At 40.0% G+C, this 72,089-nt stretch overlaps 1 protein-coding gene across 1 annotated transcript; it reads left to right on the forward strand.

Annotated features, from left to right (window-relative positions):
* The first annotated feature begins 9,622 nt into the window (after positions 1-9,622).
* Positions 9,623-51,569, forward strand: wnt6b (wingless-type MMTV integration site family, member 6b). Its single transcript, XM_033986943.2, has 4 exons — positions 9,623-10,224; positions 30,176-30,396; positions 43,808-44,109; positions 49,040-51,569. The coding sequence occupies exons 1-4, from the start codon at positions 10,142-10,144 to the stop codon at positions 49,499-49,501; spliced, it is 1,068 nt and encodes a 355-aa protein (XP_033842834.1). The 5' UTR covers positions 9,623-10,141; the 3' UTR covers positions 49,502-51,569.
* The last annotated feature ends 20,520 nt before the right edge of the window (positions 51,570-72,089 follow it).

Below are 72,089 nucleotides of genomic sequence, written 5' to 3' on the forward strand. Positions count from 1 at the left end.
CCATTTTATTCGGTATTAGCAGGAGCTCACGAACTCACATGTTACTCCATGGACTGCTCGGCCACACCCCCCATAAATAAACAACCTTAACTTAACTGACCCCACTGTGGCAAGTGGTTCTATCTCCTCATGAGTTGTGAGTTTTTGCATGTTTGTACCACTGCAAATAATACCATAGCTGATAACTTGGATCTCTTAATCGTTTATCTGCTTTTAATCACAATTTAATAATTTAAAGCCATAAGACTTACCCATACTGTACATAACATTTCCTTCTTCTGTCTGTGTAATCCCTCAGTCCCCCAGGTCTGATCCATAGCAAAAGATGTGTGTGTGTATATATATATATATATATATATATATATATATATATATATATATATATATATATATATATATATATATATATATATATATATATATATATACTGCACTTTTCTGGACTGAGATGTCTGATGCTTTTCCTGGGATCTGTTGTAGCCACTCCAGTTTGGGGGTCAGTGTCCCAACTGCTCCGATGACCACAGGCACCACTGATACCTTCACCTTCCAGGCCTTCTCCAGCTCTTCTTTGAGCCCCTGGTATTTTTCTAGTTTCTCATGTTCCTTTTTCCTGATGTTCCCATCACTTGGTACTGCGATGTCCACCACAATGGCTTTGCTCTGTTGTTTATCCACCACCACAATGTCGCTATCAAAGGTTCACAAAGGTTCGCTATCACCATTCTGGCAGCCTGTATCTGGAAGTCTCACAAGATCCTGCCTCGGTCATTCTCCACTACCTTTGGAGGTGTTTCCAACCTTGATCTTGGGGTTTCCAGTCCATACTCTGCACAGATGCTTCTGTACACTATGCCCGCCACTTTGTTTTGCCGCTCCATGTATGCTTTCCCTGCCAGCATCTTGCACCCTGCAGTTATGTGCTGGATTGTTTCAGGGGCCTCTTTACACAGCCGACACCTTGGGTCTTGTCTGGTGTGGTAGATCTGGGCCTCTATTGCTCTGGTGCTCAAGGCCTGCTCCTGTGCAGTCAGGATGAGTGCACAGGACTCCTTAGGACTCCTCTGAGGTATTTGGCTGTGGCTGCTTTCCTTGTTTCCTCTTCAAGGTTGCCATTTGCTTGTGGGATACCGAGGTACTTGTAACTATCCTCAATGTCTACTATTGTCCCTTCTGGGAGGGAGACCCATTCTGTGTGGACTACCTTCCCTCTCTTTGTCACCATCCAGCTTTGTCACTCATTCTTAGCATACAGGTTGATGTCATCCATGTAGAGGAGGTGACTGATGGTAGCCCCATTCCTGAGACGGTATCCATAGCCAGTGTTGCTGATGATTTGGCTGAGGGGATTCAGACCTATGCAGAACAGCAGTGGGGACAGTGCGTCTCCTTTGTATATGCCACATTTGATCACTTGTGCAAGTGGCTTGCCATTGGCCTCAAGGGTGGTTTTCCATAACCTCATCGAGTTTGCATTGAAGGCTCTTAGAGTCCTGTTGATGTTGTACAGCTCCAGGCATTCAGTGATCCATGTGTGTGAGTCATAGGCTTTCTTGTAATCAATCCAGGCAGTGCACAGGTTGGTCTTACGGGTTCTGCAGTCTTGGGCGACTGGTCAGTCTACCAGGAGCTGGTGTTTGGCTCCCCTGGTATCTTTGCTGATGCCCTTCTGTGCTGTGCTCATGTATTGATCCATGTGCCCACTTATCTTGGTCGCGATGATGCCTGATATGAGCTTCCATGTTGTGGAGAGACAGGTTATTGGCCTATAGTTGGATGGGACAGTACCGTTTGAAGTTCTGGATCAGTATTGTATGCCTTTCAGTTAGCCATTCAGGGTGAGTCCCATCCATGCAGCAGCTGGTTCATTTGGGCTGCCAGGCACTCATGGAGAGCAGTGAGCTTCTTTAGCCAGTAGGTGTGGATCATGCCAGGACCTGGTGCGGTCCTGTTTTTCATGCCTGAGAATCTTTCCTGGTTGTCTGCCACTGTGATGGTGACTGGATTCTGTACGGAGAGGTTGCTGTGGTCTTCTCTCTGAGCCACTGTGCATTGCTGTTATGTGATGCCTCCTTCTCCCATATACCTTTCCAGTACCATTCGGTTTCCAGCCTTGGTGGGTCTGCTCTAGTGCTATTACCCTGCCATTGGGCGTACACTTTCGCCAGTTGTGTTGCGAACAGACTGTTTATTCGTTTGGCTTCATTGTCTCGCATGTACCTCTTTAGGTGGCTGGCTGCCTATATATATATATATATATATATATATATATATATATATATATATATATATATATATATATATATATATATATATATGTGTGTGTGTGTGTGTGGGGGGGGGGGGGGGTGTATGTGTGTATGTTTTAAACTTTAAACAAAGGAGTGACTCAAAGCTCAATTTTGGGCCCACTACTACTACTTTATTTATTAATAGGATAGAATAGAATGAATTATTGTCACTATACACATGCACAACACCATACACATGCACAGCGAGATTAAAAACAACTCACCCTCCAATACAGACATGGGACACTTACAACACAGTATAACTAAAATAAATAAGTAAGTGCTAGTGCCAGACATTAAAACATCCCAGACTACAACTCTCAGTCAAACAAAATTTACAATTACCCGGTAGTAAATACCGCAGAGTCACATACTGCACTTGATCAAGTATTGCACTGTATTAGCTATTGCACTGTGATAAATATTGCACTGTGTTAAATATTGCACTGTATTAAATATTGCACTCAGTCAAGCATATTGCACTGTATTAAATATTGCACTGTATTAAATGTAATGTGATTGATTGCAATTTAAGATTTTGATGAATTCCACACAGATTCCACATTAAACCAAATTAATGTGCAGATTTCACATAGAATATCTTGTCGACATGAAAGAAATCTGAGATTGTGAAACTTTGTCGATATCAATATTACGGTACTGACACAGCTGTTTTCCAGGCGTTAATACAGTCTCAGTCAAACTTAGACTGTTTGACAGGGTTTTTTTCTTAAAAAAACAACCCCAAAACATTTAAATGCAATGTGCAAGTTACAAATCATACCCTAAATGCTACATTGAATCACCACCTATAAATATTTGTGCACTCTATGGAAAAGTAGATTGGCCATCACTATCTGTCAGAAGAGATACTTGATCACTTGCTTTTTTAACTTTGATACGTAAACTTCTAATACAAAATTGTCTATGTCTAAAAACATGCAAAACTGGATACACTATAATAATCTGGTGATAAACATTTATTTATCCATCCATCCATTTTCTTCCGCTTATCCGGGGCCGGGTCGCGCGGGCAGCAGTCTAAGCAGGGACTCCCAAACTTCCCTCACCCCAGACACGTCCTCCAGCTCCTCCGGTGGGACCCCAAGGCGTTCCCAGGCCAGCTGAGAGACATAGTCCCTCCAGCGTGTCCTGGGTCTTCCCCGGGGCCTCCTCCCCGTGGGACATGCCCAGAACACCTCCCTAGGGAGGCGTCCGGGAGGCATCCTGAGCAGATGCCCAAGCCACCTCAGCTGGCTCCTCTCAACGTGTAGGAGCAGCGGCTCTACTCTGAGCTCCTCCCGTGTGACTGAGCTCCTCACCCTATCCCTAAGGGTGCGCCCAGCCACTCTGCGGAGGAAACCCATTTTGGCCGCTTGTATCCGCAACCTTGTCCTTTCGGTCATTACCCAGAGCTCATGACCATAGGTGAGGGTGTGGTTCTTCACCACAAAGGACCGATACAGTGACCGCATCACTGCAGACGCTGCACCGATCCGCCTGTCAATCTCATGCTCCATCCTTCCCTCACTCGTGAACAAGACTCCGAGATACTTGAACTCCTCCACTTGGGGCAGAGACTCACTTCTTGAAGTGAGTCTCGAAGAAGTGAGTCTCGAAGAAGTGAGTCTCGAAGAAGTGAGTCTCGAAGAAGTGAGAAGAAGCCATCAGGACAACATCATCTGCAAATAGCAGAGATGAAATCCTGTGGTTCCCGAACCAGACCCCCTCCGGCCCCTGGCTGTGCCTAGAAATTCTGTCCATAAATATAATGAACAGAACCGGTGACAAAGGGCAGCCCTGGCGGAGTCCAACATGCAACGGGAACAGGTCTGACTTACTGCCGGCAATGCGAACACAGCTCCTGCTCCGGTCATACGGGGACCAGACAGCCCTTAGCAAAGGGCCCCGGACCCCATACTCCAGGAGCACCCCCCAAAGGACACCACGAAGGACACGGTCGAATGCCTTCTCCAGATCCACAAAACACATGTGGTCTTGTTGGGCAGTCCACATGAACCCTCGAGGACCCGATGGAGAGTATAGAGCTGGTCCAGTGTTCCACGACCAGGACGAAAACCACACTGCTCCTCCTGAATCCTAGGTTCGACTATCGGTCGGATTCTCCTCTCCAGTACCCTGGAATAGACCTTACCGGGAAGGCTGAGGAGTGTGATTCCCCTGTAATTGGAACACACCCCCCGGTCCCCCTTTTTATACAGAGGGACCACCACCCCAGTCTGCCATTCCAGTGGTACTGTCCCCGACCGCCACGTGATGTTGCAGAGACGTGTCAGCCAAGACAGCCCCACAACATCCAGAGACTTGAGGTACTCAGGACGGATCTCATCCACCCCCGGAGCCTTGCCACCGAGGAGCTTGCTAACCACCTCGGTGACTTCAGCCAGGGTGATGGACGAGTCCGCCTCCGGGTCCCTAGTTTCTGCTTCCTCCTCTGAAGACGTGACAGTGGGATTGAGGAGATCCTCAAAGTATTCCTTCCACCGCCCGACAACATCCCCAGTTGAGGTCAGCAGCTCTCCACCCGCACTGTAAACAGTGTTGGTGAAGCACTGCTTCCCCCTCCTGAGGTGTTGGACAGTTTGCCAGAATTTCTTTGAGGCCGTCCAATAGTCCTCCTCCATGGCCTCCCCGAACTCCTCCCAACCCCGAGTTTTTGCCTCTGCAACCGCACGAGCCGCAGCACGCTTGGCCCACCGGTACTCATCGGCTGCCTCAGGAGTCCCACGAGCCAACAAGTCTCAATAGGACTCCTTCTTCAGCTTGACGGCATCCCTTACTTCCGGTGTCCACCACCGGGTTCGGGGATTGCCGCCGGGACAAGCACTGCAGACCTTACGACCACAGCTACGAGCGGCCGCATTGACAATAGAGGTGGAGAACATGGCCCACTCGGAGTCCATGTCTCCAATCTTCCCCCCGGGATCAGGGAGAAGTTCTCCCGGAGGTGTGAGTTGAAGACCCCTCTGACAGAAGGCTCTGCCAGGCATTACCAACAGACCCTTACAATACGCTTGGGTCTGCCAGGTCTGTCCGGCTTCCTCCTCCGCCAGCGGATCCAACTCACCACCAGGTGGTGATCGGTTGACAGCTCAGCCCCTCTCTTCCCCCCGAGTGTCCAAGACACGTGGTCGGAGGTCAGATGACACGACAACAAAGTCGATCATCGACCTCCGACCTAGAGTGTCCTGGTGCCACTTGTACTGATGGACACCCTTGTGCTCGAACATGGTGTTTGTTATGGACAAACTGTGACTAGCACAGAAGTCCAATAACAAAACACCACTCGGGTTCAGATCAGGGAGGCCATTCTTCCCAATCACGCCCCTCCAAGTGTCACTGTCATTACCCACATGGGCGTTGAAGTCACCCAGGAGAACAACGGAGTCCCCAGTCGGTGCACTGTCTAGTACCCCTCCCAGGGACTCCAAGAAGGCCGGGTACTCTGCAATGCTTTTTGGCCCGTTGGCTGACACAACAGTGAGAGACCTGTCCCCGACCCGAAGGCGCAGGGACGTGACCCTCTCATTCACCGGAGTGAACCCCAACACGAAGCGGCTGAGCTGTGGGGCAATGAGCAAGCCCACACCAGCTCGTCGCCTCTCCCCGCGGGCAACGCCAGAGAAATGGAGAGTCCAGCCCCCCACAAGAAGTTGGGTTCCAGAGCCCAAACTGTGCGTGGAGGTTGAGCGTTACCGACTACCGCTTTATTTATCATTATGATTTATTTATCACACCTGCGTGTTTTTAATGTTTTAAACAGGGTGCTCATGAAAAAGAGAGCCTGAGTACCCTCATTGGGTTCTCCCTGTATGAATAAAGATACATGAAAAAAGGCATATTGTGGAACATTTGTGACAAAGCAAAAACATGGAGAGAAGCAATTTGCGGGTATAGCTCACCTTAACCTATTGTGTAGAAAATGCCCAATTTTACCAATTAATATGCCAAATAACTGTATCAACGCTTCAGAAGTCAACTTTGAGACTACCCTTTCCCCAGACACTCTCCACGTCACCTACAGCTTCTAATGCACAATTCTTGAAGCATGTTTGAATGATCCCATTGTCCTTTTCAGCACATGCCTTTGGTCTTATGTCACTACTCTCTAAACTTGAGATGGGCAACTGTAGGTCTGCAGACTAACCCCATTCACAAAACTCCACAACCTTTTAACAATTTAATGTAATAATTTTAATACATTGATAATCAAGTTAAGATTTGTTGCAATGAATCAGGGAGCAAATATGTTTGAAGGTTTGACTCTTCTACATAGGAAAACTGACTGTCTTTCAGGAAACTACCGTGCGCTCTAAGAATCAGAGCTATTTGAATCAGAGCTATTTGAATTTGAAATCAAAACAAAAGGGCCAGCAAGTTTTATATGGGTGAATCTCAGGTTATAATTCTTACACATTGAAGCCACAAAGATATTTCACTCATGGAAGGAAAGTCTTTAGTCAATTTTACTGGGTACCATCCAATTATTTTAACCCGCAAATGTAAAAGTAGTACTGAATGTAAACACAAGGTAGACAGTTTTTATGAAAATTTGTCAGGGACCCTTCTGCACATTTTGAGCTATAAGTTCATGGTCATCATTATTAAAAAAGACAGAGGGAGAACATCTTTATCTCCATGGATATGTTCTTGCTTTGCTTGTAATGTTCCACACATCCCATTAAAATGCCACATATTTACTTTATTACATTTTTTAATTGCTAAAAATGTCTTAACATTGCTTCTCCACAGATATCCAATTTTGCCTGATGGTGTCACTTGCTAGTCTGCAATGATGGACCCTCTACCAAAAAAAGTAAAACATAGCGCCTTTAACTTAGCTGTATAGTATTGATGATTTAGTGACCCACAACCTCTTGTATATTGACAATAGTACAGTCCCTTTGGTAGTGCAGTTGTGATTGATTGCATCAGTGCAGTGGAACGAAGGCTGGTGTTAGGCTCTTTTATGGGGGACTGCAGGACTGTGGTGTTACATTTCAATGGATCTGCCTTTGGCCAGATAGATGATAATACTACACAGGCTGTCTCTCTTCACACGCACTGCGACACTCAATAGCAGACAATCTGAGGTGATGACTTTACAGGGCTCTGGTTTAAAGGGAAGCATCCAGATGTGACAGATGTGGCAGCGATCCTTCAGGAACATGACAAGATAAGAGCCCTGATGGCTTTCACTGCTAAGAGTGGCTTTCTCCAGCAGCAGCAGTGGTTAAGCAGAATGTGGTCATGTGAAATACCACAACTAGAATGATAGAATTATACTTAATTAGTTTAAATTGCACTTTGTAACTCTTGTGGTGCAAGACCTGACACCTTCTTGTCTTCATCAAGATAATTTTGCTTTGTTTGGAATGTTCCATGGCATTTAACCTGATTTGAAATGATTTAAATACCAATGTTTTTTATGGGTAAAATACAGTGGAAAAACAAGCATTATTTTCTACAGATTGGGCCTTTTAAACAATCAATCAAACTTTATTCATAAAGTGCTGCTTAGAGCCCTGAGGCCATCAGAGGGCCCCTAAGAGCCCATACATTTATATTGAAAATATAAATGTATGAAACCTAAATGTCACTCAGGTGTTTATACTAGTCTACATATCCCTCTAAAACGATCAGATGTGTTTTATTTCCAGTAGCTAGTTGTGTGCTACCTACATTTTTTGAGTCAGGCAGTGGTGTGAACAGCTACAGTTTACACCGGTATGAAGGACCCCTCCCCTCCAGGTGTGCTCTGGGTACGCTGAGGCAGCAGAGGGATATTTGAATGATGTTTTACAGATTGAAAGACTAAAAGTTAGTGAAGTTGAGTGTATCTAAAGTACGGGACAATGCATGAAGAACCCAGAGGAAGGTCGTTTTGGGGAAAGAGAGACTTTTCAGAAAGGACTTGAAATATGTCACCATTTTACACCAGTGGACCTGCAGGTATATAATTGTGCAGACAGGATATATATCAGAGTGGTCGAGGACAGCAGGTGAGTCCATTTATTACATTGGCTGTTTTTGGTTGTGTCTGATCCTTTTGTCTATAAACATTAGATGATGTGAGTGTAGTTAAAGCACGTTAACAACGTTGATTGTGGCAGAAAACTCTGTTAAATCTGCTGAGCAAAAGAAAGACCTGTGAATGACTCCTGAATGTGTTGTGAATGCTTCGTATAGGGATGCACCGATACCACTGCAAAAATTAGTATAAGTACTTCATTTTACTAACTGATACTGAGTAAAGATACCTATACCAGGATTTTCATACTAAAGCCACTTTTTGATCTTAGAATACTTATCTTTAATAATAATTTAAAAATTTCTTTGGCAGATTCTTTTGTTATACTTGAGGTTACTGCTGTTGTGAGCCTGTTGTGATGATGTCTTAATGTTGTCAAATATGAATATGTGGCACTGAAGTGGAAGGGCCCATGAGGGCAAATCCAGCTAAGGGCCCCCTAAAGGCTAGGGACGGCCCTGGCTTTTCATACAGAAAATGTAACACAAAGTACTTTTCAGTCATTAAAAACAACACCAGAAAACCAAACAATCCACACCCCCCCCCCCCCCCCCCCCACACACACACACACATACTCAAATACAGTACAGTACAGTAACTTGTCCTTGTGGTGTCCTTGAAAAGTTACATGGTGCACCTTTAATCACAAGTACAATGTAAAAAATCAACATGCTACAAATGGCTCTCTGTCTAGCAGCAGGTTGTAAATTTAATTCCTGGCCTATGGAATCTATGGAAGCAACTGTAATCTGGTTTGCCCTCAAGGAACCTAAAACACATCCTAATACTAAAATACTCAACTAGGTACTCCATCTGTCTGCCATGTACTAAGCGTAATCCCAAAGTGGCATTGAAGGAAGAGACATATTGAATCATGTGTTTTATTGCATTTTATTTTATTTTAATACTTAATGCTATTTATTACACCTGTGTCAAGTCTCACCCTTTTATTATAGGACTTGGGACAATCACCAAGTCCATGGTGACGTTAAATAAAAGAGTAGCTTTTGGTTGATCATTCAGCTTGGAATTTCTTTTTTATGGAGTGCTTTCATTTTCACTTGAATGTGTTCTAGATTAATTTGTTATTTTACAACCCAGATTTCCTTACGGCACTCACAGGCCTACCAGAATATTCTTACATAGCAAGTAGGGTGTTTTGACTCGCGTATACTTCAACTTTGCCATGTGAGTCCTAGGCAGACAGTTGGCAAGGACATGAGAAGGGCTGCGCACCAACCACACCTGTGATGACTTCATGCTCCTCTTCGGGCTTCACCGTAAACACCGCACCGCTGCTGCTGTCTGCTTTGTTTACCAGTTCACTGCCTGTCTGCCGTAATCGCTCCTTCTTCTCCGCGTCTCTGAATGACAGCGAGGATTTCACTTTGCCTCGAGCGACGTCACACGTTTTTTCCACCTTCCCCAAAAGACAAATATACACACGGCATGTTTGAGAGAGCAGCGTGCGCCGTGAGTCTTTACCTGTGGAATAGTCCGGCGCGGGACGGTAAAAGTTTTGAGTTGTCTGTTATTTGAAGTTATTGGCGACAATTGATCGGCACAACCAAGAGGTCAACCACCACAACTATGACAGTGGACCATTCCTGGACCTCTTGACCGTGGTGAGATGCGAGTTTCAGGGGGGATTATTATTGGATGATGAGCGCCAACCACCACTAACCAGTTAAGATTTATGCATTTGAGACGTTTAGTGCCACTTTTTTCGTCTGGGAGATAGAGGACATCGTGGTAAATATTGTGCGTCGCGGGAGTGGATGTTTGCAGCGGTGCAAAGATGACACGCGTGCGTCTTTCGCGGATTCAGCTCGCCCTCTTCTTCATCTTGCTATGCCCCGTCAATATCATTGGGCTGTGGTGGTAAGTACTGACAGTCAGCCACGTGTTGCTCTCATAGGCATCGGATAGTGTTTTAGTATGGGCAGAGGTGTGCTTAAAACCTGTACGTAATGTGTAGTTTTCAGGCATGTATTCTTGGTGTTTTCCAATTTCATAAACGTATTGGCTGCATGCAAAGGGCAAAATCAATCAGCCAGTACTTGATACAGAATAATTATAGTCTATACACATAAAGGGCACAAGCAAATACCATCTTTAAAGATATACGTTGTTTTCCTGGTAATTTCACATGAGTAATCGTATCTATTTTGCTTATAGAGATGTTTAAATTTGTCTCCTACTTGACTTGACAGGATCACACAAGATTGTTCATCTGCATCAAACATTGTGTCCAATATCTAGTCTATCAAATAATAGTTAATCCCCCACAGGCTCCACCCTCATAAACATGCATCACTGCTTTTTATTATGGCATTAGATCTTTTTGATTAGTATGCTTTCATGCTAATATGCTGAATTGTCATCTGGATTAGTGATGTTACATAAGTTACTGCAATTATTATATAGCCCTTATTTATCTAGTGTCGTTGTCGCTCTAGTAGTATAGTATAGTATAGTGTATATATATATATATATATATATATATATATATATATATATATATAATTTTTTTTTTCCTATTTATTTATTTATGTATTTATTTATTTTTTCGTACATTACACATCAGTACTGAAACTGTTGATTTGTCCTCTAAATCAAACATGATTTATTTAAATGACTTTTTATCCCTGATACACCGTTATTTGATTCAGATAAAAATCCGATTTAGAGGTATATTATATTAGTAGGAAAGCACATTAAAGGTATATTAGTAGGATAGCACATTGAAGGTGCACAATGTAACTTTTCTGTGGAGGGCCTGCCACCAACTTGTCCTCATGGAGATGTAATAACAGGTATGATCCACAGTATATGGCATCAAATATATCTAAATGTAGACAGACACCACTAGGCCAAGTTGAAGGTCAAATCTGTAAAGAGGCAAGCCCATTCTCTATAAGAACGTGTGTTTTACAATTATTTTGAACAATAAATACACATGTAATTTAAATAATGCAATATAAGACAGGTTTAATGCCACTGTGAGACTTCATAGAGACAAGCAGGTGGCTGACCCCTTACTAGATTGTAGTGTATTTATCTTATGTTCAGTTGGATCTCAAAATACTATTTTATTTTACTGTGATACTGATATTTATCTTAAGTTATATATATATATATATATATATATATATATATATATATATATATATATATATATATATATATATATATATATATATATATATATATATATATATATATATTCTGTTTCACTTTATTGAAACAGACAATAAAGTTGCCAATGCTACAAATTGCCCTAAAAAGTCCAAAGGCACACTCACTGTCCAACTAAGCTCAGACAAAATGCTAATATTATGTTGCAAAAGTGGAGTGAGGTGTCTGGCGTTTGTTGCCTGCAGTTATTGAGGAAAGAGGAGCTCCTGGTTTGTGCGTGTGTACATGTATGTGTGTCTATCTATGTGCATATATCTATGTGAAGTTGCAGAGGGGGAGTTAGGAATGTCAGGTGGCCCTCTAGCACAGAGCCTTGCCAGCAAGCCAAATTCACGCAATTTTTGTGAGTTCACAAAATCTGAAGAATTCGTCTTGAACAGCTCCGGCTGAATCATTTGTATGTGATAGGTCAGAAACTAACCAAACACAGGGCAGCATTGTCATTTGTGTGAAAGTCAATGCCAAATCAACCAAAACAAACATGGCGATGGCGACAGATGTACTTCGGCCTATTTTAGCAGAAATGCAGACAATTTAGTTTTTGATAAACATGCAGAGGGAAGCGCTTTGTCCGAAGCTTCGACCAATCAATGTCAGGTCTTTGTTTGAACACTCTGATCATTGGTTCCAATCACGTTCAGCAAGAGCGATCTCAGATTGATGTGTAGAACTCAGTTCATAGTCCTTATTGGCCCAGCTTTTCAACCTCTGTGACAGTTGGACAGACAGACAGTCTGAGATGTTACTGATAACTAAATACTTTTGGGCCATGCGGACTCCCGTACATACCCCATCATCCGGGTTGAAAGGTGAACTGTGTCACTTTTCTGGTAGATGGTCTACCCTCTGTCAGTCTAGTTTTTATTGTGCTATGAATGTTCCACAGTATGTGGTCTATCTCCATGGAGACAAGCAGGTGATGCCACCAGGGCAAGTTACAGGTCAAATCTATAGAAAGGCAACTCCATTCAGAGTAATAATTTCTATTTTACAGTGTTTTAAGCAATAAAAGACACCTGTAATTGATTAATGCAAAATAGATAAGCTGCACTGTGGAACAAATAGCAGTACAGCAGCAGGACAGCAGTATTCTCTTCTTTGAGACAAGCAGGTGGGAGATCCTCCACCAGAAAAAGTTACACAGTGCACCTTTAAATATCATGTGGATTATTCTCTTCTCACACGAATGCGGCGGCGGTTTGAATCAGAGCTTTGTGGTATTTTTTTTCTCTTGTTCTCAGGCGAATCCTCCCACTGTCCATTCACAGCACAGTCAAGGTCATTGTGAGCTATTGGTGTCACTGAGACACAGACTGAAGGCACGAGTTTCACAAAAGAACTGAATATGAACTATAGACTGCGTAACCAGTTAGTCGCACTTAACACAGTATTTATCATCATTATATTTATAACATTTCAAATAGCACAGTTGGGCCTGTCATGACATCGCAATAAACCATAACACTGAAACCCATTTACACCTGACACAATAACTCTAAAGCGAGATCCATAAAAAAAAAAAAAACATGAACTGCAGTAAATATATAGTCATCTGCAGCTCAAATGTTATGGCACCATACAACAAATTAATAACAAAAAGAAAATCTACATGTGATAAATACTGATCCCCGAAAACTGGCAATATGATAATCATCATAACAGGAGTATTCATTCATCTATATATTGTTTAGTGTTTCTCTAATTGTGACCCTCAAGCGGTTTAGTGTTTGCTATATTTTCAGTCAGTTTTTTCATGTTTTGTCCAATTCATTATTTGGAATTACCTAATTGGCAAATGGTCACATTTTTACTTTTACACCTTCAAGGTATTCATAGCACTTTACATCAAGGAACCATCCACCCATTCACACACACATTCTACACCAGTGTACGCAGACACTGGGGGGTCTTGCCAAAGGAAACAGCAACAGCATTCATCTGTGGAATCTGAAATTGCACCGCCAACATGTGGGTCATTGAATTGGACCACTCTACCAATGTTTATGTTGAGAGCAGGATTCGAACTGCCACCTCCAGCCTTTTGTAGACCTGAAATAGTGTAGAATTAGATCTGGCGATACTCATAAGGCCAGTTCAGCTGTGTTGTTGTGTCTTTGGGCAAGGCCATAGGTGGCCATAGGTGTAAATTTGCAGCGGTCAGTTTGGCCCAGAGCACTTGTGGCTACATGCAGAAGTTGTGTTGGGAGTGAATGAAGATCAAAATTAACCATTAACCTCCTTACATGATTTACTAACCAGAAACTGTTACTTGTTCCTAAAAATAACCTTAATCATAACCGTAACGATGAGTGAATTTTGGCAGCACGTGCATGACTTTAGCGCAGCTTTGAAAAAGAAAAAAAAAATCACCTCTTATGAAGAAATCCACAAATAAATAAATAAATAAATGATATTCAACATGCAATTTGTTTCTTCCCCAGTCCCATGCAATGATATATGTTTGCTCTTCTCCTCATAGTCATGTAGGTGTGTTGTTATGTCTTTTCCTGAGAACTGCTCTGATTTATTAGCCACACAGGGTCAAAACAAGACAAAAATGTGGCCCAGAGTCACTGTTGGCTGGAGGGGAGTTGTCTGAGCTCGAATCGGGCTCTTACCCAGCTGTGGAAGGGAAAGGGTCAAAGGTTAATGTGGTTTTATGTTGATTAATAACAGCACCTTTAGACTGAATCTAATCTATGGATAAACCACTTCTTGTATTGCATAGCAAGACAATGCAAATCTACATTTATTCATTGTGTAAAAGAAAGAATGCATCAATGATACAATACAAAATGATTCCGGGTAGTAAACCCTACAAGTTTGCTATGAGAACTTGCATATATAGGAATGTCGTGTTGATTATTAAAGGGTCGATATTAGGCTGTTTTCTGGTCTTATAATGTCTTTGCTATGAGAACTTGCATATATAGGAATGTCGTGTTGATTATTAAAGGGTCGATATTAGGCTGTTTTCTGGTCTTATAATGTCTTTGCTATGAGAACTTGCATATATAGGAATGTCGTGTTGATTATTAAAGGGCCGATATTAGGCTGTTTTCTGATCTTATAATGTCTTTTTTTACTCATCCAAAACACCTGGAGTTGCGTTTTATTTCATTCACGCATGTTAAATTCACAAACTCATACTCACGCATATTTAGGCTGAGATCTTTTCTGAAACGGAAAACACTTACCTTATGATATTATGTGATAATACAGGAAGTACTCCACTGTGTTTTTAAACTCCATACAACTTTTGCTAGAATCATTTGGATGATGTCAGGCTGAAATTGTTCATCTCTAATGAACTAAAGGTAAAAGGTAGCTGACAACTTCAAATGAATCATGGCATTACAAGGTGAACAGAGCATTTTGAGCTTTGGAGATGCAAACAGACTAATAATAAATAATAATTTGTGTGAATGAAACAAAACACAACTTCGGGTATGTTTTTTATGTGGTAACAGCATTATAACATGGCTAACAGCTCACAAGAGCTGGTTTTGCATAATAAATATTGTATTGTACATATTGTATCAAAATATATCTTAATAAAAATAGAAAAAAGGAGGACTATGTGACTTTTTTGGTGGAGGATACATGTGCTTATCCCAGTGCTCTTGGTTTGTGTGAAATACTCCACAGTATATGGCATTAGACTGGTCTATCTTGAACTTATTCAGTTCTATTGCTCCAAAAAATCCATGCAAAAAAATGTGTTATTGCTGTTAGATGACTTGTCTCTACACAGATCTGACTTGTAACTTGCCTGACATCACCTGCTGGTACACATATTCTCCACCAGTACAGTTACATAGTGCACTTTTGAGAAAATATATCAATATATTAAAAATATATCAATAATAGATTATTTAATATCCCTAAATTTTATTTGGCCTAGGAAGTAGCACAAAAAGTAAACCAATTTATATCATTGTGTGGCTCAATTTCAAACTAAATAACTTAACTTTTAAGGGATTTAGCAGTTTAAGAACTCTGGCAAATGTTTTTGAAATTTTCCAGCCTTGAACTTGAATAGGCACACTTCTCCTCTTTATCCCCACTGACAGCCATTGTCATCTTCACTCACTCACTTGTCTTCTGGCTGCCTGTCTACCTCCTCCCTCCCTCTCTCGCTTTCTCCCTTTCCCTTTTCTCTCATAAACTGGTTTGCAATGGACTGTCCTGGGACGATGCCACACCTGCATTTTGTCCTCCCCTGATCTTTTTGGGACAATGATGCTCTGTTTTCCCATCGCTAGGTCCTCTGCCGCTCTCTATCTCCTCGTGTCTTTAGCCGTACTTGAGAACCGCTATCGTATGTAGATAGGCCCAGGCTGAAGGAGAAAGGAGAGAGAGGAGCGGTGACAGACGCAGGGCGAGCGAGATGAAATGTGGGCGATAGGCGTTCTTTCAGAGCCCGGCTGATTAGAACTAAGAGCTAATCATGGGTCCAGACAGACAGCAGTGAGGAATGCCTTTGCTCTGTCCAACACTACTCCCGACTGCAGCGCTTAGAAAGGCCAGCTCTTAGAAAGGCCAGCTCTGAACGGAAGGGGGGGAGAAAGAGAGGGAGAAAGATGGTCTTGGTCTGGACAAAAGCTGACTTGGAGTGTGCCACAGTCCCACAGGTGCAAACAAGCCACCAGTACAACAGTGTGCTCAAAATGTACAATAGAAATAAAAAATATTCCTACATGACTTAACTATAAACTATATTGTCATAATATATAGCATCATCACTTATACTATACCAACAATACAATACAGATTAACTTTACCTAGTTAAAATGTATGGTATTTTCTGATCTATGTAAAATGTGTATAATGTTGTTTCCTCATCATAAACTGGAGTTATGTTTTGTCTCATTCACACAATTTTAACACACAATGTTCTTCTCTCAAACTGAAAACACTTTGTTCCATCTTGTGATGTATTTTAAACATTTTAACAGTTACTAAAAAGTAGCTATTACCTAGTTAGATGTAACAGAGCATTTTGAGGTTTGGAGATGTAGACTAATATCCAATTCAATTCATTTTATTTTTGTAACGCCCAAAATCACAACAACAGTTGTCTTGAAGGGCGTTCATGTGAGTACCCGGAGGAAACCCATCCAGACACGGGGAGAAACATGCAAAACTCCACACAGAAATAATAAAGGATTACTCAAACATGTGTGAAAGAAACAAAACACAACTCCAAGTATGCTTTGAGGTAACAACGTTTTAACAAGGCTAAAAGCTAGAGTCAATTTTGTGTAATACAGCAGTGGTCCCCAACCACCGGGCAGGGGACGGGTACCGGGCCGTGACGCATTTGCTACCGGGCCGCACAAAAACGGTAAATAGTTTATCAGTGACCGCATCTTCTCCGTCGTAACTTTTGCCTGTCCCTCATGACGCACTAATAAGCTCGTCCATAGTGTTGTGAGGTGTGTGTCTAGCTCCTATGTGCTTTAGTTCAGTGTGGTGCGTGAGCGTGAGTGTGAGTGAGAGGTGACGTGCGCGTTCATGTGGCGCATAGTGTGGTTCAACCTGCGGAGAAGCGGCGAGTGTGAGAGTCTAGAGGTGCACTTGGAAAAAGACAGTGTGTGAGTTAGTTAGAGCAGAAGTGATGTGTTATTACAGTGCAGTACAGATAATAAAACCACCAACTCTTGAGCAACAGACTGGGAGCTCTTTGAGCTCGAACCACACTCCAAACAACTTTGAGGTTAAGAACAGGGAGTTAAACCCCGGAGGAAGAGTGACCCTTCGGCCCTGGAGAAGACGGATCTCCCCTGTGTCTCCTGACCACGGTCAAGGGAGCGAAGCAGGAAAGGTTTAACAGTAGATATATAATGAAAATCCTGATAGGAAATCGCCACAGACATATATTTGATGTAGTGGCAAGTTTATTATATCTGTGATAGATCTGCTCTTGTCTCCGCGATAACGTATCACGTTTAACACATCGGACACGACACACAAAAACAGAACCACAAGCGAGTGAAAATGAGCCAAAACAAAAGTCTTTGGAGAGCTTTTTAACAAAGGGGAAAAGGCCAACTGAGGAACCAGAAAAGGAGCCTACGACCTCCAATAAAAAGAAAGCTAAATTTAACAGACAATACCAGGAGTCCTACTTAAAATATAGGTTTGTCTGTGAGTCCGCTCTGCGTAATATGCGTGAAAAGCGAACGAGGCAATGAAACCTTCAAAACTGCTTTGGCACATGGAGACTAAGCACCTGGGATAAAAAGATAAGATAAAAGATATAGAGAAAAGAAAGAAACAAACGTGAGCAAGAAGGAAAGAAGAAACAAGTGCAGGGCTCACACTGATGCTGCAGTATACTGTGGTGAGTTGTATTTTTTATGCACTTAACTTATTTTTGCCATATTTATCTGCCACGCGTAGAAGGCCTGTCCGTGAAAATAAAACCTACATTGTTCTGGTTCGTGGTGCAAAAAAGGTTGGGGACCACTGTAATACAGGACCTTTAAATTTAAAAACAATATGGGGATATGGCCCTTGAATTATTAATAACTCAGTTGGTAGAGTGTCCTCTGATGTGAAGTTTGGCAGTTCAAATCTCGCTCTGGACAGAAACATCATTGTTTGAGTGGTCAGATCCACTGACCTACAGGTTGGCGGTGCAGTTCCAGCTCCCACATATGAATTGTGGGAACTGGAATTGGAACACAGTGTGTTCTTGGGCAAGACACTTAGCCCACCTCTGCCCTACTGTCTACGTATACTGGTGTATGAATGTTGTGCGAATGGGTGAGTGGTTCTTTGATGTAAAGCGCTATAAAGTGCTATGTAAAAATGTGTTTCAGATTAGCCATTGTGAATCAATGATTGACTGCTCTCTGCAATATTTGATATTGAATTATTCAAAGTACTTCATTGTCATTATACACACCATTAGCAAATATGCTTGGTAATGGAAGTGGCATCGATTAGCTTATAGCAGGACGGCAATGGTCAGAGGTCAGACATTCAAGGTAGAATACTCAACTCAAAACTTGAATTAATTTCTTGCAAAGTTTTATTTATTTATTAATTACATTTTCTTACCATATTTATTTATGTGCTCTAAGATAGGGAAGATCCGGTTAAATGTTTTGTGATTGAGAGGAAGTGTTTACTTTTAGTATATTCTATTTTTACCTATTCTTTGCTTCTTGTTGTATAACACAATTTTGCTTCTGAACTTCAGTGCCACAAGACCACAGCCTCATCAGCTCCTCTCTCTCTCCCTCTCTCCTTTCTCCATCTCCTCTCTCTATTTCTCTCCGCTTCTCTCTCTCTGTTCCCCTCTCTCTGCTCCTCTCTTCTTTCTCTACACCGTCCTCTCTGTCCATCTATCTCTCCTCCTCTCTCTCTTTCTCTCTCTTGCTCACTCATCCTCTCTCCAATACTCTCTGCCTCTCCACTCGTCTCTCCCCTCTCCTCTATTTTTTTCTCTCTGCTCCTCTCTCTCCCACTCTCTTCTCTCACTCTCTCTCTCTATCCCACTCTCATTTCCTCTCTCTGCCCCTCTCTCCCTCTCCACTCCTCTTTTCTCTCTCTGTGCTCCCTCTCCTTTTCTCCTCTCTCTCTTTCTCTCTGTCTCTCCCACTCTCCTCTCTCTCTTCCTCTCTTGCTCTCTCTCTCCCACTCTCTTCTCCTCTCTCAGGTCCTCTCTTGTGCTCTGCCCCTCGCTCTGTCTCAGTTTGGCAGATCGTATCTCGTCCGCTGTGCGCACCCTGTAATCAGCAGCAGCAGATGATTCAGATAAAGATTAAATGACCGTGTGGCTTTGGCTCAATTAAATCTGTGTGGAGGGCTGCATTCTCATGGCTCTAATGTACAGCAAGAGGAGAGGGCAAGCACAATGGTACCAAATGTACTTGTACCTTTTTAGACTCGCTTGTTTGTATTATTTTTGTATTTTTCAGTTCCTTGCAGGTTTTTTTTTGTTACCTTATTCATTTATATGCTCTGTGTTTCTGAAATAGGGAAAATGCTATTCAATGTTTTGTGATTAAAGGGATCAAACATCTGCTACCAAAATGTGTTTACTTTTATTATATTTTATTTTATTTTTATCATTGGTGGAATGTAACAAAATAAAAGTAGTTCTGTACTTAAGTATACATTTTAGGTATCTGTACTTCACTATATATGAGAGCAGATATCTGTACTCTGTACATTTTTGAAAAGGACAAACTTTTTTTTTTTTTTTTTATGGCAGTTTGAAACTTGCTGAAAAGGCTGAGGGGTTTATTTTTTTATCATGTTCATAGTTTGAACAACCAAAAATATACAAATAAAAACTGCTAGAAAAAAATTTCAATTCGATTTCTGTTGATAAAAATCTGCATAAATCTTTATCAAAATCACTACATTTAGAGCTTTATAAGCTCTCAAAGCTGCATGAAATACTCTTTAATTACATTTTTAAAGGGGTACTTTAATACTTTTACTTAAGTAAATTTTTTCAGGTGATACTTTTACTTTTTTTACTCTGGTATTTGTACTTAAGTAACAATATTTTGCATTTCTTTCAATAAGTCAGTCATTAAATATGTAGTCAAATGTTTCTATAAAAAAAAACATTTAAAGTCTTTATATAGAAACAGTCTGCTGTCATGAGAATTTAAATGACTTCAGATAGCTGTTTTGTTCCCAGCATAGACCCACACAAATCAGGCAGCCCTTTCTACTGTTTATATCAAATATCATAGCATTTTGTCTTTTTCCATTATGAACCTTTTGACTTTATCTGCTCACACAGCCTCTCATGCGTGACTCTGGTTCCTTAAATCCTTTTGATCGTATCTTCACATGCTCCTCTTCATCAGTTACCTGTGTACGAAAGAATGGGGAACAGCATAACTCTTCAATGTAGTGAGATCTTTAGTTTCTGCCATTAAAAAAAAAAAAAAGTTTAATTAAAAATGTTCAGTTTATTTTATGATGGCATAGACAAACAAAGCATCTTGTATACGTTTTTATAGTTGCATACTTTACAACTTACTGTTCAATACAAGATAGATGGAACAATTATATTTTGGGATCAATATGTATTGTGTGTTCCAACCACAGGGAAATCACACTCCTCAGCCTTCTCAGTAAGGTCTGTTCCAGGATACTGGAGAGGAGAATCCGACCAATAGTGGAGGAGCAATGCGGTTTTACGACCGGGTCGTGGAACACTGGACCAGCTCTATACCCTCCATTGGGTCCTTGAGGGTTAATGGGAGTTTGCCCAACCAGTCCACATGTGTTTTGTGGATCTGGAGAAGGCATTTGACCGTGTCTCTCGTGGTACCCTTTGGTGGGTGTTCTGGGAGTATGGGGTCCGGAGCCCTTTCCTAAGGGCTGTCCGGTCCCTGTATGACTGCAGCAGGAGCTGTGTTTGCATTGCCGGCAGTAAGTCAGACCTGTTCCCAGTGCATGTTGGACTGGATCTCATCGTGGCTGTTTGCAGACGATGTTGTCCTGATGGCTTAGTCGAGCCAAGACCTGCAACAGGCACTGGGGCGGTTTTCAGCCAAGTGTGAAGTGGCTGGATGAAAATCAGCACCTCCAAATTAGTTCAAGTATCTCAAGGTCTTGTTCACGAGTGAGGGAAGGATGGAGTGTGAGATTGACAGGCGGATCGGTGCAGCATCTACAGTGATGCGGTTGCTGTATCAGACCTTTGTGGTAAAGAAAGAGCTGAGTCTATGAGTCAGTCAGTCTATATCCCTACCCTCACCTATGGTCATGAGCTTTGGGTAATGACCGAAAGGATAAGATTGCGGATATAAGTGGTCAAAATGAGTTTCCTCTGTGGGGGGCTGGGTGCTCCCTTAGAGATAGGGTGAGGAGCTTCGTCACACAGGAGAGTGGAGCCGCTGCTCCTCCACGTCAAGAGGAGCCAGCTGAGGTGGTTCGCGCATCTGTTCAGGATGTCTCCTGACGACATCCCTAGGGAGGTATTCCGGGCATGTCCCACCGGGAGGAGGCCCCGGGGAAGACCCAGGACCAGAGGGACTGTGTCTATCGGCTGGCCTGGGAATGCCTTGGGGTCCCATTGAAGGAGCTGGAGGACATGTCTGGGGCTCCTCACCCTATCTCTAAGGGAGCGCCCAGCCACCCCGTGGAGGAAACTCATTTTGGCCACTTGTATCCGCCTTTTATTTTTTATTTTTGTACGTTAGGGTTAAATAAATAACTTCTGGAAAGAAGTAGTATATATATATATATATATATATATATATATATATATATATATATATATATATATATATATATATAAATAAATAAATAAATATATATATATATATATATATATATATATATATATATATATATATATATATATATATATATATATATATATATATAGGGTGATCGTGTCAGTGGCATAATGACATTCAGTGTTTAACTGTACACTGTGCCCGAGAACACCAGTGTGCCTTGAGCAAACTTCTGAACCAAAAAAAAGACACAAACACGAGCACTACTGCAAATTCCCTAGTGAAAACATTTTAGTTAATGTTACACCGGTGCATCTTAGTACAGCATGTGCCATTACTCAAAAAAGGTTGAAAAACAGTGCTGTACCTGATTATTTCTTCTAGTTTAAGGGGTGTGAGTGTGAAGTGTGACATAATATCTACTACCATATCTTTAAAAAGACACCTAAATACATCACTGACACCCTACCCAGCTCAGATGATGTGTTCTTGTTATAAAGGTCACCAAACAAGGGCATCACTGTCCATCAGTTCATTATAACACCTTTTTGGGATAGTTTGCTCAAGATGTTTTTCTACCTTGCCTCTCTCCACTTTTAGATCTTCTTTGCCCTCATTTTAAACTTGTCTTTATAGAGATTATCTTCAGCCAATGCTCTGAGACCTACCACTGAGTTCACTGGACAGATTTCCTTCTTATACAAATTCCTCCAAATCATTTGTTATTCAAAGGAAAAAATGCCGGATTTACTAGTTATAGATCAGACATGGTGGTTTGCTTCATGTCTTTGGTCTATTTTTATCAATCCACTGTTTTGAATGGGACCAGAGCTCATGGATTAACAGGTAATCTTCCTAAATCTCTGCATAATGCAATTTAATGTCAATGGAGACCACACAAAAACTGAAGCAAGTAGCTATAGCTTTCAGAAGACATGTAATTGATGAAAGCTGTTTTGGATCAGGTCAATAACTGAATCCATTGAAAGCAGCTAAAGATGATGAGAGGCTTGTAGTCAAGCTATAAATTTGTGAAATCATTGCCAATTTCTTTAAAGTAAATTTATTGTATGGAATGTGGGCACAAAAATGCAGAGAAAATAGTGGCATGCTGTGAGGACAATCAAGGCAAGCCGTGCTTGTCCAACAAAATTTAAAATTGTCATGTGTCAAAAGTATAATTAAATGATTCTGAAATATATCCAAATAATTTTCCCCATTTTCCCTTAATTTCTGTCTGTTTAAAGCATGTTTGAAGTAATAGTGGCCTTTAATACTTTTTCACGAGTGAGGGAAGGATGGAGCGTGAGAGTGACAGGCGGATCGGTGCAACGTCTGCAGTGATGCGGTCACTGTATCGGTCCGTTGTGTTAAGGAAGGAGCTGAGCCGGAAGGCAAAGCTCTCGATTTACCGGTCAGTTTACGTCCCTACCCTCACCTATGGTCATGAGCTCTGGGTAATGACCGAAAGAACAAAATCGCGGATACAAGCGGCCGAAATGTGTTTCCTCCATAGGGTGGCCCTTAGGGATAGGGTGAGGAGCTCAGTCACACAGGAGAAGCTTGGAATAGAGCCGCTGCTCCTACATGTCGAGAGGAACCAGTTGAGGTGGCTCGGCATCTCCTCAGGATGCCTCCTTGACGCCTCCCTAGGGAGCTGTTCTGGGCATGTCCCACTGTGAGGAGGCCCCAGGGAAGATCCAGGACACACTGGAGGGACTATGTCTCTCGACTGGTCTGGGAACGCCTTGGGGTCCCACCGGAGGAGCTGGAGGACGTGTCCAGGTTGAGGGAAGTCTGGGAGTCCCTGCTTAGACTGCTGCCCCTGTGGCCCCAGATAAGCGGAAGAAACTGGATGGATGGATGTCCTTTAGTACACCCTACTGGCCACTGAGCAGACCTCAGCAACCGCTGTTCCGATTATCTCATTAACTTATGTTGTTGTTCTCCACTACAGAGGGTCGCTATAGAGGCCGAGTATACTGAGGACCACTAATGGCTCACACAGCATTGAATAAATCAAACATCTCAGGAGGTTTCTAGTAATTGCACATGTGCAGATTGTGCACATTGTTTCTAGCTTGACATTTGTAGTGATTAATCATTTAATCAAACAGTGAGCTAGTTTCAGGGTTAGTTTATGTGAAATGGAGGATCCAAATAGAGCAGTGAAGTGACAGTGGCTGGAGAGGAGCCTGTCTGTTCATGAAGCATTAGCGGAATAACAGGACTATTACTCATGTGTGGAGGAACATGTGGCTGTACTGGACTTGCTCTGCTTCAGGAAAATACAGAAGGTTTCTTCAGGAAATATGTGGCTTTGATTTGAGGCTGTAAGTGCACCTGACTGACCAGTGCATTGTTGCTAGTATCTCATCTTGAATCTGCATTATATGTAGTACATATTACATATGACGCCATATGTTACTCATATGGTGTCTAGATGCATAAGGATAATTACATAGATAACGATATATTAGTCAAAATAAATATACAAATATTGAATGTAGTTTGAATAAAAAACACTTATATTGTTATTGACTAAATATTGATGTCCATTCAAGGTCTTTTTGCCTACCCTTAAAAATCACTGCACACTACTGAGTGAAATGATGCATTCATTTGTAAATCACGGCTGTGTTATGCTGTCGTAAATAACTAATCTTGTTTGCCTGAGGATATAGTTTAATCACTTCTTGAGTGCTAAAACTTTGATTTAGTCAGTGATACTTTCTGGCGGATTTATAATGGAAATGTTTTACTTTTAAGTCTTTTTGACAGTAATTTGCTAATGTTTATGATTAAGCCATTGATCTTCTTGGCGTTTCAAGTTTCTTCAGAAAATAGCACATTCTGGCCAAACGAACTGTCAGAAGCAGTGAGTAACCGTAGCAACTGGACAATACAACACTTGTATTGTCCAGTTCAGTCTAGTGAAGTCTACCTATGCTTCCACTGTAGGGAGTATTATACCTGATGACTTGGACCAAGATAACAAGGGCTGAGCTGGCAGACTTGGGCTGGCACATTACAGAAATACAATGTCTCTATCAGCTTGCTGATATTGTTATATTTCTATCGCAGCCTATTTTCCCCCCATCAACCCAAAACATGCATAATTGGTAGAATCCTCCAGATAAGGTCATGACCAAGCCTAGCTAAAGATCTGGAGATGGGTCCCAGAGCCCACTGCTCCTGATGGGTTGTCGAAGCTGTACTGAGGGATGGGTCAAATGCAGAGGACACATTTCCCCATGCCCCGAGACAACAAATTACACCAAACAAACACAATTATGGCATATCCCCTTGAAGTTTATACTTGTACAGGAGTAATCATACAAAACTCTCTGATCTCTCTCTCTGCTGTAGTTTTATAGTCTCTCATTGTAAAATCCTGGTGCTTTTGTGAGCTGCTGAAAGAGGTGTCTACGTTCACTTCCTTTCCTATCACTCACACACAAAGAGTAACACAGGTACAAACAAGATCACACTAAAATAATGACAAGACACAGTGCACAAAGCTACACTTAGAACAGCATGAGGAGGTTTATATTCTGTAGATAGGAGCGAGAAATAATGACTGGTTGTCTTACATATCGATTATAGTCCTGCCCATTCACAAAGTCTCTCACAGTTTAATAATAACTTTAGTGTCCTGAAGAGCTGTTGTCATGGCAATGTTGATACGCAGTCATGTGAATGTTAAAAGTGCAGTCACAAACCCTTCAGCCCCTATTACCCAAAAGCATTTACCACTGTGGCAACTGAGCACAATGCAACAACACTACCAAAACAGATAATCTTTTACATCCCTGCATGGGCTGAAAATTTCCAATAAAAGTGTAATCACCTGTGTATCCCACCTGATCTATATGCTTTGCTGCCCCTGTGACTTGACCTATGTTGGGTAGAAACCTAGGCCAAGAATATCGAAGGATAAGACCTCTAGTAGTAGAAATGATAGAGACTAGTGGCTGTACACTTTAATGACGCCAAGCATGACATCAGCTCCATGAGATTTACAGGCATTGAGCAGGTCCCCCTTACCTAAAGGGGGGGCGACCATGACAAGCTCTTAAAACAGAGAGAGGCGTTTTGGATAAATACACCCCAAATCCAAGTGCCAATAGGCTTAAATGAAACTGAATCTGAATATTTTTTTGTAAACCATATGTATGGATTTATTATGTCAGTATTGCTATTGTGTTATGTGTTTTTGAATATTTGTAACAGGTTCTTGAAGTCACTGCCTGCTTGCTATATTTGCTGTGTACATATACACTACTTTCTTATATTATATATTTTTTATTAAATTGAAACAGTGTGCCATTGTAGTTGGCTTTGTATATCGTTGCTGTGTTCTTGGGAAGTGAAAGTGTAACTGTGTCGCAGGTGGCATTTGGAAATAATATTGTAATTAATTAAATAATTTATTTTGTAAGAAATGTTATGCAAATTGTAAAACAAATGTATAGGACTGATAGATTTACATAGACAAATTGCAAACTTTACTCAATCATTAATGTTTGGTCTCCTGAAGTTTTTTTTTGTTTTTTTAGTACATATTTATCTGCTTTGGTATTCTTCTACTGTCCCTGCACCCTGTAAAAAACTTGTATTTGTTTGACTTATTGTTTATGATTTCTCAAAGGAACTCTCTTAAATCTACAGTACATTTTAAAGCTGTCTTTGAAGCTACACAGTCTTTTCTCAGGGAGAGGATAAATACATGGTGTGTTCACTATCAGACCACTAGCAGACCGCCCAGAGCACAGGGCTTCTTAAAACAGACTAAAGCAGATGAATCCTATCAGAGCTGGATTAGCGATGACATGGCGTAGGTTTCTTCTTTAATACACAGCCTGGCCAAAAATAAAAAAAGTCGCCACCAAAAAAAGAAAAAAAAGGTCACACACTCTAATATTTCATTGGGCCATCTTTAGCTTTGATTATGGCATGCATTTGCTGTGGAATTGTTTGGATAAGCTTCTGCAATGTCACAAGATTTATTTCCATCCAGTGTTGCATTCATTTTTCACCAAGATCTTGCACTGATGATGGTAGAGTCTGACTGCTGCGTAAAGCCTTCTCCAGCACATCCCAAAGATTCTCAATGGGGTTAAGGTCTGGACTTTGTGGTAGCCTAACCATGTGTGAAAATGATGTCTCATGCTCCCTGACCCACTCTTTCACAATCTGAGCCAAATTAACCCTGGCATTGTCATCTTGGAATATGCCCATGCCATCAGGGAAGAAAAAAAATCCTTTGGTGGAATAACCTGGTCAGTCAGTATATTCAGATAATCAGCTCATTCTTTGAGCACATACTGTTGCTGAATCTAGACCTGACCTGGAGGAGGCTTGCACCTATTTGCTTAGTTAAATCCAGGTGAAGATTTTTTTGGCCAGCCAGTGTATATTTTCTGTTATCTCACATAATGTATATTGGACATAAGTAGGCTAAGTAATTGGTAAATCTGGGCATTCCTGCAATGATATTGTGTTGCTTGACCTGTGAGTATATTCCCTGGCAAAATGTTTGGCACAGTTGTCTCACAATATGAAGTCAAGGCAAGTTTATTTGTATAGCACAGTTCATACACAAAGTGATTCAAAATGCTTTACAGAATAAGAAAGATTAAAATCACAATACAACATATCAAAACGTAAATAATCATCATTAAAGAGAAAAGTGCAGAATAAAAATCTTTCAGTCATATGCCCAGCTAAACAGAACATTTTGGAGCCTGGAAGGTTGTAGAAGGTTGTAGGTTCTATTCCTGGAGTCTTTATGCATGGAGTTACTATGCCATTGTGTTGTATGAGTTTTCTCCATGTTCTGCAGTTTTTGCTATCAATTTAAACATGCCCAATATGTTAATTACTTTGTTTATAATTCCTGGCCATGATCTTAATCTAGTAAAGGCTCTACTGCAAATTCCCCAGTCAAGAGGCCCTGAATCAAGTTTACCCCATTGTCGAACAAACCATAGCGTTTTAAAGAAATCAAAGGCGTTTGTGTCATTTGTATGTCTTTGTGCTGTCTGGATGACAAATCTATAGATAACATTGTTCAGATTCTGTCCATTTTCTAAAAAATTGATGGATGCGCCACACACTCCTACAGTGTTCGCAGAGATACAGAGAAGACCATTTTCCCATTAAGACTTAGAGTAAACTGTTTATACTCATGAGACAGACTCATCCAAACCCAAATGAGGTGATATGGAAGCCACATGTATTATGGCTCAATGTATATATCACCACTTTAAACAGTGGGGCACTAACTATATTTATTATCTGACTCTTTATGCAATACTTAAAGGTCCCACAATATGGTTATTCAAGCTTCATAACTACTTTTGGACAGTTAACCATTTTATGTTACTTAAAATAATCTACAGTTAATAACAATGTTCTTACCAGCAGGGGGCACTCAGCAGTTGAAGTAGGACTTTTTTTAGTCTTGATTTGTAAGACTTATTTATTTATTAAATTTTTACCTTTTTTACATCAACATTTTTAATGAATTTCTACCAGCATTTTCATCAATTAATATTACAGATTAGTGAAATGTGCTAATTAAGGCTGTGCAAATGATGACATTTTAATCAAATGGATTAAAATCATTTCAAATTTTCATGATATGAGAGGTCTACAGCGAAAACATTTTACTATTGTTTTGTGTCAAAGGGTTTGGACAAAGTCTGTAATATTTAAGCCATATTTATTTGTTTTTATTGCAAATTTGTTTCAAAAATTGCAATTGATCAATATATGAGGAAAATTTTGTAATTACTGTCTTGTCATATCGTCCAGCTCGAAAAAAGACTATAGGCCTACAGCTAACCTTGTGTTTTAACATTTGGCTCAACCTTAATTTTTGTAACACAATCTCTCCTTTTCTCTGTAGCATTGATTTAATCTGCAGTGTTTAAATAAGTGGTGCTGATTTGAAGAGCCTGTGGTTTCATAACTGTTCAGAAATCTCCAGAGAAGTGTATCAAGTGGAAATCTAGAAAGTTCTGCCTTCTGGTTTTTACTAAATCAACTTCAACATTAAACTTATTCTGAGGGTCCAAGTCTAATGGAGGACCACACACAGGACATGCACATGGGAAGTAAAGGCTCTCCTCTCTCCCATGTGAATATATGAGTGTAAAAAAGTGCATAGACAGTGAGCAGAGCTGGCAGAAGGAGCAGCCAAAGACAAACCGCTTGTATTTTGGTTTCTGGTTTTGGTTGCCCACAATGTTACAGTAACTCCTCACGTGCTGCTTCGCTAAGAAATAATGGTCTTTAATTAGATATCACTTTTGAAGACAAGGTTGCACACTGCTACCCCAGAGCAAACAAAAAATTTGACTACCATATTATGTCAATGGGGATGTGTAATACTAATGTTATATAACATCAAGTGCTGTCTAATACTAATGGTATATAGCATCAAGTGCTGTCTAAAAGACACAATATTAAACCTTCCTGTGGCACTCCACAGCCCCTGGTTGGTAGATATATCTATGCAAACCCTTACCAAAGATTACAATGCACATAACTTTTCCAAAACACAATGTAAACCAAGATACTTGTTTGTATCTGTATATAAAATAATTTCAAGAGATTTCTCAAGATGAAAGTTTAAGCTTTTTTATGCCAACATTAAAACTAAACTGGTAAATGATGATATACATCTAATAAAAGTTGCAACTGAGTGCTGGGTCCAAAGACAAACATTGTAGAAAAGAAAGAAGAGATCTGCACTGCAGTTCTTTGGAGCTCCCAATTTTCCCAATATTACTTCCATTGATGTAGTGTTGGTGCTAATATTCTGCCCTTCTGTTTTTTTATTTGTATATAAACTGTACATAGTGTAAATATATCCATCTGTGGCAGACTAATACACCACTTTAACAATATTTGTGAACACCTGCTTATACTATCTTTCATAGGATTCCATCAAACAATTGTAATCTTATAACTCATATCAAATTGGCATTTGTATTCATTAGCTTTCCTGTCACATGATTGGTTAGGTGACCACCTAGGCTTGCATAAAACAGGTGTGAAACTGAATCTTTCATGCCTGAAGAAGGATGTGACCCAGAAAGGTCACGTTGTGGTGCTATTAAACTATAATACAAATTTGGGAGCTCCAAATAACTACAGTGCATATGTCTTCTTTCTTTTCAAACACTTACAAACAACAATAAACATTAAAAATAAAAATATGCTTTGACATTGATTTGACTGGAATGGACGATGATTCCAGTTCTGAGTGTTCTCTTTTTGTATCATATAAGAGTTGCAGTTTTACATTGTTATAATTAGTGGGGTAGGAGCATATTTACAGTTGTGGACTTGAGTTGCAAATGCTCCTGCTAATCTCACTCACTCTTGTCCCTGGTTGTCCTCAGGGCTGTGGGCAGTCCGCTCGCCATGGACCCCAACAGCATCTGCAGAAAGGCGAAGCGTCTGGCGGGAAAGCAGGCCGAGCTGTGCCAAACGCAGCCGGAGATTGTGAGTGAAGTGGCCAAAGGGGCGCGCCTCGGTGTCCGTGAGTGTCAGTACCAGTTCAGGTACCGCCGATGGAACTGTACCAGCCACAACAAGTACTTTGGCAAAATCCTGCAGCAAGGTGAGAGCAAGGATAAAAAACACTATATCATATAAGGTACCACAAAAGTGTGAACACATTCTCTCATTCAAAGTTTAAAAAAAAATTTTAAATGTATTTTACAATGTCTATATTTTATATACATACAGAGCACAACAAATATGTGAAGCAAGATGTAAGCAATGAAAACGCTAAATAACTCTTCTAAATATTTGTTTATTGTATATTCAAATAATCAAAATAGCCACCCTTTGCGTTGTGGAAAAATATTTAGTAGAGTTATGTAACTTTTTTTCTTCACAAGATAACTCCATATATTTTGGTTGATAAATTCTATGCCTTCCATGTAGAAAGTAGTAGAAAGTAGTATAAACATAAAGGAAAAAAAAACAAAACACTGACTGCTGTTGTTTATACATACACTACCAGTCAAATATATAATAATATGTCTCATTCAGAAAGAAATAATGAAGAAAGAATAAAGGGAAAAAAAGCATCAAACTGGTAGTGTATGTTTTTTTTGTTTTTTTTTTGTTTGTTTTTTGTGGTACCGAAGGCACCAGTGTGTCAAGTGGTGCTTTGGATGAAATAAAAATTAAATCTGATCTTGAACAGAAGTTACCCGTAGTGTGTCCTAATATTGTTGGTTCTTGCAGTTGTCTTGAAGTGACATTATTAAATGTAAATTGCTGAAAAACGAAGATGCTTATTTGAGATTAGATATACACTACCTTTCAAAACTTTGGGGTCACTTAGAAATTTCCTTAGTTTTGAAAGAAAAGCACAGTTTTTTCAATGAAGATAAATTTAAACTAATCAGAAATACACTGTTAGCCTTCATTTCTAAGAACAAGATTAAACTGTCGAGTTTCACATGAAACGTGAGCATTTAATACCACATTGTTAATGTGGTAAATGACTATTCTAGCTGTAAATGTCTGGTTTTGGTGCAACATAGGTCTACATAGGTGTATAGAGGCCCATTTTCTGCAACTATCACTCCAGTGTTCTAATGGCTCAATTTGTCATTGTGTCAGAAGACTAACTCTTGTGCATTCATGTTAGCACAGCTGAAAACAGTTTAGCTGGTTAGAGAAGCTATATAACTGACCTTCAGGTTGAGCAGGTTGAGCATCACATTTGTGGGGTCGATTAAACGCTCAAAATGGCCAGAAAAAGAGAACTTTCATGTGAAACATGATATAGATAATAGTGTGTACTATTCCTTTCAGAGAACAGCACAAACAGGCTCTAACCAGAGTAGAAAGAGAAGTGGGAGGCCCTGCGGCACAACTGAGCAAGAAGATAAGTACATTAGAGTCTCTAGTTTGAGAAATAGACGCCTCACAGGTCCTCAACTGGCAGCTTCATTAAATAGTACGCGCAAAACGCCAGTGTCAACATCTACAGTGAAGAGGTGACTCCGGAATGAAGGCCTTCAGGGCATAGCGGCAAAGAAAAAGCCATATCTGAGACTGGCCAATAAAAGAAAAAGATTAATATGGGTAAAAGAACACATACATTGGACAGAGGAAGATTAGAAAAAAGTGTTATGGACGAATGAATCGAAGTTTGAGGTGTTTGGATCACACAGAAGAACATTTGTGAGATGCAGAACAACCGAAAAGATGCTAGAAGAGTACCTGACATCATCTGTCAAGCAAGGTGGGGGTAACGTGATGCTCTGGGGTTGCTTTGGTGCTGGTAAGGTGGGAGATTTGTTCAGGGTAAAAGGGATTTTGAATAAGGAAGGCTATCACTCCATTTTGCAACGCCACGCCATACCCTGTGGACAGCGCTTGATTGGAGCCAATTTCATCCTACAACAGGACAATGACCCAAAGCACACCTCCAAATTGTCACCAGATCTAAAACCCATTGAGCTGTTGTGGGAGCAGCTTGACCGTATGGTACACAAAAAGTGCCCATCCAGCCAATCCAACTTGTGAGGTGTGGGGTGACATTTCTCCAGATTACCTCAACACATCAACAGTTAGAATCCCAAAGGTCTGCAATGCTGTAATTGCTGCAAATGGAGGATTCTTTGATGAAAGTAAAGTTTGAAGGAAAAAATTATTTCAAATAAATATTTTTTCTAACCTTCTCAATGTCTTGACTATATTTTCTATTCATTTCGGTAAATAAAAGTGTGACTTTTCATGGAAAACACAAAATTGTCTGGGTGACCCCAAACTTTTGAACGGTAGTATATACTACAGGGGCCATGTTGCTATTTAAACAACATATGCTAATGAGTTTCCCCAAGTTCTTGTCACAATGAAACATGCCCTGACAGCCTCACTTTCAAATGAATGTCATTCAAGTTGGCACTGACTCACAGCTTTTCAAATGACACAGCTTGGCACAAGATAAAAAGTAGTTCAATCTATTTTGTAATCTAATCTGCAAGAAAAATACCTCAAAATATTTACCTTCACCTCTTAATTAAGTAGTTACTAAGCCCGAATAATTTGTTACTTAGTATTTGTAATTATGATTTAATTCTTTGTTCATGCTTTATTAAGACTAATTAAGTTGTAGTTATTATAAAGTGGTAACAATATTTGTAGGAAAGTTTTGTAAACTCAGTGGCATTGTGTGTTTCTTTGATTTACTACAACAATCAATACATTCAAGGGTGAATTCTCCTTAAATAAGTACATATTGAGGTAACTATCTGATCAAGAACTGCAATTAATATCAATAAATCACATTTATTTATATAACACATTTAAAAACAACCATTTTTGAACAAAATGCTTCACAAGTTCACAAAACACAGCAGACAATAAAATACAACAAAGCCATACATTAATGTTGAAAAACAAACTGTGATCTCTGCTCAGTGACCAGTGTCAAATGCCACTTAAAAAAAATAAGTCTTTAGTAAAGTTTTACAATGCTCAAGAGATTGTGCAGCTCAAATGTGGAAAGGGAGACACAGTTCAGGAGCTTCAACTGAGAATGCTCTGTTCCTTCTGCTCACAAACCTGGAGCAGGGCATCTCCAGCTGCAGCTGGTCGGCAGACCTCCGGGCTCTGGTGTCTGTGTGAAAACAGTGCAGCTCAGACAAGTACAATGGGGCAGTGCCATTTAGACATGTATACATACTCGTTCAAATCTTAAAATTATTTCTAAACTGGACTAGAAGCCAATGAAGAGCAGCTAAAACACCCCCTGAAGGTGACACATTCATATTCATATCAAAATTCATCAATTTACTTCTGTCTTATTCAGTTATTCATCCCAAGAAATGTTAAACCTTTTATGTCTGTTCTGCCCCCCAGTGGACACAAATATTTTCTGTTTTGAGTTAATGTGTTTTGTCTGTTCAGAGCTTCCGTAGCTGCCATATTGTTTCAGAATTCAACAGTCTGATTATTCTTCACTGTGTTTGAGCCCTCCGTACTGTCGTTGACCCCGTGTAGACGTCTGTCTGTGAGTGTTGTGGTTTTAAAACATATTGGCTCACTCTGTGGACTCATTTGGGGCACTTTGGTTAATTTGGATTAATTTGTGGTTTATATTTGCACTGAAGCGAATGACGCTAGCGGCGCTCACGTGTCTATGGAGTTTTCCATTTAGGTTAGCATAATGCTAATCGGCAGTTTGGCACATGTTTTCGTTAGTTATAGCTACCTTTGGGCTGGTGTTGTGCACATGCTGTATTTTAATAAGCTACTAGATGTTTTGTGTAGCTCTGCATGGTTTTGTTCTTAAAAATGTGTAAGCATGATTGTAATATGCATGTATTTTCTTGTGTGTTGCAGTTTTACAAATAATCCACTCCATTAAATGTCTAATACAGCAAGAGGCTTCCTGGACATTATTGGAGAAGTTGTTCGCTATCTGTGGAACTAGTTCATAAACACTAGTGGAGGCAAAATAATGTCTAACCACAAAAGTTCCTGGTACACATTAATTAGTCTTAATAAAGCATGAAGAAAGACTTACCTAACTCCTTCATTTTGTTACTAAACCTCAATAATTTTATATAAACTATGAGTTAATTATGCAGTAAGCCTTATTTCATGCTTTATTAAGGCATAGTGTAGTTATTATAAAGTGAAAGTTCCTTGGTGTAACAACGTATTTGACAAAGTTCACTCCCTTCCGTTCTCTATACATGTTTCTTATGGATTTGAACCCACGACCTCCTGACCCTCTGTAGCTGCAGACAACACTAGCTCTTATATCTCACCCAGACAGAGTTGAGTGGGTCTCCTTCCATCAGACTCAGCCTTCTTCATAAACTAAAATTGCCTTTTCACTAATAGCATCTCTTAGATCTCATAACATCTTACTGCAGTCCTTTGAAGTGTCTAATATTATAATGTGGGGTCATCTTTGGGCCCCTAAAATGACTGTTCCTTTATCACTAGTATTATTTAAATAATTGAGCATGTTCCCACCTGTCCTACTTCTGTTTGCAAAGCCTTCTCCAGCACATCCCAGAGATTCACAGTGGGGTTAAGGTCTGGACTCTGTGGTGGCCAATCCATGTTTGAAAATGATGTCTCATGCTCCCTGAACCACTCTATCACAATTTGATGAAATGGCAATGACAATGCCTGATGAATCCTGACATTGTCATCCTAGAATATGCCTGTGTCATCAGGGAAGAAAAAAATCCATTGATGGAATAACCTGACCCCCATAATGAGAAATAAAACAAGGATTGTGACGTTGCCCCACCCTGGAGCCAGGCGTAGGGTTGGGGCTCGAATGCGAGCACCTAGTACCCACGAGGCCCAGCCGGGCTCAGCCCAAAAGGACGATGTGGGTCTGCCCTCTAATGGGCTCACCACCCGCAGAGGGTCTCATTGGGGTCGGGTACATAGAGGACTGGGCAACGGACAGGTGTCTCCGTGGCCTGGTCCACAGACACAGAATCTGACTGTAGTGATGGGGAATGTCACCTTGCTGGGGGGAAATGGAACCTGAGCTCATGCAGTAGGTTGAGAGGTACTGGCTAGATATAGTCAGGCTCACCTCCACGCACAGCTTGGGCTCTGGTAGCCTACTCCTCAAGAGGGGTTGGACCCGTCACTTCTCTCTCCCATAGGGAGAGGCTCTGGTGTGGGTTTCCTTATTGCCTCACAGCTCAGTCGTCATGTGTTGGAGTTCACCCCGGTGAACAAGAGGGTGGCATCCTTGTGCCTTCGAGTCAGGGACACATCTCTCACTGTTGTGGACACCAGGACGCCCTTGGTCGGAGGTCGACGAGCGACTTTGTCATCGTGTCATCTGATCTTCGGCCACGTGTCTTGGACACTCGGGTGAAGAGAGGGGCAGAATTGTCAACGGATCACCACCTGGTTGTGAGTTGGATACACTGGCAGAGGAGGAAGCTGGACAGACAGACTCACGCCTCCGGGAGAGCTTCTCCCTTCTCCTGGGGGAGGTTGGAAACATGGAAACTGTGGTTGCAAGGTCTTTGTTGCCTGTTGCAGTGGCAATCCCTAAACCCAGTGGTGGATGCGGAAGTAAGGGATACGGTCAGGCTGGAGAAGGAGTCCTATCAGGCCCTGTTGGCTTGTGGAACTCCTGAAGCAGCCGACAGGTACCGTCAGGCCAAGCATGTCGCAGCCCGTGCAGTCACAGAGGCAAAAACTCAGGGCTAGGAGGAGTTCATGGAGGCCATGGAGGAGGATCGGTCGGCCTCTAAGAAATTCTGGCAAACTGTCTGACGCCTCAGGAGGGGGAAGCAGTGCTTCACCAGCAATGTTTACAGTGCGGGTGGGAAGAATACTTTGAGGATCTCCTTAATCCCACTGTCACTTCTTCTGAGGAGGAAGCAGAGGAGGCGAACTCGTCCATCACACTGGCTCCTCGGTGGCAAGGCTCCAGGGGTGGATTAGATCCCTCCTGATTATTTTAAATCTCTGGACGTTGTGCGGCTGTCTTGGTTGATTCGCATTTACAACATCCCATGGCGGTCAGGGACAGTACCTTTGGAATGGCAGACTGGGGAGGTGGTCCCTCTATTTAAGAAGGGGGACCGGAAGGTGTGTTCCAACTACAGGGGAATCACACTCCTCAGCCTTCCCATTAAGGTCTATTCCAGGGTACTGGAGAGGAGAATCTGACCGATAGTCGAACCTCAGATCCAGGAGGAGCATTGTGGTTTTTGTCCTGGTTGCGGAACACTGGACCAGCTCTATAATCTCCATCGGGTGCTCAAGGGCTCATGCGAGTTTGCCCAACCAGTCCACATGTATTTTGTAGACTTGGAAAAGGCATTCGACTGTGTCCCTCATGATGTCCTTTGGGAGGTGCTCTGGGACTATAGAGTAAGTCAGACCTGTTCCCAGTGCATGTTGGAGTGGATCTCATCGTGGCTGTTTGCAGATGATGTTGTCCTGATGGCTTTGTCGAGCCAGGACCTGCAACAGGCACTGGGGCGGTTTTCAGCCGAGTGTGAAGTGCCTGGGATGAAAATCGGCACCTCCAAATCAGTTCAAGTATCTCAGGGTCTTGTTCACGAGTGAGGGAAGGATGGAGCCTGAGATTGACAGGCGGATCGGTGCAGCATCTGCAGTGATTCGGTTGCTGTATCAGACCATTGTGGTAAAGAAGGAGCTGAGTCGAAAGGCAAAGCTCTCGATTTACCAGTCAATCTACGTTCCTACCCTCACCTATGGTCATGAGCTTTAGGTAATGACCAAAACGACAAGATTGCGGTGATACAAGTGATCGAAATGAGTTTCTTCCACCCTATCTCTAAGGGCGCCCCCTTAGAGATAGGGTAAGGAGCTCCTACACGCCAAGAGGAGCCAGCTGAGGTGGCTCGAGCGTTCCAGATGCCTCCTGGATGCCTCCAAACAGGAGGAGGCCCTGGGGAAGACCCAGGACATGCCAGAAGGAGTATGTCTCTCGGCTGGCCTGGGAACGCCTCGGGATCCTCCCGGAAGAGCTGGAGGAAGTGTATGTGGAGAGGGAAGTCTGAACCTCCCTGCTGAAACTGCTGCTTCCGCGACCCAGTCCCAGATAAAGTGGAAGAAAATGGATGGATTCAATAACCTGGTCATTCAGTATATTCAGGTAGTCAGCTGACCTCATTCTTTGAGCACATAATGTTGCTGAACCTAGACCTGACCAGGCTCGTAGGCTCGTACCTATTTGCTTAGTTAAGTCCAGGGGGCAACTTTTTTGGCCAGGCAATGTGTATAATAACATTTTATATATGGGTTTCAGAATAACGAAACATTTTGAACGTTGCCATATCGATTAACAATTTAAAACACCATATTGTATCTTTTGAATGGGAAAATGTCCTCAAAATGTTGCATATGACGCGAAGATAAAACCCATGAATACTTTTGGGGATGGCAGTGTATTGAGCCTAATATGTAGCATATTACAGTATCTGTCTTAATATAATTCAGTTTGGACACTCAGATTGAGTGATTTAGTGCAAGGGTTACACACACATACACTCACCTTCCTACTGCTCTGACGCTGCTGGACGCCTCTGTAGCCACCCCACCCACTTCAAAACATCCTCAAGCTAGATTCACCCTCTATTCAAACAACAACCTCCGAGCACTTAACCTTTTTTGTCCCTCAATCCTCAACTGAAAATAAAGAAAGTAAAACACGTTATATAAACCTTGACATTTGTAATAAGATAAGCTTGTATGATTACTAACTTACACATTGGCTTTTAAACGTTTTGGTGTCACAACTTTGAATAAAGAATAAAGATGACAGTTCACAAATGTAAGTTGTTTTTTTTTCTGAACTTGTTCTGTTTGGTTTATATGTTAGAAATCAGATCAGATTTCCCTCCTCTTATCATTATTGACAGATATTAATATATTTTCCTTGATCATTGCCATGTTTAAATACCACATAGGGCCCTATGGCGGCTATATTGTAAGCAGCAACTGGTTATCACATAAGGGTTTTGGCAGCTTCTCTTTGAAAGACACTTGGCTTCACCCTAAGGACAAACCTCCGAGCCATAAACAAAGTAATGTAGTCTACTCCATTCAGTGTAGTGAAGAGTGCAGTGAGCATTACATTGGAGAAACTAAACAGCTGCTCCATAAGAGGATGTACCAACACCGGCGGGAGAGTTCCTCTGGACCCCAGTCCGCCGTGCATCTCCATCTTAAAGCCACTAACCACTCCTTTGAAGATAGTGAAGTTCAGATCTTAGCCAGAGAAAAGAAATGGTTTGAGAGAGGAGTTAAAGAAGCTATTTTTGTTAGGAAAGAGAATGCTTCCTTAAACAGAAATGGAGGCCTGAGACATAACCTCTCCCCCATCTACAACTCCATCCTCAGACCCAGAACAATGAGAACAATAGCAGGGTTGTTAAGGGCTGAATAGGGTCGTTTCAGCTGAAACTGGAGACAATAGCTGTTTACAGTTTCAGTGTAGTTAGCCCCTCCCCTCAGATAGATTTAAAGGCAGTGGCCACCAGCATTCTGACCAGAACTGAAGAAGCGGCTTGGATGAGCAGCGAAACGTCTTCACTCCTACAAGATTTGTCCAGTTGACAGATTTAACTTCGTTGTTTGCTATGGATCAGACCTGGACGACTGAGGGTCTACACAGACACGCTTGGCTTATATTTGATGCCAAAAACAAAGATGAGAGCGTTGTGACCTATTCTATGCCCTTTCTGAGCATGTTGACAAATGAAGTATTCCTTTCATTTTATTTGTTAACTTTACAGTGCTTTATATTGTCAGGGGTGCTGGGATATTGGCTTCTACAACAGCTATCGAAATTGACACAAAAAATCTTCTCCATGCATGAGATAATAAGTTGGGGAAAAAAAACAGTGAGTTGAATTGGAGGATTCTTCAAGTAAATTAAATGATGTCTTTAGTAAAATTAAAGGTGCTGTGGTCGCATGTTATTGCTTTCATTGGAATGCTTTAATGCCATACTATGGAACATTCCAGGCAATTAGTAAGTGTTAAGCAATAAACAACACACACAATATATAAATACAACAAACTGATGGGGCGGTGCAATTCCAGCTGCCACAGATGAATGCTGTCGTTAACCTGCCTGTGTGCATGTGTGTGAAAACAGCAGACATTTCCATGATTGGAAAGGAGCAGATATGAAGAAAAGAAATCTCATGTTTGTCTGCCTGTCTGGCACACAGCAAGAGGCAGATCAGAAGTTACATAGCAATGTCTGAAGACACAGATCATTTTTCTGAATAATTTCTAAAACTTTTCTATACACTTCTCTCTGCAAAACAACAATTATACTAGCATAATATGTATCAAAACCTGTTGTAGCACTGACAAGTGCGTACATGTTTTTGCACTCACAGGGGATTCCTTCTTTATGGTTATTTTGTCAGTGTTAATACTATTATTTATGGTAATATTTTTATAGCAATATATCATTTGCTGTATATTCAGTATTTGTTACTGTAACAGATCTTGTCCCACGATTGATGGAGTCTTGAATGGGTATCTCAATGGCCATGTACTTTTAATTTTAGACACTTAACATACATAACTGCATTCATGATATAGACAGAACAAATGACTTACTAATGTGCCCCAATAGAAGTCAATAGAAAGGCTGCCTAAATTCCTCTCCTACGACAATGATTGTGGAGTGTAATTCAGTACAGGACTTGTAACATAGTGCGCTGGGGCCTGTCATCACCAGATCCTAATCTCATATGATTTGGAAAATGCACTTGATGTGATGACCACTCAGTACAATGTCACCACAACAATCAAACCAAACACGCATATAATTTTCCATCACCACACTTTATGTCCATGACGCAAGCACACACTAAAATATAATCACCTAGTTAAAAGAAGATTTAAATAATATGTGCTAATTCTTGCAGACTGATCAAGACAGGCCCGGGCGCTACCCATAGCACAGAGAATTTGTATGGAATTCGAAGGAAAATCGAAAACTGAAATAATTTCCTTCTTTTTCACATATCAGTTTACCCAGAGAGACGCCTTACTGATGTTTATAAAAGATCATTGGCTCTCAAGTTTTTCAGACGAAGAACCACTAAAGAAAAGATTTGGCTTTCCGAGTACTGCCAGATCTAAGCCAAATATATGAAAGAATTATTCAAGGTCTAAGGTTAAACCGGGTCTAAAAGTGGACTAAACCAGAAATATCCAGAGAAGGACAAAAGGTGGATCAAATGAACTCTAAATTAGGCTAACTCACATACAGAAGAGCTGTTCCACCTGAATTACCACAGTTTGAGAAACACTGCATGCGATTAAATCAGAGGAGTCAAAACACCTTTATTAGCACATGTTAGTATATAGGGAAAATTTGGCACACTTGTAGTTTAAAGCAAGAATCAGAGTTTTAAGTTTGACAAGAGCCCAAGACTTTGTTTTTATTGTTTTAAATCTGGCTTTCAAGTTTATCATCTATTATAGGCTAAATACTCAAGATTAGAATTTTGCATATATCCAAAACAATTAAGATACTATCAGTTATTTTTTGATAACCTCTTCGACTTACATCCCTGGCCCATATGAATTTTGGTTAGTTATCTGTCCAAAATAATTCTTTTTCGCTATATATTACTCAAAATTAACTCTTAGGAGCTTTAAGCTATGTTATAATGTTGTTACTACATCAAAAACATACCTGGCGTTGCGTTTTCATTCACACATGTTTGAGTAATCCTGCATTATTAGGCTGTCTAAGTCTCTAAAGCTTAAAATACTTTGCTCCACCTTGTGATCTCATGAAGCGGTAGTTTTCAAGTTAACAGCTACATTTTACCTTTAGTTCAGTAGAGATTGGCAATACCAGGGTTACAATTATCCAAATGATTCTTGTAAAGGTGTACGGAGTTTAAAAACACAGTGGAGCACTTCCTGTATTGCCATATGACATCACAAGGTGGAACAGAGTGTTTTCAGTTTGAGAGACTAAAAACAGGGTTTGTGTGTTAAATGTGTGAATGAAACAAAACACAGTTCATTATGTCCACAATATCACCCCATATCACTTATGACTTAGATGTGTAGTAGTATGTAGATACAAGTGATGTTTCAATGGACACTACATTTGTGCTTCTGTAAATCTGTCTTGATTCTCCTCAGATGTGAAAACATTAAGGCGTGGTCCTAGCATATGTACAATAATAATATTAACGGCACATTTCACATTTGTTGGATCATACCAGACCATGGGTGTTGGGAGTGCAGCTGGGATTGATATGAGACACAGGGCAGTGCGTGTCTGATCACACGGCACTCTCGCATTTGTTATGCAACATAAAAAAAAATATTGAGTGTATTGTTCATAATAAAAGCTATTAGAAAAGAGCTGATTAGAAGTAGATTGAACAAGGATTGATATTTTCTGCACTTTTATGGGTAATTTCACAGTTCATTCACATTTTCCAATACTTACTAATACTAATACTAACAACCAAGAGATTCTCATTTAAGCAAGTTTCTGATGGATTGCTAAAATATCCACTGAACATTGTTACCAGGATAATCCCAAAAATATGGAGAAAGCTGTCTTAGAGAATCCAGAATGATATGTGTGTGTGTGTGTGTATATATATATATATATATATATATATATATATATATATATATATATATATATATATATATATATATATATATATATATATATATATATATATATATATATATATATATATATATATATATATATATATACACAGATTGCCTCTCAAGCTAGGTCAAACGTGATTGTGCAATCAGATTTGTTTTTTTCAGTGACACATGTGAGCTCACTGGTCATCTATGATTTACAAATAAAATTGTATTTATCTCACCTCAGATTAACAGTTTAGTGCTTCGCTCACTGATTCTGCAGAAATCCGTAGTGTTTTTCAGCCCCCCCCAGTAACAAATATCCAGTTTCATTGTTTTACAAAAGGGCAAACACACAGGAACATGAGTCACTCAAGGTGAGCAGTTTGTTTTTTTCAGTCATTGCTAAATCACAATTTTTTAAGCCTTTGTCAGTGATGTATACTTTGTACAAAATTGATGTATAAAATTGAAAACCTCACCTCTTGGATAGGTTCATTGGATTGATTTTATTCTACAAAAAAATTAATTGTTGAAATCCCTAGGCTTCTCAATTTTATGTACCTTATATTTTAGGTTTGCACTGCACATAACTTCTCTGGCTTTGTGTCAGCCACTTTCATGTCTCCATGGAGATGTTATTACTTTGCTAAAAATGTTCCACAGTAAACATGCATTCTTACTGTGAGCGAGTCACCTCTCCTTAGATCTGACATATATCTTGGTCTTGTAATGCCATCTGCTTCTCTGGAGATAGATAAGTTTAATGCCTCCTACATCCTACATCTCTTTATAGCATTATTGTTGTGGCAAATTGAGTAAATATAGTTTGCATTGTCCATGGATAAAATGAGTGCATGGGAAGGTGAGAACACAACAGTAGCCATTGGGGGACAGATGATAATTGTTGGTTTTGGTTAGGCATGCCGTCAAGTCTTAGTTCTAAGCTGGGAACCATAAATAACCCAACAGCTGTGGTGTGGTGCAGTGTCGAACTATGGGAAATATCTCTGCAAGCAAAGACAATGAACCGGGAACACAGAAATGGCATTTTAACTCTTCTGCCTACGCGATGCTCAAAAAGTCTTTTCTAAATTATACAGAACATACTCAGGTAACTGAAAATAGGCAGTCTTGATATAGTTCAGCATCAAAATAGGGAACCTCATCACAAGGAGGTCTCTGGTTCAGTTCTTAGCTGGTCAGGGCCTTTCCGTGTAGAATTCGTGTGTTGTTGACTGCTGCTGACAGGCTGCTACTGACAGTTGTGGTCAATTGATAAATGTCTTGGTCACATTTATTTTATTTTTTTTAATATATAGCAGTTTTTCACCTTCAAGACACTCAAAGCGCTTTATATCAAGGAACCACTAACCCATTCCCACACATACAGCATTATATGCAGACACTGGGGGTGAGGTGTATTTAGTGTCTTGCTCAAGAACACAATGACAGCATTTATCTGTATGAGCTAGAATCACACCGCCAACATGTGGGTCAGTGGATCTGACTGCTCAACCAATGATGTTTATGTGGAATTTGAAAAGCCAATCTTCGGATAAGTGGATAAATATTCTACCAACTGAGCTAATGTCACCTCTGTCATCTTCATGACCTTTTGACTGACTTACTCCTTTTTTCAGTACTGATACCTGCTCAAGTTAAAATCGAGCTCCTACAAAGATTTAGTATTGATTATTATCCAAGCAATTTCACTGTCAAACCAGCAATTTAAATATTAGAGTAGATGTGTATCAGTGCCATAGAGAATATCCTTTACAAATTATAATTACATTTCTTCTCTTTCTTTGTTAAATTGTCTTGTTATTTGTTGTATTTATTTTGTGGGCATAAGGACCAGCTAATAAACTCTCTTCTCCCCTCAGATATCCGTGAGACAGCATTTGTGTACGCCATCACGGCTGCTGGAGTGACCCACACAGTGACCCAGGCCTGCAGTATGGGCGACCTGCTGCAGTGTGGGTGTGAGGCCACCCGAAACCGCGCTCCTCCACGACCTTCCTCCTACACTCCGGGGGATGGGGTCAAGTGGGAGTGGGGGGGTTGCGGGGACGATGTGGAGTTTGGGTATGAGAAGTCCAAACAGTTCATGGACGCCAAAAGGAGAAGAGGGAAGAGCGACATCAGGACACTAATAGACCTGCATAATAATGAAGCAGGGAGATTGGTAAGTTTAAAGGTGCTGAGCCTTTTACTGAAAAACAGAACTAGTTCATTTTAAACTGTTTGCATGTATATATATATATTCCTCACTTACCGTATGTATTTCTAGCATCTTAAGTATTCGCTGTGATGAATTTTCACAACTTAAAGTTTGTTTGCCATCATGCTAAAGCAAAAAACAACTATCATGCTAACCACGGACATGCTAACCACAAACTGATTAATTGTCAATCAACAACACAAATTCTTCTCAAAGACATGGAACAAAATCATGTAGAGGTCCCTTAAGTGCATTGTTGTAAAAAATACACAGTAGGCAAATCCTCCAGCTCCTTTCAGTAAACCCTAAATCAAGATTCTGTGCAGATTTTGAATGTTTCACACCCTCTGGTTTCCCCTTTCAATCCAAAAATAGGCCTGTCACCATATCAAAGTTTGAAGTATAAATTGATTCTGAAAATATATCGATAAGCAATAACATTGAAATGAAATGATACTACTTTTCACAGTAATCACAGTACACTCTTTCTAATTGCAGTAAACAGGATGATCACAATAAACTCTTTACATAAAGAGTACAATGAAACACTTAAGTAGTTAGTTCTAGTATAATATGATATGTAAGTAAATTATTGGACCATCTACAGCTCAAATGTCATTATATAGGTCTAATACTATGTAAGATTAAGAAAAATTTCCCCACTAGTGCAAAGAAAAGATACAGATGATATATACTGAGCCTTAAAAAAATGTTAATCTAGAATATATTGAATGATAAATTGATATAGTAACTATCATGACAAGACAAAACATGCACAATAGCTAAAATCTTCCAACTACTGTAATCCTGACTAGTCTAGTCTAGCTCAAGATCGGGTCTCTGAAGTACTGAAGGATGGGTATAAAAACAATTTTTTTCTAAATATATCTTATATAAACCACATTATTTATACTATGTACATAGAATATTGATTGAATGGACTGAAACTGAATAAATAAAAATGTAAAAATTTAATTTGCAACTTAGAGACAATCTTAAGTTTGCAAAGACTTTACCCCTTGGCAGACTGAAAACTGCAGTCAGACTTGTTCACTATCAAATCCTGCCCTGTTGAGTGGCTAAAAGCAGATCAGAGGAAATATGTTTTATACTGGCCTCACTGACTTTGATCCCTCTTACATTATTCCACTCTCACATCTGAGGCTCACCCTGGTGCAGCTTGTCCTCTGGAATGTTCCATCATTCCTTGAACATGCAAAAGGAGAGAAAGACATGTCCTGCAGTCATATTTGTGTAGCGCTGTAAGCTGATATTCTGACAAGAGTCAAGTTTCTCCAACACAAAAACAAGAACGTGCCACACATTTGGTTTTCAGGCCTTAGAGGCAGCAGGCATCTTACATTTCCACAGCTCTTGTACAAGTTTAAAGTCCCTCTTTATTGAGGCGGTGAGTGGGTGAGTTATTGCTCTGACAAGTCAATGTACTATAAGAGAACCTTTGGATTATTTGCATGTAGTGTAGTTGTAGTTGCTTTATTATGTGGAAACAATATTAATTTGTGCACAAAAGGCTATATGCTCCAACTATTCTGACCGTGACTCTTGACTCACATCTGGATAACGGTCCCAAGGCGTTGTATTGCGGTCACCCACTCCATCTGACTAGAATCTCAACCCTGATTAAAAAAATAAATAAATATATATATATAGGGACTATAAGGACTGATGACTACCGGTGGGCCAAGCATGAGGTGGCTCGTGTGGTCGCAGAGGCAAAAACTCGGGCTGGGAGGAATTTGGGGAGGCATGCTCCACCGGGAGGAGGCCCTGGGAGAAGACCCAGGACATGCTGGAGGGACTATGTCTCTCGGCTGGCCTGTGAATGCCTTGGGGTCCCACCAGAGGAGCTGGAAGACATGTTTAGGGTGAAGGAAGCCTGGGACTGCTGCCCCTGCGCCCCTTTGCTAAGGGCTGTCCCATTCCTGTATGACCGGAGCAGGAGCTGTGTTCGCATTGCCGGCAGTAAGTCAGACCTGTTCCACCTGTGAAGTGGCTGGGATGAATCACCTCCTCCAAATCAGAGGCCATGGTTCTCGACTAGAAAAAGGTGGTTTGCCCTCTTCGGGTGGGTGGTGAGTCCTTGCTTCAAGTGGAAGAGTTCAAGTATCTTGGGGTCCTGTTCACGAGTGAGGGAAGGATGGAGCGTGAGATTGACAGGTGGATCGGTGGAGTGTCCACCGCGATGCGGTCGCTGTATTGGTCTGTTGTGGTAAAGAATGAGCTGAGTCAAAAGGCAAAGCTCTCGATTTACCGGTCAATCTACGTTCCTACCCTCACCTATGGTCATGAGCTTTGGGTATTGACCGAAAGGACAAGATCGCGGATACAAGCGGCTGAAATGGGTGTCTTCCGCAGGGTGGCTTGGCACACCCTTAGAGATAGGGTGAGGAACTCAATCACAGTAGAGCTGCTGCTCCTATACGTCGAGAGGAGCCTGAGGTGGGTTAGCCATCTGTTTAGGATGCCTCCTGTACGCCTGTTCCAGGCATGTCTCATCGGGACGAGGCCTGGGGGACACGCTGGAGGGACTATGTCTCTCGGCTGGCCTGTGAACGCCTATATATATATATATATATATATATATATATATATATATATATATATATATATATATATATATATATATATATATATATATATATATATATATATATATATATATATATATATATAATCATTGTTTAATACTGTGCTAATACTTAATACTGTGCAGATTTTTCGGTCAATAGATCAAATACTTTGTTGGTAGCTTCAGACAGTGCACTGGGGTGTATAATCAGATCTTGAATATTTGTATTTTGCATTGCAAGAGATAGGAGAGAACGAGAGTAGAGATGTTCTACAAACATGCTAACAGCCACATTGCCTTAAACATGTCACCGCCAGGGAGCATATTTTGCATGTCTTGATAAAATAAATAAAGAAAGATAGCTGTTGATTCCATTTCATTTTCACACGTTCACACCAATGTTGGAACAGTATTGATAAAAAACTGGCTACTCATTGTAATATATTTCTATTGAGACTGCTGCAGAAGACATTTTTACGCATGCATAAGCAAATCACTGAGTTGCAAAGTTCACTTCATGTGAGGTCAAAGACAGGTAGAGAGAGAGAGGATCAGGATCCAGTTCAACTTCAGTGTTAGTGAACAAACAATTTAAGAACCTAAGTGGAGGCTTGCATACAGAAGGAGTTGGGGATTCAAATGTGTTGTAATAAGCTGAAATAACTGTCTATTGGTTTGGTTGTGTGTGCATGTGTGATGGGTTAATTATGTGCTATATAAGTGAATGATCTGTTGTCAAGGCTTGTTGCATGGTAAAAGGCCTAAGGCGGTGAGAGAGAAGAGGGGGATGGGAGCTGAATTCCTTCTTAACAGCATCTACTTTTATCTTGCCTATCTATCAGTGTGTGTGCTACCTGATTGTCCTGCAGTAGCGTGTTCTTTGATGTGGATCATAAATGCATATAATAAATTATGTCAAAAGCCAGAGCAAAATCACTCCAAAAACAGGTTTCATTTACTGTTAAATTTAAAGGGCACTATGTAGCTTTTCTGAAGTGCTATCCGCTTGTTTCAATGGAGATGTTATTTCTCTATGCAGATGTTATTGCTTTGCCTGGATTGTTTTCACAATGTGGCATTAAACATAACTATCTCTGTGGAGGCAAGAATGTAGTGCCACCAGGCCAAGTTACAAAGTAAGAATGCATGATTGCAAGTTTTTTAAGCTTTATAAACATGCATAATTGAACAAAAGCAGAGTATATTATTTTAATGCCATGCAATGGATCTTTCCTGGCAACAGTAATATCTCAATGGAAAAAGCAATTATGAAACCCTTTAACAGAAAAGTGACAAGTTTTATTAAATATTTTATTGAATGTGTCACGGTGTGGTTATGTTAAAGATGATTCCAAAATATTATGTGTTATAAAAATTGATTTGTGACCCCTTATTCAATTCAAGTCCACCTGTAGCTTTCGGGAGAATATTTGATCTTGTTTATGTGGTGATAAAAAAAGGTGCATGGGCAACCAATAAGTGAGAGCTTCTCTTTACAGGAAAACAAAACTTAAATGCTGTGCCAAATCCTTGTGCAATGCAGTTGAAGCAGGTAATCGTGTATCATCTAGTATTTTTTTTATTCAACACAAAAGTTACATAGTGCACGGAAATATTATTCTGTATTGCTATTTTAAAATATGATCATTCTCCATCTGGGCACTCCTGACCAAGATCCTTGTTTAGAAACATTCTTAGACAATTCTATAGGCATTGGAGAATAAGAACAAATATTTCTGTACAGGGACAGTAAAGTATACCTAACCTTAACAAGTTACAGGAAACCCCTAAAATATTATTCTTTTTTGTTTCAAGCCTAAACCTTCACCACCTTCACCTTACACTATAGACATTAGTAACAGGACACATGATATGTAATAAATAATAATAATTTATGTTAATTCATTGTATATTATGAAAGGTAAGCCTAAACTGTGCAACCAACTTGGTACCCCATTGCCCCGTTTGTCATGATTTCAAGATTCACAACATTTTATGTCAGATTTAATTGTGTTTAATTTTGTGGTTTATTGTGTTTTTCACCTAATATAACAAAAATATACAGTTTTCAATTAAAGGAATAACCAAATACGGAGTCAGAATTTTGAGAGTATACCTTCCAAGTTACCTCGCAACTCTCAGGTCATGCCTCCACTGTGCTAAAAAATGAAGGATTTCATTGTTGTTTGGTCATGGTGTCAATAATTGTAGTTTATTTATTGTAATGTGACATCCCTAATCTAATAAAGCCTAAATATAAGTCAAATATAAAGATTAAAACTATGTCTCTGCTCTTCCTCACAGGCAGTGAAGCTGTACATGAGGACTGAGTGCAAATGCCATGGGCTCTCCGGTTCTTGCACTCTCCGAACCTGCTGGAAGAAGATGCCTCATTTTCGGGAAGTGGGTGACCGCCTTCTGGAGCGCTTCAAAGGAGCTTCCAAAGTTATGGGTGGAAATGATGGCAAAACCCTTATCCCGGTGGGCCAAAACATCAAACCGCCAGACAAACAGGATCTAATATACTCTGATGAATCTCCGGACTTCTGCCTGGCCAATCGTAAAACAGGCTCATTGGGCACTAGGGGGCGCACTTGTAACAGCACCGCCCTGGATATAAGTGGATGTGATTTGTTGTGCTGTCAGAGAGGGTACAAAGAGGAGACGGTTGTTTTTGAAGAGAACTGCTTGTGTAGGTTTCACTGGTGTTGTGTGGTACAGTGCAAAAAGTGCCTGGTCCGAAACGAGCTTAGTATGTGCCACTGATCCCAAGTCCTGGATTAAACCTGGACTAAGCCTGGACTAAAGTTGGACCACATTTAATGACTTAAGATCCTCTTCTAGACTTTTGTACCAGTGGAGATTCAACAATGAATGGATATTGACTGTGAATATATACATGGCTTATCAGTCCTATCATCCACTCTAGACAACATTATTTGAGGTTGCATTGACAGAATTTCAATGCACTGAACAACTCCAGGACCCCGTGTAAAAAAGGGACTTGTTGAAAAGAATAAACTACCTATTTTTGTCTGTGGAAAAGGACCAAAGAATGTGAAAATGTGTATGTTTCTTTTGCAGCCAGAGACAGAAATCATTTACTCTTTTTATCACCAGAAGACTGCTATCAAACAAGCTGAAACACAGAGCTTATTATGGAACTCGCTGCAGCATGTACGGTTCAGATACATGGGATTTCTCTGGCATTTGTGGCATTTAATAATTTTGACAACTCAACAGTTCTGGTGTTTTTGGACTGATTGAAACAAATTATTATCTACACATGTTTTTTTTAATGTAAGGACAACAAGTATTACCACTATGTCACATGCACATGAATTAGTTGAGCTTCTGTCTGTTATGGGGTCTGCCACCTGCTTGTCTCCATGGAGATACTGTATGCTTTGCTTGGAATAATCTTCAGTATGGCATTGAACATCACCAACTTGTATTCAATTCAGGTGTTTGATTTGTAAAGAAGTACTCATACAAACATGCCCTTTACAGTGAGCAGGTTTGACTCCCCACAGATCTGACCTGTAACTTGGCTAGGTGGCGCCAAGGAAGTGAAGTTTAATGTCATACTATGAAACATTCTAGAGTCTTGGCAAAGTAATTGATGGGGTCCAAGCTATAGCAACAGGCCTTCATCACCATCTAAGCAATTCAAATAAAGATATATATTCTGAATGGAAAACAGTCCTCACAAACACCTTCGAATTAGGAAGGAATTATTTGACTTAAAACCATGAATAACATCTCTATGGAGAAAACAAGTGGTATACCCTCCACAAGAAAAGTTACATAGTGCACCTTTAAGGCATCAGATTGGTTGACGAACAAAATCATCATAACATTTCAAGGATTAGCCTGCTATTAATTGTAGAAAATACTTTACAATCCATAATAATAATAATAATAATAATAACAGTTTTACTCTGTATAATAACTCCTTGTTAAGTAAGTTCTATGATACATGTCACTCCATAATGTTATATATAGTATTAGGACCCATATAAAGTCATTATTATTATTTATATGATGTTTGTGTACAAATATGAAAACATAAGACTACTCTTTCCCACTTATCTCAAAGCACTTTGGATTGGACGAGCACCGTGGACACCTCACAGTCGGGGTTGTGCGAGGAACAATGGTTATGTATTCCTATTATGTATTTGCCGTATGTTGTATATTCTGATGTACAGGGCTAATGTAATGATGCACTTTGGATGCTAACTTTGTCCGGTTTGTGTGAATGTGTGCTGGATAGGTGTCTGTAAAGGTTTAAACATGTGTATTTTTATATGGTTTCTATTTGTAGCTTCAAGACATGTTTCTAATTCCACCATCATGCTAATAATACACCACAACAGACTCCCATACAAAATATTGCTTATAGACCACTTAGTTACTCGATTTCAAATCTCAACATATTTTCATTTTTATTATTCTATCCCTCTGCTTCTAAACCACAGCAATCTCTTGAATATGTCAACATTTAATATGTTATTTATTGTAATTGTATTTGGCCATTCATATCTTAAAAAAAAACAAAAATGTTTAGCTAAAAACAGTCTGTAGTCCCACATTTCATCACAATCATCAAGTATGTATCAAAGAATGATCTGACATTTAATAATCATCTTGTTGTATCTACTATTGGGTTTTTTGTTTTGTTTTGTTTTGTTTTTTCAAGTGCACAATCCCATTATTCAATCTTTATTCCTATCCACAGAGATCATCCACAGGGTATGCCTTTCACTGTACATGCCATGTCTATCACGATCTATGACTTTCATCCAAAATAAAATCTAAACTCCTTCTAGTCCAAAAGAGGTTCAATTAATTTATTTTAGATTATTTTTTACAGACCATTGCTTTCGTACCGACAGTTAGTCCTACCACGATAATCAGTATCACTATCAAATTATCGTTCAGTATATGATGGCTGAAACGATATTTTTTGGGGGTAAAAATAATGTTTTACCCTTCATCTACTGAAGGCTGAAATGATATTGTGCTTGATTTTTATTTTATTTATTTTTTTGCTAGATGATAAGATTTAAGATGTAAAAGGTTGAGTTAATAACTTCTGTGTTTCATTCAGCTGTTTATTTATTTGAGCTCATTAGAATAGGGTTTTTCTGTCAGTGGCATAAATTTGTTTCAATATTATTGTTTATCATCTAAATTTACTTCAGCAATATATTGAATTTCAGAATTTGTTTTAACTGCTCCCTAGAGATCTTCCTCAGAGTAATCACATGATGTTGCTGTGACGTGTCAGTTCAGCTAGTTTAAACAGCGCCATCTGCAGTCTGACTTCTTCTGGTCAATTTCCCAGATGTGTGAGCGTGAAAAGGCCCCCTCGTCCTGGTTTAAAGTCCCGGGAAGAAATTTACATATTGCGATTGCCTCCTTAATCCAGCAACGATGGGCCAGAGGACAACGAATTGTTGCTAAGGAAAACTGCTAGTGAGAAGCTGAAATTGTCAGGTATGCAAACAACTAAAATCTTGGTCTGAAACAATAATCTATTAAAATGTAAAGCTTGTTATTTGGATTATTAAAATGTAATGGTCAGGCATATTGTATAACATTTCAAGCCAAGGCCAATGAAAGTAAGCAGATCCGTGACTCTATTCCATCTTACCATGGCGAGATAGGACCTTGTCAGATGTGTGCTTTTTTATATGAATTGTGTATTTTTGCCTCATTAATGCTGTGCAAATGAAATACAAGTAGCTCTGCCTTATCCTGATCTATACAAGTCGACACAAGTTCATAATTTCTCCAGGAATTTCTTGCCTGGTTGCAAGGTAAGGTCAGCAGTCTAAAGTTTTAACCTGGAGAAGAGGTGAGCCCTGCCACGGGACTGTCATCAAAAAGCTCTTCTTTTACCCCCGTCTTAACCTATTTCAGCCTGTGCTTGCATTCAAAGGAAATGCACTGCCAGGTACAATGATTTATTAACACATTAGTATAAATTTAGCAGACTGTTGACATTTGGCTGCATGTGGGTGCTTGCTGTGCGTATATGTCAATGGCCAGGTTAGAATGACTGTATTTTTCCATTTGTTTCTAATAGACAAAAAGATAGAGCCTGAGGAATGTAGAGTAGTTTTGTATTCTTTAGTTGTTGTTTTTTTTTCTAAACTGAACCACACACACAGCATAAATAAAGGGATGCCAGTACCAGTCCAGTTTATTCAGTTCTGATGCCGATTCCGATACTAAAGTATCTGCTGATTCTTGATATTAATTGATACCAATACAGAGAATAATAATAATAGCAATTTTTCCAATCCAAATATGTTATGTAGCAGTTACTTATACCTCAAGTAACAAATCAGGATATCAGGTGAACCAATATTTGGAAGCCGATATCTCATACCAGTATTGGATCAGTGCATCCCTAGTTGCCACAGCTAATAACTATAGTGATGGTCAAAGAAGACATGGAGGGCCTTCACTATTCACAAGTAATGGTCAATAATGCATGACATGGTTTATACTGTACTATATATAGGTTTTAGTTGAAGGTGTAGTATGTAACTTTTCTGATGCAGACTCCACCACCTGCCTGTCTCTCGTGTTTAACTCATCAATTTAAAATTTACAAGTGTTATTATTGCTCAGGTCAGGTCACTTTTCTAAATCTGACCTTTAACTTTAGAGTTAGAGAAGTTTATTGCCATACTGTGGAACACTCCAAGCCAAGCAATAACATCTCTATTGAGACAGTTAGCGACCCTCCACTAGAAAAGTTACATTTAGTGCTCCTTTAATATCTCACAGGATAGAATGTTGTATTAGCACACCATACGGACTCTAGTTTCTCCTTTCAACTTACAAAAAAATGCAAAGTAGAGTAAACCTCCAGCTGGGTTATTCTGAACAAATCCACTGCTCCTGATGCTGATGATGGATCAAATGCAAATTCATTGGTTTCAGAGTAATAATAATAATAATAATAATAATAATAATAATAATAATAATAATAATAATAATAATAATAATAATAATTAGGTCCGAGCCTGGGACAATGTCCTGGCGAGGGACTCATTAAAACCGCGTCCAGAGCATGGAAAATGGCAAAAATCAAGTAGTAAACACGCCCTGTCATGGCAGTGAGTGGTGTCAAAAATTAGAACTCGACAAGCTCTAATTGGTACAAAAGACCCTGAGAAAAAATAACGAAAGATGACTCGGTAGCGCCACCTCAAACTTTGATTTTCATGGGGCCAATGGGAGCCCGACTCGGAAAAAAGTCAACATAAAAATCCGAAACTCATATAAAAAAATAGAACATGTCAGGACATGACAAAAATGATACTGTGGCCCCACCCTAAAATGTACAGGAAGTTGGCCATATTGGATCAAACCTGGGAATGACAAAAGTGCACACCCTCGCATTCAGGACATTTTCTTGCACAGTTTTGATCACAAACACTTCAAATTTGGCCAAATGCCACTAAACCCATGTGTGATTAAAGATTATCAATTACATTTTGATTATGACTTTGGGTGTGGTCAGGGTGAATTTTCAACAAAATTGCAATTTTTGGAAAATTTCAATAAAATATTTCTCTTTCACACATTTTTTGTTGGAAAAACGCTAATACAGCGTTTATGCACATTTGTGAGCTGAACGCAATGATATGCAAATCAAGGCACTCTCTCACAAAATGGCTCTCTAGCGCCCTCTTCAAATTTCATTTTCAAAAATTCGTAGAAGACATACGATTTGTCATGGACCCTTATTTGTGATGGGGCACAATGTGAGAAAGGCACATGACTGTAGCTGTTATGGTTTAGGAGAATAATAATGGGTGGGGAATGCGTTTCCAATATTATTAGGCCCGAGCCTGGGACTCCGTCCCGGCGAGGGACTCATTAAAACCGCGTCCGAAACCCGGAAAATGGCAAAAATCAAGTAGTAAACACGCCCCGACATGGCAGTGAGTGGTGTCAAAAATTAGAACTCGACGAGCTCTAATTGTCACAAAAGACCCCGAGAAAAAATAACGAAAGATGACTCGGTAGCGCCACCTCAAACTTTGATTTTCATGGGGCCAATGGGAGCCCGACTCGGAAAAAAGTCGACGTAAAAATCCGAAACTCACATCAAAAAATAGAACATGTCGGGACATGACAAAAATTATATTATGGCCCCGCCCTAAAATGTACAGGAAGTCGGCCATATTGGATCAAACCCGTGAACGGCAAAAGTGCACACCCTCGCATTCAGGACATTTTCTCGCCCAGTTTTCATCAGAAACACATCAAATTTGGCCAAATCCCTCTAAACCCATGTGTGATTAAAGATTAACAATTACATTTTGATTATGACTTTGGGTGTGGTCAGGGTGAATTTTCAACAAAATCGCAATTTTTGCAATATTTCAATAAAATATTTATCTTTCACACATTTTTTGTTGGGAAAATGCTAATACAGCGTTTATGCACATTTGTGAGCTGAACGCAATGGTATGCAAATCAAGGCACTCTCTCACAAAATGGCTCTCTAGCGCCCTCTTCAAATTTCATTTTCAAAAATTCGTAGAAGACAAGCGATTTGTCGTGGACGTGTGAAAAAATTCACAGGGACGTTATTTGTGATGGGGCACAATGTGAGAAAGTCACATGACTGTAGCTGTTATGGTTTAGGAGAAAAATAATGGGTGGAAAATGCGTTTCCATTATTATTCTTCTTATTTTGGTCGCGACTTTGAATCCACTTTTGACCCCCTGAACGTTAACGAAAAGTCAATTTTATTGGACCCAAAATTCAAGATTGGTGAAAAATTAATTATTTTGATGTTCAAAAAAATTAATGTATCAAAATGACTCAATAGCGCCACCTCAACCTGAAATACATTGCGGCAATGAGAAACTTTTTTCATCATAGACAAATTAATTTTGATACAAACATAGAACATGTCACGACAAGAAAAATATTATATTATGACCCCACCCTAAACCCTACAGGAAGTCGGCCATTGTGGGCGGAACCCAATTTTTCCAAAATTTTACCTCTCACATTTGGATTTTTTGCGCCTTGGATTTTTATTCAAGAAACTTGCAATTTGGTCAAAATGAACTACACCCATGTGGGATTATAAGCAACTCTTTTGGAATTTTCTAAATTATAAAATGTGGGCGTGGCCAGCCTGCAAAGAAAAAAGACGTTTTTTACAGGTTTTAAATGCGTGTAACTCACACAGTTAGTGTCCTATGTCCCGGCAGGAATATACCGTAAATTTCGGACTACAGAGCGCACCTGATTAAAAGCCGCACCAGCTAAATTTGAAGAGAAAATCAATTTTGTACATATATAAGCCGCACCTGAATAAAAGCCGCAGGTTTTCATATTGTAACATGAGACATTTACACAGAAAGACGGTGCACCGACACGCTTTTTTTAAACTGTGCCTGAAAATTGGAACCAACACGACAACAACACGGGATGAACACATCTGCAGGTTTAGAAAATAAAACTGCACCAAAACGGAAAATCTGCTTTTATTTCCTCTGAAAACTTTTGTCGTCTTTTACATTGACCAAGTTGGATTCATTGATGTCGAGCTTACGTGCAGTGGCTCTATTTCAGGAGTCGGCAACCCGCGGCTCCGGAGCCGTATGCGCCTCTTTCAGCCTCATACTGCGGCTCTGCGTGGCTGAAGTGTATTTTATTTGTGTTAGCTCTTTTTTTGTTGTAGTTTAAATTGGAAGATTATTATGATCTTAAAATAAAATTATATTTTCTTATTTTTCGTTGCTCAAAATAAGCGTCACACTCGCGGAACAATGTTCAAAACAAACACCGCTCACGTCTCACAGACACAGACACTGACACTGACACAGACACAGACACACACACAGCTCACAGTCCTGTGTAAAAAGCCCTGATTTTCAGACGCTGTGCGCACAGGGGTCAGGAGCAACTTTGGCCCGTCCCTAATGACACACTAATAAGCTCGTCCGTAGATGTATCATGAAAATCCTGCTGGAAATCGCCACAGAAATCTATTTGATGTTGTAGCAAGTTTATTATCTGCTCTTGTCTCCGTGATGACGTTTCACGTATAACACATCAGACACGACGCACAAAAGTAGAGCCACAAGCGAGTGAAAATGAGCCAAAACAAAAGTCTTTGGAGAGCTTTTAACAAAGGGGAAAAGGACAACTGAGGAGCCAGAAGAGGAGACTACACCTCCAAGAAAAAGAAAGATAAATTTAACAGACAATGCCTACTTAAAATCTGGGTTTGTCGCTGCAGGTGACTCACGCGCACAGTCCGCTCTGCGTAACATACGGGAAAAGCAAATAAGGCAATGAAACCTTCAAAACTGCTTTGGCACATGGAGAATAAGCACCTGGGATTAAACGATACGCCTTTAGAGTTTTTGAAAGAAACTGCGGAGCAGAGTAGACATAATCACATAATCAGCGCAGGGCTCCCTCTGATGCAGCGGTTTGGTGAGTTGTATTTTTTTAATGCACTTAAGTTGTTTTTGCCATATTTATCTGCCACGTGTAGAAGGCTTGTCCGTGAAAATAAAAGCCAGGGGCCGTTATCCAGTAAAAAATCCATAAATAAGCCGCACTGCTGTACAAGCCGCAGGGTTCAAAGCGTGGAAAAAAAGTAGCGGCTTATAATCCGAAATTTACGGTACTTTTTTATTCAAACTGTTGATCTGAACACATAGATATTCAATTTACACAGGTCAGACAATAAATTGCTCCACAGCGCCCCCTTGAACTTTTGAATTGGACCAAAAAAATTTACATATGTCAGATTTTTTTCTGCTCCACAGCGCCCCCTTGAACTTTCGAATTGGACCAAAAAAATTACTTTGACGTAAACATCTGAAATTTGGCATGGACATTTGGCTTGGCAAACTGAAGAAAAAAGCCAATACAACATACCTCTATCGGCAACTATGTTACCGTGGTAACATAATAAATGTGTCATTGAAATGAATGGGGTTCAGATTACTGGACTTTGTTGTACACTAAATAGATGCTCTACACTCACCAAACTATGGCCTAAAATTCAAAATTGGCAAAAAATTTAGAATTCTCATGTGCAAAAAAATTAATGTGTCAAAAAGACTCAATAGCGCCCCCTCAAAATTTGAAATACATTACGGCAATGAGAGACCTTTTGCATCGTAGACAAATGAAATTTGGTACAATCATAGAACATGTCAAGACAAGTAAAAAATTATATTATGACCCCACCCTAAACCCTACAGGAAGTCAGCCATTGTGGGCGGAACCCCATTTTTTCAAAATTTTAACTCTCACATTTGGATTTTTTATGTCGTGGATTTTCATTCAAGAAACTTGCAAAATGGTCAATTTACTAGACCCATGTGGGATTATAGGGAACTCTTTTGGAATTTATGGAAGCTATAAAATGTGGGTGTGACCAGCCTGCAAAGAAAAAGTATGTTTTTTGAAGTTTTAAATGGCCCGTAGCTCACACATGCAGTTTCCTATTTTCCGGCATTAATTAACATTTTGTTCAAAATCTTGATCTGAGTGCATAGATATGCAATTTACACGTATCAAATATTACATTGCTCCACAGCGCCCCCTTGAAATTTTTAAAGGGCACGTAAAAAAATTACTTTGTCACGAACATTTGAAATTTGGCATGGACATCCCTACTCTGATAGTGAACAAAAAAGTCAATGACACCATACCTCTATTTTGAAAGGTGCTGCCATGACAACATCTGACATTTCTCATTGAAATACATGGGTTTTGGTCTACAAGGATGAAAAATAATTACTTTTTCATAGACCATTGAAATTTGGAACACATATTCCTCTCATCATACTGAAGAAAAAAGCCAATGAACACATACCTCTATTTCCAACCGTGCAGGCGTGAAAATGTGATAAATGGTGTCATTGGAGTGAATGGAGTAGTATTACTCAGTCGCTGATTTTGGGGGGAGGAGCGATGTAAGCGGGAACGAAAGGCAAGATCTCCACGGTGGCGTGTACTCCGCGGTCGCAAGGGGTGGCGAGGGCCTTTATCACTGCTTGCAGTTTTAATTATTATTATTATTGTCGGATTGAAGTCATTTTTGACCCCCTGAACGTTAACGAAAACTCAATTTTATTGGACTCAGAATTCAAGGTTGGTGAAAAATATATTATTTTGATGTTCAAAAAAAAAATTAATGTTTCAAAATGACTCAATAGCGCCACCTCAAAATTTGAAATACATTACAGCAATGAGAGACCTTTTTTCACCTTTTTCACCTTTTTTAGACAAATGAAATTTGGTGCAAACATAGAACATGTCAAGACAAGTAAAAAAATATATTATGACCCCACCCTAAACCCTACAGGAAGTCGGCCATTGTGGGTGGAACCCAATTTTTTCAAAATTTTAACTCTCACAATTGGATTTTTTGCGCATTGGATTTTCATTCAAGAAACTTGCGAATTGGTCAAAATAAATTAGACTCATGTGGGATTATAGGCTACTCTCCTAAATTGTTTTAAGTTATAAAATGTGGGTGTGGCCAGCCTTCAAAGAAAAAAGAAGTTTTTTGAAATTCTAAATGGTCCGTAACTTGAACATGCAGTGTCCTATTTTCCAGCATTATTATACGTTTTGTTTAAAATCTTATTTTGAGTGCATAGATATGCAAATTGCATTTGTCAAATATTACATTGCTCCACAGCGCCCCCTTGAAATTTTAAATGGTACACACAAAAAATTACTTTCCCACAAACATTTGAAATTTGGCATGGACATCCCTATTCTGATACTGAACAAAAAAGTCAATGACACCATGCCTCTATTTTTAAAGGTGTTGCCATGGCAACGTCTGACATTTCTCATTGAAATACATGGGTTTTGGTTAAATAGGATGAAAAATATTTACTGTGTCATAGACCATGGAAATTTGGTACACATATTCCTCTCATCATACTGAACAAAAAAGCCAATGAAGCCAAACTTCTATTTCCAACCGTTCAAGCGTGACAATGTGATAAATGGTCTCATTGGAATGAATGGAGTAGTATTACTCAGTCGCTGATTTTGGGGGGAGGGGCGATGTAAGCGGGAATGAAAGGCAGGATCTCCGCGGTGGCGTGTACCCCGCGGTCGCAAGGGGTGGCGAGGGCCTTTATCACTGGTTGCAGTTTTAATTTTTATTATTATTATTGTTATTATTATTATTATTTAGGTTTATTATTATTATTATCATCAGCACTATTGCTATTGCAACTCAAATAACTAATTCAAAACAAAATATATCTTTTGAATTGTGAAAAGTATTCAAAATGGCCCCTGTAAACAAAAAGCACAAGATCATGATCTGATTTCTGGAGTCATCAGATTATTGAAACACATCTTACATCTGAAATGAGGAATCTTTCTCCTTGTTCACACCTACGCAGGTTTTCCAGATTGGTTTGTACATATAAACACAACAAAAATCTGATTTAATTATTGCTATTCGGCCATTTAAATTTACCCACTGAGATATTGTTTCTCCAAAAGCTGTTACGTATCCCTGAAGGACTGTAATTATTGGACACTTGTGATCCAGATACGCCATTCTCTCCATTGTATTTATCTTTTGAATAAAAGCCTAATGGGCTCAACACACGGGGAGCGACTAATGACAGCGTGCAGCGACACTCATCGCATAGGCTTTAAAATCGAACACACGGGCAGTGACAAACTGCAGCGACTAGCGGCAGCTTGTCACGTCGCGCTCTGTTCCAGAGCAGATCGCGAGCCTCCTACACGTCTGATTGGCTGTTTATTTGGAGGGAATTTGAAGTATTATTGTATTACGAACAAGGCTGGAGACTGAAGTGTGTAGAACCAGGTAACTTTAATACACGCACCGAGCATAGGTAGTGTTACATATATATATCACTCCGCGTAGCGCACTATATTCTTTGTATACGAGACATATTACAACATCCCCTCTGTTTAGTTAACTCTCACATTCAACAAAAATAATCACATAAAGTGGCTAAGCTTTTCTTCAGATATCTTGACCAAAATATAGTCAACATTTTATGCTACATTCTTTAAAGAACAATACTAAACATAGCATTCTGATTTTAACAATATAACTTTTTCCTTTAGCTTGCATGTAGGCTTAACAATCAAATTAGTAACCATTAATCACTCACAACCAACAGATTAGTTTTTTTTCCTAAACATAGTCTTTGTATTGGGTTGGCTTGTTTATAACTCTGCCGGATCTAGTGTGTACTTGTTGTACAAGTTTTTGTTTTTCACAGTTCTTGTCTGTTTCACGTGGTGTTTCATGGATTGCTTCTGCAGAGTCGTTGTGACCTTCGTGAGTTTCAGCTTGTTGTAGTGGCTCTGCAAACTGAATCCTCCTCGTGTTGCTCTGTATGGTTGGTTTGAAAAGTTCTCTTAAGTGGCTTCTGCAGCGTCTGATTTGGTTCCCATTTGGTGTTTGAACAATGTAACTCCTTGGCTCACTGCTCTTTTCCACAATGGTTGCTGGGTGCCACGTTCCCCTTTCTTTGTTCAATACAGTCACATGTTGTCCTGGGTGAAGAGGTGGTAATTCCTTACGACTGTTTCTGTCATGATGTTCCGTCATGTCTGCTGTTCGTTGTTCCAGTTGCAATCTGTGCTCTTCTCTGCCAGGGTCTGTTCGACTTGGTAGAAGGGTAGTGATGGGTCTGCCAAAAATCAGCTCTGCAGGTGATGGAAGTTTACTGTCAATCGGCGTTGCTCTGATCTGTAGTAGTGCCTTTTGCAGATTTCCACCAATCTTCAGTGTCTTTTTAACAATTGATTTGATGTGTCGGACGTGTCTTTCAATGAATCTATTGCTTTTTGGGTAATGGGGGGAGCTTGTGATGTGTTCAATACCCCATTCCTCTGTGAACTTTTTGAAAGCTTCTCCTGTATACTGTGTTCCATTGTCTGTCAATATTTCATCGGGACGTCCAAATAGTGACATATACATTTGCATCTTTTGTGCTACTGCATGACTTGACGCTGTGTGTAGCTCATCCACTACAGGGAACTTAGAATATCTGTCCACAGTCAATAAATATTGACGACCGTTCACTTCAAATAGATCTGAAGCTAGTGACTGCCACGGCTTGGTTGGTACCTTATGTGGGTGGAGAGGTTGTTTTGGGTTTGCATCCTGGTGTTCTATACATATCGCACAGGATCTGCATATCCTCTCAATGTCATCATTCATTTTTGTCCAGTATACACTTTCTCTTGCAAGACGACGTGTTTTCTCGATTCCTTGGTGACTTGAATGTAGTTGTTTTAATATACTCTCTGTCATCGAATCAGGAATAAGCACTTGTCTGCCTTTGAATATGACTCCTGACTCTATAGCAAGTTCGTCCCTGAATGACCAATAGGCACGTAGATTTTTTGGGAGATCAGATATTTTTTGTGGCCATCCTTGATGAATCACTTCCTTCAGTGCATTTAGTTTGAGATCTTTGGTTGTTTCTGCACGAAGAGTGTTCTGTTTTTTGGGAGAAAAGTTGATAAGTGCTATAGTGTGCATTTCAGGGTCTTCTGTTTCAAGAACTATTCCATCAATACGCTCGTCCAGTTCTATTTCGCTACTGTTCTCAGGATTTGGTAATCGGCTAAGGGTGTCAGCCAGGATCATCTGTGGTCCAGGCCTATACATGACCTCGAAATTGTAACCTTGCACTTGCACCAGCATTCGTTGTAACCTTGGTGGAGCCGCATGTAGTGGTTTTCGACATATGGTTACAAGTGGCTTGTGATCTGTAATCACTATGAATGCTTTGCCGTACAGATACGTGTGATACCGTTGTATACCATAGACGATAGCTAGCATTTCTCGCTCAATGTTGCTATATCTGGACTGCGTATCTGTGAGTGTTTTGGATCCAAAAGCTATAGGTTGGCTGTTTTGCACGAGTGCCACCCCTAAACCTTTCTGTGATGCATCTACTTCGAGTGTTAGAGTCGTCTTAGGATCGTAGTATTTCAAACAGGCATCTTCAGTGATTATTTCTTTCAGGTCATCGAAACATTTTTGGTAGTTTGAGTCCCATGACCATGGTACGTCATTTTTTAGTAAGCCTCTTAAGGTGTGTGCTTTGTCTGCAAACTTTGGTATATAGGGAGACAGATAAGATAACATCCCAATGAATCTGTGTAGTTCATCTTTGTTTTGGGGTGTTGGCATTTTTTGAATGTCTCGGATCTTAGTCGGATCTGGTCGGATGCCATTGGCTGTGTACTGGTTACCAAAAAATGAGATTTGGTTTTGCTTGATATTGCATTTATCACTGTTGAACACCAAACCTGTGTTTGCAGCACGTTCCATCAGGCTGATTAGGTTCCTGTTGTGTTCCTCCTCATTTTCCCCATAAACTGCAATGTCATCAGCAATGCTCACTACTCCTTGTAGTCCCTCCAGGATCTGATCCATCTTGGCCTGAAAGATATCTTGAGACACACTTAGTCCAAATGGTAAACGTTTCCAGCAGTATCTACCGAATGGAGTGCGAAATGTTGTTAATAGTTGTGAGTCTTCATCCAAATGTATGGACCAATATCCTGCCTTTGCATCTAATTTGCTGAATATTTTCGCTTTTGCAAATTTTGGGTTGAGCTCCTCAACAGTAGGAATCTTGTGTGGACATCTCTTTAAACTGTTGTTTAGTTTTTGAGGGTCGAGACATATTCGTAGGCTTCCATCTTTTTTAGTACTATATGCTAGGCTGGAGCACCAATCTGTGTGCACTTCTACTTTTCGTATCACATCCTGCTCCACAAGACTATTCAACTCTTTTTTGAGCTTGTCTTTTATGTGAATGCTGCATTTACGTGGTGGGTCTTGAAATGGTTCAGCGCCCTCTTTTAGCAGTAGTTTTGCAGTACCATTGAAGTTTCCGAGTTTGTCAAACTGGTCTGGAAATGCTTTTTTTAGATCTTCTACAGTGTTAATGCAGTTTGGTGTATCTACTTTGTTTTGTATTGTTTTAGTCTCTGTGTGTGCTGTTTTGCTGGCATTAGTCACAGAGTCCACATTCACAGTGACAAGTTTAAGCGCTTCAGATGTAGGTAAGCCAACTATTGCCGGACCTGGTACATCCACAACATAGAACATGGCGTTAACCCACTTGGAATCTTTCCACTGACATGGAATGTCTATTTTCCCATAGCAGTGAATCCTGTGTCCACTGTACGCTGACAGTTTTGCATGGCTCTTTTGCAATCTGTTCATAGCCTGACGATTTCTGCCGTACATTTGTCTGTATGTACGCAGTGGGAGGGTATTTCCTGATGCACCTGTGTCAATCTTTAGTCGCAATGTATATTTCTGGTGTGGTAGGTCAGGTGGTTTCACATTCAATACTGTATATGCTTCGTCTCTTGGTGCTTTAGTATAAATACTGTGCATGCATTTTTCGCTCACTGTGACACAGTGAAACTGTCTTTGATACATGTCATCCTCACTTGAGTCTGTAGTTTGTATGGCGTACATTTTATTTGCCTTTTTGTGGTCATTCTTGTATGACTGTGACTTATTTCTTTGTTGCTGTTTGGAGTGCTCTTTATGCTTTAGTTGCTTTCTTTTCCTACAGCATTTAGCCCAGTGTCCTTTGATGCCACATAAATGACACACATCATGGAAAGCAGGACATTGTCGTGGTTTATGGTCTGATCCACATTTTTGACAATGACGTCCTTTAATAATAGCATCCATTTTTTCTTTTTGTGCAGTTTTGCTTACCTCCAATTGGTGCAGTTGGAGATTTCCTGCTGTTAGAGCTTCATGCTTTCGTCCTTCAGTCAACACTTCAGCAAGGGAACAACCTTGTGGTTTACTGTAAAGCTCATTTCTGAATGTTTCGTGTGGTGTACTGGCTATAATAAGTTCAATGAGACGTTCATGGAGTTCCTCTTCTGTGAACTGACATTTTAGTGCGAGAGTTCTCGCTCTGGTAACAAAATCATCAATACTTTCATCCGGTTTTTGTCTATATTGCATGAGATGAAGTCTGTGAATCCTGAAGTTAACATCAAGCTTTAACTGACCTTCGAAAAATGTCCACAGTTTTGACGGCACTTTTTTTTCATCTGCTGTTAGCCCGCTAGCATTTAGCCTCTTTAGCCCCTCATCTCCGATACCTCGGCATATTTTCCTCGCCTGCTTTTCTTCCTCTGTTATTTCCTCGTCCTCTAGGTACAGACACATTTTCTGCTTGAATAACGAGATCGCCTCACCCAGATCCGGGTCGGACCAGTTCATGGTAGGTAAATGTGATGCCATCTCGTATCGGCAGTTAGCTTTAGCGTGCAGTGTGCAGTTAGCAACGGCAATTATCCTCGGACAAACCAATCTCTTCAATATACGCCGTGGGAGAGGAGTCGGGCCTTATTTTCTTCATTCCTCAACTTTCCGCTGCCACCATGAAGTATTATTGTATTACGAACAAGGCTGGAGACTGAAGTGTGTAGAACCAGGTAACTTTAATACACGCACCGAGCATAGGTAGTGTTACATATATATATCACTCCGCGTAGCGCACTATATTCTTTGTATACGAGACATATTACAACAGAATTTTGAGGTTAATAGCGGTAGTTGGGAAAAAGACGCTAAAATGAAATCTCGTAAAGTTTTGCTTCATTTGACTAAACTATTACAATTGGTTGCACTCAACAAAACTAAAAAAAAAGCGATCCTGGGTCCACCCTATTCTGCAGCTAATTCTGTTTAATGTAAAAACCTTATATATATATATATATATATATATATATATATATATATATATATATATATATATATATTAATGTTGAATCAGTCTTTAATACATTTGGTTATTAGTCTCCATAAATTTATCTGAATTAACAAATTTGTGCATGTTAACTTACCACTCATATTCACCCTGGCACCAACAAGTTCCCAGGCAGCTGCTTTTTTTGGATATATCTCGGTAGTCTCTTTGAGATGTCAAAAATAATTGGTAAATCCGACACCGTGAGTATAATTTTCTCCTCCATGATGTTTCTGAAGTGGACAGTGCATTGGCTCGTCAATCAAACTCTCGCTGATTGGCTGTTGTGCAGGCGAGAGCGATAAAAGTAGAACATTTTTCAACTATCATTAGTCGCGTCGCAGGCCCGCGTGTTCACGTCGACATGCACGAGCGCGAGGTTTTCACGTGCACGACTTTCGCTTGTCGCAGAGGTACAAGCGAGACGAGCGATTTTCACAGTGTCGCACAGGTACCATTGAAAATAAATGGAGAGCGAGCGACGTCGCTCCCCGTGTGTCGAGCCCATAATCCATTACACTTCTGGTAGATAGCAGTTTAGAGACAAACACCTCCAAGTTAATACAAGCCCTCTAGGTGCCTTCTCAACTGCTGTCTTTGAGTCCATCAGCCCACCCAAATCGGCCTGCTCTAGGTAACAAGAAGCCATTTTTGAACATTTTGCACCTAGCACTCTCCTCCTTTCACCACTCTCTTAGCCCGGGGATCCTTCCTATGACATTCATTGTACAAACAAACAAAGCCTGACTTGATTTATCTTGTCCGTGAACTTGAGGTGAGCCTGATAAATTGCTTAGCAGATAAAGCTATAGTTATTTGGAAATGCATTTTTGGCAGTGTTGAAATGAGCTCATAGGGTTTTCCTTAAGTAATGGTTGCAACATTGCCTCAAGAAACACATTTTTGATCATTAAAGTGGGTGGATAAACAGCAGAATGGATTCACGTCGTGCCCTTCTAACCTCTCCAAAATGTGTCCCATGTCTCTTGGCTCAGCACTGTCACACGCCCTTTTAATTATCTCATCCATCAAACTCAGAAAGCTCTGCACCCTCCCAAAACCTCGGCTGTTCTTATCTTCTGGTGGTACGCAGGAGTCTATGTAGTTTAAGGACCTGGTTTAGACCTGGTTTGAACTTGGTTTTGGCAAGAGGCAGTCCATGGGTAGGGGAGGCGCCTATATTTCCTGGTTTAGTTCTTGTTTAGTCCTGATATCTAATTATTGTTTGTTAAGCGATTCATTGTTACTCATGCTTTACTTGGTTTTGACCGATGTTGTTGCGGTTTGGCCTTTTAAACCTCCTCACCAAATGGTTTGATAACTTAGGCCTCAATTTGAAAGGTGTTGTCCTAGTTCTTGTATAATCCTGTTTTGCAGTTTAAAGTGCACTATCTCTAACTAATCCGTAATCATGGAGTCAAATAGGTAGCACCATCGAGACAAGTTACAAGCCAGATCTGTGGAGAAGTGAGTCTGCCTGTTTTGTAAGGTGTTTTTTGCAGTTAAAACATCTGAATAAATACCAGGTATACACGTTCATTATCATACTGTGAAACATTCCAGGCAAAGCAGTAACAGTGGGACAACTAGGTGGTAGAAAATCAGTCAGAAAAGTTACATAGTGCACCTTTAAGTAGTAGTTGTTTTAGATAGATAGATAGATAGATAGATAGATAGATAGAAAAAACTTTATTAATCTCCAAGGGAGAAATTCAGGTGTACGGCAGCAAACACACACTTGCACAAACACACACAATAATAACAGTAAAAACAATAAAATATTACTAACAATAGTATAAAGTGCTCATCATATAGAAGTCACAGTTCATATCAGGCAGTTCTGTTAAACAGCCTGATAGCTGAAGGGACAAACGACCTCGAAAAGCGCACTGTCCTGCAGCTCAGTGAGTCCTGATTTAGTCCTTAATTAGCTGCATCTTAGGGCCTTTTTTGTTATTTTCATCTTGCTTTAATTCTGGTTTGAACCTATATAGCTAAAGTTGTTCTATTTTAGTTCTTGGGTTGGAACTTGTTTTTGTGATTCTCCTGTTTTTGTGATTGTGTTAAAAGTTTTATTTTATTTTTATTTTTTAAGCATAGTAAACTTTTTGTCCAGTTGACAGAATTGATCTTTTCTTTTTCATACCTGGACAGCTGATCCTGCTCTGATTATAGCTGATCCTGCTTCGAGTATTATCTTGATTAGGCTAAATTTCAAATACAAAAAAAAAATAAAAAATAATAAATGTACGTTTAGCTCTGTATAAAAAATATGCAGAATTTTGTGGCCTGGACATAAGCAGTGACATCATGATGTCCAGTGTTGGCTCATTTGGCGCAGTAGGACCTATGCACTAGCACAGAGACAATAAACACAGTTGTTTGCGTAACAACAGTGAAAGGAATGCACTGATGATGGGAAGCAGACCTCTCCACTTAAACGTGAGCACATGTTCAAGGGCTTCTGCCTTATAATATGGTTGTTCATAGATAGGCCAAATGGGGGCGATATAAAGCCAGAATGTGCTGTGTACAAGATATATCAGGGGTTCAAATTGTACATTGAATTCCCCTGTACGCTCCACAGTAATTGTGATGTTTGAGCACTAGATGGAGCTATTAGTACTTTCTTTACAGCTGACCTTTAAAAGATAATGACATTCTGTCATAAACTAATTACATGTTTATGTTAGGTTATGTTAATCTAAATGTGAACATACTGAAAAACCACACATTTCCTTTAGACTATCTTCAGGCCTATATGACAAATGCAGCAGTTGGGTGTTGCTAAATTTCCAGCTAAACAGAAACATATAATCAGTATTAATTATTATTATTATTATTATTATTATTATTATTATTATTATTATTATTATTATTATTATTATTATTATTATTATTATTATTATTATTTCTGCCAGAAGTTGTGCCACTTTGTGTCAAAGAAGATGTGATTGATTTGCATTTATTACTGATGGTTTTACTGTTAAAAAAATATGCATTCTGACTGTGAGCAGGGTCGCCTCCTCACAGATCAGAGTCAGAAACTGAATAGGTTTTATTGGCTTGTCAGTGAACAAAATAAACTATGATAAAATAAAAATGAGCATGAGCAATGGCATGCATTAAAAAGGTAAATAAAAATAGACTTGGATATACAAATACAAAAAAGGTCTGATCTATAACTTGATCGGGTGGCAATACTTAATGTAAAGTAATAACATATCAGCAGGATATTTAGTGCACCTTTATTGTTGGTTTATTTAAATAATTTCTGGCTATGAAGAAATGAATGGACACAAGCTATCTTCTGCTGTTTTTGATAAGCCAAATTAATCCAGGACTGCCATTAAGTAATATGTTTTTAAGAACACAGGTCTATCCTCAGGCGCTCTAAGTATACTAAGTATATTTTGTTATCTGTTGAGATGAGTCCAAAATAAATGCATGTTCTCACAGCCCCAAGATATCTGTATTATTACATTGATAGTTTATCAATTAGAGCCATGCAGTCTTAGCCTTGGGGGTATATACAAATAAATACAGAAAGATAAACGAACTTCCCTACAATATTATGCAACTGCTGATGGTTACACTGATTACCACCAGATGGCAGCATAGCACAGAACTTAAGTTTCATACTCGCTTGCAGAATCTTAGTCAGCATTTATCAGTGACAAGACAAATCTAAATATTTTACTGTTTCAATAATGGAGTGGTGGCCCGACATAGCAGTGACTTTTGACTTCCTCTAGTGGCAAAAAAAAAAAAGGCATAGCAGGCTTTCAGACAGCGTTACTATATCTTTATGAATTTGTGTGTCAGTTTCTACAGAGATGCTTTCTCAGTAACCTGATTTTGAATAATTGATAAGCAGTGTTGGGAAGTAACTGAAAAAACATATTCTGAATATTAATTTTGTGTAACTGTATTCCAGTACTCTTTCATTAGGAGGTCTTCACAAGTTACTTTCCTAAATTACAAGGGATACATGGGGTACTATCATGTAATTTTGGCTTTGAACTGCACTGTTTTACTGAGAATAAAGAAAACGGTCTAGGGCTATGCCTCTAGTTACAAGCCAAAATGTCATTCTTCATAGATTAATTTAATCCCGTAACACAATTACATATCCGTGGAGACCAGCAGGTGCAAGATCCTTGACCAGAACATTTTTTAGTGGACTTTTAACTTCAAAGTCAATTGACATTTTGACACCTGCATATATAAATTACAGGATTATGCCTCCAGTTATAAACCCAACTCTGCTCTCATTCTTAACATATAGAACATACTTTCCCAGTCACCTGAAGTTTAAGGCCAAGAGGATAAAAGAGAACAAATCTTTGCCATCATATGTTGCTTTCTGGACGTTCTCTTTTTCAACACTTCAATCATATATGTTTTTCCATTTTCAAAAACCTGATTGTTTTGACTGTGGGGCCTGTTGTTTACCTCTGCTCCCTGTGGTGTAATTGTAGAGTATTTTTTCTCACCACCTTCTAATGCAAAAGTCACACTAAAAACGTATGTCCAAACAGGCTTCCATACTCCATGTCCCGGTCTTCCCTCAGTCACAAAAACACCAGCCAAGAATTTGTTTCTGTTGTTGAAGTTTGTGACTTCACCAGAGCCTTGTAATTGACTAACCTCTGCTGCTCTGCTTGGGCTAAAGCTCTCCAAGAAAAATGAACTCAGCCTGAACTCCTAGGGAAGCACAGGAGGCTACTACCACACTGACAAAAACAAGTTTATAATCTAGTAAGGCAGGAATTCTGTATTGGTCATAATGTGGATCCAATATAATGAATTTGTTATGATAAAAATAAGAGGCCTTGTACTTCTACTGCTATGCCGTATAAAAGCTCATGATTGAATGGGAAAACACAACCGTCAAAATACAATTTGTATACCACTGTGCGAAAGAGAGAAGCATTAGCCAAACTTTTTTTTTTTTTTTTTCTAAGTAAACAGAACCGTTGCGGAACCATCACACTGTAATGTTACAGTACTTTTCATTCATGATAAATTTTGTAGTATATAGTATAATCTTGATTATAATTAATGAGGTTAATTGAAAATGTTACATATGACACCACAATCCTGAGCTTTAGATACCTAAATTTGAGTCATGGATACACTGAACAATCTTAGTGGATGTGATTCAGAACATTAAAGCACTTGCTCACTCCTCACAAATCCCACTCTGACCTGTGCATACCTTACACATAAGAATGGGGTGTGAGTGGTTGGCAGCGGTCAGCAATGGTGGATGAAGTACTCAGTCTTCTTACTTAAGTAAAAACCCATATACAGAGGCAAAAAGTTACTCAAGTTAAAGTATCACATGAAAAAATCTACTTAAGTATAAGTACCTGTTTAAAAATGTACTTTTAGAGTAAAAAGTAAAGCACTGTGAATTTGTAAAGAGTAAGGGTGTAAATGTAGTGATCCATCCATCCATCCATCCATTTTCTTCCGCTTATCCGGGGCCGGGTCGCGGGGGCAGCAGTCTAAGCAGGGACTCCCAGACTTCCCTCACCCCGGACACGTCCTCCAGCTCCTCCGGTGGGACCCCAAGGCGTTCCCAGGCCAGCCGAGAGACATAGTCCCTCCAGCATGTCCTGGGTCTTCCCCGGGGCCTCCTCCCGGTGGGACATGCCCAGAACACCTCCCTAGGGAGGCGTCCAGGAGGCATCCTGAGCAGATGCCCGAGCCACCTCAGCTGGTTCCTCTCAACGTGTAGGAGCAGCGGCTCTACTCCGAGCTCCTCCCGTGTGACCGAGCTCCTCACCCTATCCCTAAGGGTGCGCCCAGCCACTCTGCGGAGGAAGCCCATTTCAGCCGCTTGTATCCGCGATCTTGTCTTTTCGGTCATTACCCAGAGCTCATGACCATAGGTGAGATGTAGTGAATGTAGTGATATTGATTTTTAAAATTATTCATATTTTGGTCAACGGTAGCAATACGAATCATTTATTTTTTTCTGAATGTTGTGTATTTATTTTGTTTGCTCAAAGTTGAAGCTTGAACTTGAAAACCTTAGCCAGGATGTTACCACGAACATGGTAAAAATCATGTATGCATCTGGCATACACTGATTACTGATCCGTCTTCAATTGAGTTGTCCTCGGTCAGAAGGAACAGCCAAACTCCACAATGTATGGTTCAGGGATGTTTATTCAGAAGAAGGGAGCAGGTGGCACCGAGGGACTGATTATTATACAGGTAGTTTTGTGGTGGTGTATCCATGTATATGTGTGTGTGTGCGTGTGTGTGTGTGTGTGTGTGTGTGTGTGGTTCTCTGAAAGAAAGACAAAGAATATATGCATTAGCAACAGCAGAAACACCAATACAATGAAATGAATAAAGAAAAAAAAGGCATGTTATAACACAAAGAACCACAGGGGGGCGCTACAACACATAAATAAATAACAAATTCTAGTAACCCTTAAGTGGTTGTATAAATGCAATAATAAACAAATAGGCAAAACTGTACAAAATGGGCAAATTCACTATTTAC

Source organism: Periophthalmus magnuspinnatus, chromosome 21 (genome assembly GCF_009829125.3).
Source record: "Periophthalmus magnuspinnatus isolate fPerMag1 chromosome 21, fPerMag1.2.pri, whole genome shotgun sequence".
In the NCBI taxonomy this organism is placed as follows: Eukaryota; Metazoa; Chordata; class Actinopteri; order Gobiiformes; family Gobiidae; genus Periophthalmus; species Periophthalmus magnuspinnatus.

Bases quoted from the DNA above. Each gene is read 5' to 3' on its own strand.
- wnt6b (XM_033986943.2), top strand. From the start codon at position 10,142: ATGACACGCGTGCGTCTTTCGCGGATTCAGCTCGCCCTCTTCTTCATC. The intron at 10,225-30,175 runs GTAAGTACTGAC...GGTTGTCCTCAG, and splicing joins AATATCATTGGGCTGTGGTG to GGCTGTGGGCAGTCCGCTCG. The intron at 44,110-49,039 runs GTAAGTTTAAAG...TCTTCCTCACAG, and splicing joins ATAATGAAGCAGGGAGATTG to GCAGTGAAGCTGTACATGAG.